The 67,918-nt window shown below is 31.0% G+C and overlaps 1 long non-coding RNA gene across 3 annotated transcripts; it reads left to right on the forward strand.

Moving 5' to 3' along the window:
- Positions 1 to 25,572: 25,572 nt before the first annotated feature.
- Positions 25,573 to 48,738, forward strand: LOC148309990 (uncharacterized). 3 transcript variants are annotated; one of them, XR_015837451.1, is made up of 3 exons: positions 25,573 to 25,705; positions 27,020 to 27,193; positions 48,646 to 48,738. It is a non-coding gene; the product is annotated as an uncharacterized LOC148309990 (long non-coding RNA). The 3 variants fall into 3 exon arrangements; XR_015837449.1 differs by having other exon boundaries at positions 25,588 to 25,705; positions 26,981 to 27,193; XR_015837450.1 differs by having other exon boundaries at positions 25,588 to 25,705; positions 26,985 to 27,193.
- Positions 48,739 to 67,918: the final 19,180 nt, after the last annotated feature.

Raw genomic sequence — 67,918 nt, forward strand, 5'->3', positions numbered from 1 at the left:
ATTTTTTTTAAATATTCATTTTGTTTCTAGTTATAATTCTTTAAAAATTTGCTGTGGTCTTTGCTCCAGCCTCTGACATTCGGGTGTGTATTAGATCAATATATTAATATTATGTACATGTGTATATATCGCTCACTCCTTTCAAGAACGTCATAAATCAAATATCGTCAATTTTCTGTTGTACATGCTTTCGGAATGCCCAGAAAATATATTATATCCCAGCAAAAGAGGCATATTTTTAGCTTTACATTTACCCGCTACAGGGCAGAGAGTGTTGTTTTTGCATTTTTAAGAAAATGTATTGTCTAATTTTATATATATATATATTTTTCTAATGCAGATAAAACATTGAGGTTTTACCTTAAAAGATCTGTTGCACAGTAAAAAGTTCAATAAGAGGCTTGATATTTATTTTAAATATATTGTGTTATATTTTCAAACTTTAAAAACGTTATCCTGAAAAATCAAGTCTTTTGATTTATGACGTTCTTGAAAGGAGTGAGCGATATGTGTACATATATATCGGTAGTGTAAAGGCAAAGGGGTATATCTGTCTCAGACCAAATTTTACAGGAGAGCAAAAACAAACTTTTGAAATTCAATACTTTGTTCGGATGGCATATATACATATCTTAATACAACTAAATAAGTATTGCAACTACAGCTATATCGTTTTGCTAGATTATGGAATACACTATTTTAGACATTTTGTGGAACAAACTTAGAAAATGAAAAATTTGACAGATATACCCGTTCGCCATTACACTACCGATATATATATATATATATATATATATATATATATATATATATATATATATATATATATATATATATATATATATATATATATATATATATATATATATATATATATATTTTTTTTTTTTTTTTTTTTTGGAAATTTCCCGTTTCTATATGCACCGATTCAACAAAAAATCCATAGCAACTAAATGTTATATTTTTTACACATGTTTTGCCCATTGCTAGCTGTCCGGAAGTGAGTGACAAATGGCTACCCAGGAAAAGCGCTATAACTTTGCAATATAATCACAAACATTAACTCATTGCCCAGACTTCATTCCATCTAATTTTAAAATTATAGTACATAGCGCTAAGACTATTAAACAGTTTGGATGCGTTTCCTAAAGAGTGGCTGTTTGCCACTCCGCCTTTTGCTGGACATTCGATATGTTGAAATATCATTGTTTATAGTTTATAAAGCAGAGTCGATACTATGCAGTACCCTATGCACCATTTGAACTGCCCGGGAGTGTGACCGTACACGGTCGTCCAATCAAAACTTTCCTTAGTGCAGTATGGGCGTACATGCTGATCGTAATTGGGTTTGCGGTTACTTGTGTATATATATATATCATTCAAATATATATTTATGTATGGTTTTATCCAAATCCGTAGACTTCTGAAATCTGTTATTTTTCACTGTTTTTAATACTTATTTTTTATATAGTAAACTAACTGTACAAAATGTCGTGGGATACTCGTAAAAAAAATTAACTCTTAATTCCCTGTTTGAATAATCCCTGTTATTTAAAGCTTTTAGCCTGAATAAAATACCCACAACTACATGTATCGCGCACTCCTTTCAAGAACGTCACAAATCAAAAAACTTGATTATTCAGGAGACCGTTTTTAAATTTATAAATAAAATACAATGTATTAAAAATAAATATCAAGCCATTAATTAAACTTTTTACTGTGCAATAGATCTTTTTAGGTAGAACCTGAAGATTTTTTCTCCATTTGAAAAATATTTAGTATATTTAAAAAAATAATTAAATAACACATTTTCTTAAAAATGCAAAAACCACACTTTCTGCCCTGTAGCGGGTACATATTAAGTTAAAAATATGCCTCTTTTGCTGGGATATAGTACGTTTTCTGGGCATTCCGAAAACATGCACAACTGAAATTTGTCGATTTTTGATTTATGACGTTCTTGAAAGGAGTGAGCGATATATGACATTTCAAATTATATAGTGTATTTTTCCAGTTTTGAAAACATTATGCATCATTAAGTCAAAATTGCATATTTTCGAGTTGACGTTTTTTCAGTACACCACGATATATAAAATATAAATATTTAATTTTGAAATTTTCGTTTCTTTGACAGTCGTTTTTTGACTGTAATCACGGGTTTTTCAATCCCTTTTTTTTGCTCACTCTAAAGTTTATGTATTTCAAGGTTTCTTACAATATAAATGAGAAAATTCTGTAAAGTAATTTAAATTATATTGTAATATATATTGTGCACAGATAGTTAGCGGAAATAATCTTACTTTAAACTAGATTTATTTATAAATATATGTAAAATTATTGGGTTATATTGTAAAATAATAAATAAATGTAAAAAAAAACTAAATATATGTTAAAAAAATTTATCAAATTGTTTTATTTACTGTTTATTTCCATGTTTTTTTTTTTAAATGAAGGAGAAAGGGAAAAATGCTGCTACATACATATTTCTGGGTGAATTTGTCTGCCTCCATAGTATAATATGGTCAGCACGCTTGGCTATTGTACTGGAGGTCCCGGGTTCGATTCCCAAAGGGGGGTCATACAAATATGAGTGATTTTTCACTCTAGTATTTATTCAATATATTACCATAGACTGGTACCTGAAGCGGAGGACTGATCACCTTTCCTTCATGATCAAAACAACACTGCGTTTATATGATGCAGTGCCCTATGCACCATCGGGTGCGGATAAAAAAGTGGGTTTGAAGAAAGAAGAATACTATCATGATTGTATACTTGAACTTTGATGTTACTTGAGCCCAGTACAAAAAAAAATTAAATCTGTATTTGGTCTACAATAATGAACGTGTCGACATGATTCATTGTCTCCCTGACAGGTGACACTTATTGTCACGATTATTGTAGACCAAATACAGATTTAAATCTCTTTTTTGTACTGGGCTCAAGTAACACATTGAAAGTTCAAGTAGCCCCGTTCTATGGTACCAGTTTTAACGGTTATAATTTTTGGTTCTTGCTTGTAGTTCTTTTGACTTAAAGAAGCAAGAAAGCTGTGTATGCTGTTGAAATACATCCCTCAGATGAATGCGTGAAAAAATCATTGTATAACAGAATTAAAAATTAAGAAATTAGAAAGGAAAGTAGGGCTGAACTCGGGATAGTTGAAAAGATTAACGAAACCTCTTTAAGGTGGTGTGGACATGTGGAGAGATGGATAGTGAGAGATTGACTAAGAAATTATATTTGGCAAACAAAACACAATGATATTTATTTTTAATTAATGTTTTACTTAGTAAATACCACTATTTCTTAAAATCTACTGTGACACATGTTTCGATGCATTCCGCATCATTTTCAAACACCGTATGATGCGGAATGCATCGAAACTTGTGTCACAATAGATTTTAAGAAATGGTGGTATTTACTAAGTAAAACATTAATTAAAAATGGATAGATTTTACCACAAATTGACTGCCGAATCAATTAATGAAACTATTATATTTATTGATTTGGAGTTTAATTTATTTTATGTATTAAATGTCAAACACAGATTTTTTGAGTCTACTAAGTTGCATTTTATTGTTAGAAAACACATAAAACTTTAAATTGTGACACTTGTTTCGCCTAGTAATGGCATTTTCAAATAAATGTGAAAATTCGTTTGAAAATGCCATAACTAGGCATTTTTTGAGTCTACTAAGACTCAAAAAGTCTGTGTTGTATTTAACAATTAATACATTAAAAAAACACTGATGTGCTACAGGCATTCGCAGGCAGTTGGGAATTTGTAGGTCGGAACATATAGGGAACTACGTGGTATCAATCAGGCCTGGGGAGTTGCTTAATGAATAATGTAGCCAAATGGATAGGCCATAATATAAGACACCCAGGCCTGCTTCTTACAATTGAGGAGGGCATGTGCAAAGGCATAAACTACAGAGGACGCATAAACTCTAGCTTAACCTACATGGACCAAATTATCTCCGCCATGCGCTGTAGCGGGTACGCCGAGTTGAAGAGACGGGTGGAGGACTACTTATGGAAGAAGCCATCCAATTATCACACAGATTGTAACCCATGAAGAAAATCTGCGTTAGTTCATAAGGAACTATCACGAGAGGTGGTATCATATATGATAAAACTAGTGAAGGACATTAATGAGTATACTAATTTGGGTCAGGGTTGATGAAAAAACCGCCTGACAACAATGTGTTAGCTTTATTGCTCATTTAAAAGAAATGAAAGTACCTTTATTAAGTTTTTGATATCATTCAAATATATATTTATGTATAGTTTTATCCAAATCTGTAGACTATAAAATTTCTGAAATCTGTTATTTTTCACTGTTTTTAATACTTCCGCGAAGTATTTAAAGATCCGCGTTAGTTCATAAGGAACTATCACAAGAGGTGGTATCATACATGATAAAACTAGTGAAGGACATTGGTAACATAAACCAAACTAGGACACAAAATGCCGAAGCCCTCTTCTAGTGGAACGGAAGGCCTGTTGAGGACAGTCAGCAGTCCGCCTTCTCCTGAGGAGTGCAACGTGGTTTCCTCCCAGCAATGAGCAAATGCTGACAAGTTCCTGATTGACCCACACTAGATTATCCCTCCTGTCCCCAACACAGATTAAAATAAAACATGTTTTTAGATGGAAGAAACAAAAATCCACTAATTGATCAATGAACCTTGTAAGCAAGGATAATAATAAATGCAACTCCCATCTTAAAAAAAAAACACATGAAAAAGACATCAAAATGAAATATAAAACAATAAAAAGTTATTAATATCATCCCAATCATATAATAGAAAAATTAATGCTTACTAATTGGAATTACTCATACTCCATCTTGGAATTCTATAATTGCTGAATCTTTGCTGTCGAGGACATTAAAAAATATGTGTATTCATTTGATCAGTTTTAGGTTGTTAGGAATATAATCTTTAAATGGACGTCGATTTAACATCTATACTGACATCTATTGGATTATTGGAAAACTTTTTACAACGTGTGTTGGTTCGACTGTAATTGTTATTTTGTTTTCAATGAAATTCCATAGACGTCGGTACCTTATTTAATTTTTTTTTTTGGAATGTAATTAATTTATAATTTAATTTTTATTTTTCATCTGATACTTATTACATAAATACAAATTATTCAAGCTAATAACAAAACTAATTGTCAAACTGACATTTCGGAATCAAAGATAATTTGTATAATGAACAAAACCATAGAGAAAGTGCAAAAAATATAGTTATTCAAAATAATGCTGTGCGGAATTTACATAATTTAGGTAGGTACTTGTGATTTTAGCTAATGAGATACAGGCGATAGTAAAAAAAAAACTTGAAAGAATTTTTCAAGCTGAATTCTACATATTCATAACTAAGGTTGCCATAATCAAGAAAAAATCGTCATTTATGCCCAGAATTACATATTTTTCATACATATTAAGAGATAAAAAAACCTTCATTATTATTTTATTATTTATTTATTTAAGACACCTATAACGGAAGATTCACCCACAATGAAACCTCTATCTATTGTTTTCAACGATAAATAGAGGTTTTCCATTGAAATAAACTATGAATGCGGGATTAAGAAGTTAATACACAAGGAGATACGATGGAGCAATGATAATGTCCTCCCAATCTGCATAACCATTGGTAGGTTAAAATTTTAAGAAGAATTTTTTTTTATTAAAAAAATACAAAGCTGAACAGAACCAATTTTTAATATTTTATTGCATTGTAAATAAGTTGTGATTGACATTTGTATCTTTTACTGTTTTATTTCCTTAAGTCAACAGTATACTTTCGGATTTGCAAATAATATTTTTCCGCATCAGTTATTGTTTTAAAAGTTTTCAATCTTTCAAGAGTGTGCATGTTTCTGAAAATGAAGGTACAGGCAGCGGCTCCTCTTCATCAATATTGACCTCTTCCGCTGTATCCGTCAACTTTGCGTCACACAAGCCTTCGATAGTTTCTATCCCACACGTTGGAATATTGTCATCGAATGTAACAAATTGATAAGAATTAAAAAACACACATACAAAATATATAATTTTTTAATTAAAAATTTAATTGCTAAATACCACAATTCCTCAAAATCTGTTGTGAAACATGTTTCGATGCATTCCGCATCATTTTCAATCACCGTATATGAAGCTAATTCTAAATTTTCGAGTTGGGTCCTTGGGACGTTGAAGGTTGAAGAGGTGGTAGGACCAGTTACTTATTTTTATTCAATTTTAATTATTATTTTTTACTTTTATTTCTTATCAGTGGGACCATAGATATAGGGGGGATGCTTTAGTCATTGTCATTTTGTTAATTATGGGTTTATTGTTATTTATATTTTTATGAATTTCTATTTTTTCAAAATGTCGTAGTTTATGGGTTCTTGTATAAATTATTTTAAGAAATAGTGGTATTTAATAAGTATTATTTTAGTTAAAAATGGATAGGTTTTACAGCAAAGTGACTGCCGAATCAATTAATGAAAATATATCAAATATGCAGCGTAATTCAAAGAAAAAATGCGGTAAAATTGTGATAGAGAAACGATCGATGAGATCTATTTTGTATGAAATGAATTCGGGATAGAAGAAATAAACGACACATCTGGGAAAACGATTGTTGGAGGAACGATAGATAGAGGTTTATTTATTGCAACTGCAGACAGGTAGTAGAATTCCACATAGAATTAATTGTTGGGATAACCCAGTTATATCCCAACATATCCACAATTAAACGCGGTTTATTGGATTGAATTCTACTTTATTTACATATATCGCCCACCCCTTTTAAGAACGTTGAAAAACAAAAATCGTTAATTTTCCGTTGTGCATGTTTTCGGAATACCCATAAAATGTACTAAGTATATCCCAGCAAAAGCGGCATATTTTTAACTTAATATTTACCCGCTACAGGACAGAAAGTGTTGTTTTTGCATATTGAAGAAACGGTATTGTTTAATTATTTTTTTAAATGAACTAAATATTTTTCAAATTGAGAAAAAACCTTCAGGTTTTACCTAAAAAGATCTGTTGCACAGTAAAAAAGTTCAAAAAGTGGTTCGATATTTATTTTTAATTCATTGAATTATATTTTTAAACATTAAAAACGTTCTCCTGAAAAATCAAGTTTTTTTGATTTATGACGTTCTTGAAAGGAGTGAGCGAAATATGGTAATATGTGACGCGTTTCGTCTTATTAAGACATTACCAAACGCTCCACTGTATGATAATGTATTAATAAGAGGAAACGCGTCACATATTATCATATACCTATATGTAAATAAAGTGGAATTCAATCCAAAAAACCGTGTTTAATTTTGGATAATATTACGCAACATAGAAATTTCTCTGTATTACAATCGTAACTTTTAAGGCGTAACTTCCTCACTCAGATTCTCGGTGTCTTAAAATAAATATCAAGCATTAAGTGCCTTAATTGATAAAATTTGCCTTTGACTTGCTGAATTCATTACATAGAATTTAAAACTACTTGACTCGCCCGTTTAAAAGTTCAAATCAATCAGACGTGGTTCAATAATGTTTGCGATATTTAATTCCTACGAAAAATAGCCCTGTCATTGGATTTATATGCAAAATAGCCAACCCAACACTAGCTAACTGACTAGCCATCACTCCGCTTCCCCGCAGGGGTAGGCAGAGAGAATAGAACGCCACACCAATCTGTCCGCACCAAATGTGGCTCAAAATTTTAATTAAGGCATACTAGAATTACAAACTAGGCTTTATAGATTTTTTTATCATTATTCTGCGTATCCGCCAAGTGCATGGTGTCTGCCTCCGTTGTGTGCCTCATAGTTAGTGTGTTTAGCTATTGAGCTGGAGGTCCTGGGTTCGATTCCCAGGGGGGGTCTACTTACTTTCATGTTTATTCAATTTCATCTTGGACTGGTACTAAAAGTGCAAAGCCTTGCCTTCGTGCAGTTAACAATCAATGTAACACTGCGTCGCTACGATGCAGTGCCCTATGCACCACTGGGTGCGGATAAGGGTTTTAAGATAAAGAAGAATGTGTTATATTTGGATCTTTGGCTAATAGGTTTTCCGACCACTGCAAACTTAAAAATTTAGTCGAATCAGTGAAAATGTCATAGAAATTAACTAGTTTTCAAACGAAATTATTTATTTATTTATTTTTCAAAACATATTACATACATAAGTCATATAAATATAAGATTCCCGATGAGTAATTTCTATTTCTCATTTTGGGACATGGGATTAAGGTTAACAAGACTGGAACACAAATAATAAAGTTACAAAAAAGTATTTTTTTAAATAACCAAAACTAATACATGGCAAAATATAAAAACCAATAAACAGGTATAATAAATAGGTATAAGAAACATAACAGCTAGACGCACCAATGAGTCCATTCGCCAGAAACTACGCTTGGATGGCTTGACTCTGGCCAATATCTGTACCCGACGGATTCTCCAGTTCTTTGGACACGTTGCGCGTGGCAACGAGGATAGCCTGAAACGACTAGTTGTGATCGGTAGCCTGCAGGGAAAGAGAGGAAGATGAAGATCCTCCACACGATGGACCGATCAAATTAAGGCAGCAGCAGGCACCTCAGTGGTTGGAGCGCTACGTGCAGCGCAGTCAAGGGATAACTGGAGAAGAGTCATTGCTTCTGCAAGGGTCACAACCCTCAGCAGTGAGGAATAAGACGGAGAAGAAGAAGAAACACAATATTTAAAAGAAATAAATGAGATAAACATAAGGTAAGAAGCATATTTAAAATAAACAAATGAGAAAATATAAAAAAAAATGAGAAAATATAACAAATGAGAAAATATAAAAAACATAAGGTAAAAACAAAATAAGAAAATGTGACTAAACATTACATATATATCTTTCCATAAAGTATTTTTTCAGATCATATACATATTTTGGATGCCCGAATGTCTAGATAAGGTTATTTTTACGTCTAGCTATCAGCAATAGCTTGTAACCTTAAACCCGATATTATAAAGTCAAAATGCTAATATTTCGTGTGTGCGTACAGCAGTTAAAGGGCGTTACCAAGGTTCGAGTCCTACCTAACCCCGTAAATATAATTAATGATTGAGATTACGTCCGATAGTACTCGTATAATACCATAGGTAGGCGATATTCGCACTGGGTTTGTACGACGACGTGTGTTATATCCGGTTCCTTAACCTCTGACGATCATCTGAAATTTGAGGTCATCTGGCCACACTTGCCACATTTTATTAATATATGTTGATATCTCGACATAGACGAAGAAGTATATGGAAGTCTGAGTATTGACAGGGTTTGCGATGTTTCATAGGCTGGCTATGTGATGGGTATTTTGTTTATTTTAAAACATAATAAATGATATATTATCTGACCAGTCTGTCATCATCAATATACTGGTCTGACCAGTCTGATGATGTCGGTCACGACGAAACCCGGTCGCTGGTCCAATAAAAATGAATTGAAAAAGCTAAAAATATTGGTTTTAATCTAATAATATATTAAAAATGCAATTCCATCACGAAGTGTCAGTGGATATTATAAAATATAATAAATATATATGTATGTATATATATATATATATATATATATATATATATATATATATATATATATATATATATATATATATATATATATATATATATATATATATATATATATATATATATATATATATATATACAAAACAAGGCAGGGAAGGCATCTCAAATGGTTGGATCATGGGTAAATAATAGTTATAATTATTAATTAATTTACATATCGTAGCTTCGTTTTCGTGAGAAGTTATCTCAAGGGCGCTTTACAATTTACAGTAATTTTTAAATTTAAATAATTATTTTTCACACCATACGTTTAATACGGAAATTAAAATAAAACAGGTTAATATATAGCTCAATCCTTTCAACAACGTCAAATATAAAAAAAACTTGATTTTTCAAGAGATCGTTTTTAAAGCTTAAAAATATAATGAAATGTATTTAAAATAAATATCAAGCCACTTATTGAACTTTTTACTGGGCAACAGATCTTTTTAGGTAAAACCTGAATGTTTGTTCTCCATTTGAAAAATATTAAGGATATTTAAAAAAAATAATTGAACATTACCTTTTATTCAAAATGCAAATACAATACTTTCTGCCTTGTAGCGGGTAAATATTAAGTTAAAATTATCCCGCTTTTGCTGGGATATAGTACATTTTCTGGGCATTCCGAAAACATGCACAACTGAAAATTGTCAATTTTTGATAAATGACGTTGTTGAAAGGAGTGAGCGATATGTGCTTTATACATATATGGTGTTTACAAATTTATGAGGTTTTGTGGTCGGTAATATGGCGGAGGAAGACCGAGTAAAACTTGGGATTATTAAGTATTTTAAATACTTGGTCACGCATTGATACTTGGGAAAGATTGTTTGTAAATACAGGTTGGTGTGGCTTTCTTTTCTCTCTGCCTACCCCTGCTGCGTATCACTGATAGCAGTCGAGTCGTAAACTAAGTATTTTCATAAACCAAGCTAGGACACAAAATGCCCAACCTTCTTCCAGTGGATCGGAAAGGTCTGCTGATGACAGTCAAAAGTCCTACTTCTCCTGAGGAGTGCAACGTGGTTTCCTCCCAGCAATGAGCAAATGCTGACAAGTTCCTGATTGGCCCACACTAGATTATCCCTACTGTTCCCAACACAGATTCAAATAAAACATCTTTATTTCGTTACAAGAAACAAAACCTTGTACATAATAAGCAAGGTAGATAATAAATGCAATTCCAATCTAAAAAAAATCTGTAGATTCGTTTTATTATTTGGTTGACCCGCGTATATACCGTTACAATAATCGATTGTAGATACGACACACCTATGTACAGTAAAACCTCTATATAACGTACCTCTTTTTAACAAACTTCGGATAAACATAACAGGAAAAAATCCGGTGAAATATAAAAAAAAAATCAAAACGTCCTGCCTGATAATTATGCACATATTAGTTAAGACCTTAGAAAGAGATATATAGAATTCATATAAAAACATTAAATCTGTAATTCCTTCTTTTCTGACATTATAGTCATTTCATAATAAGGCCGGCGCAAAAGGTAAAAATACCCTTCCCGTCCATAAGCACCAATCAACCGAGCGAGTAGTAATACCATTCCCGTCCTCTTAGTATGTTAATATTATACATGCTTAATTCGATATCAAACAGCAAAGTAAAGTAGTTAAAAAAAAGTTTTTTTGATATATTTCAAAACTTATTTTGTTGACATCTCTTCAAAGATGAAGAAGAATATGGAGGTCTGGGCATTTACGGGGCTGACGACCATCATAGGCTGGCGATTCACTGTGTGATCACTTTACACGTGTAACATTCACCAATTCTACCCATTATTGACGTTCTATATATATATGAACTAAATTCGAAACGTAATTCTTGAATCACTAGAACATCATTACTGACATCTATCGGTGAGATGATTTGTCAAAAAAATAATATGAAAAATAACTCCTATAATTGGAGATATTATAGCCAGAATGACCGACGACAGATGGACGAAACGCGTTCTGGTGTGGAGACCGAGGAACCAGAGGCCTCAAGGACGTCCACCGATGAGATGGGTGGACGACATCAGGAAGTTTGCTGGAAGACAGTGGATGGGGACGGCGCAGGATCGGGAGGAGTGGAGGCGGAAGGGGGAGGCCTTTGTCCAGCAGTGGACCTCAACGGGCTGATATGATGATAATTGGAGATAATACAGATTTTGTGATTTGTGAAAAGTATTTGGACACACTCAAAATGTTGTAAATATTTTAAACCTATTTTTATAAAATGCACTTTCGGTTTTAACGTAGTCCCTCTCCCTTCATAAGTCCACTATATCGAGGTTTTACTATATTAATTGTCGGGCAGCATCGATGTAAGATGTATTTCACTATTTAAGATTAAAGTGGTCGTGGGATGTAAAAACATTTGACCATCACTGGTTCGAAGCCTCCGAAGGCCGACATCTGGGCGAGCTATACCTTCTCCAATGATTCACTTCCTGTTTCCGACGTCAGACATTACGGCAGTCGATATTGAAAGGAAAAGAAACAGCGTTATCTTGGTTATGGGAAAAAATTCAAGAACGAATCGTCGCAGATTCCGCGAACAAAATTATTCGTTATTTTAATTAACAATAATGATATGAATTAAATTGAATAAATGAACCATGTCCGCGTTTGTTACCGATAAATTCATGGGCAAACGAATGGAATATTTTAGCGTTTTGTTTTGTGAGATGTGGTACAGTGAACAGATCACCAGACGGGAGGAATATGTAATTCAACATACTCAACCTATAAAGGATTGTATTAGACTAGTTTTATGTTTATAACAGCCGATATAATCAATATTTTCATGAATATATTTTTTTTGTGAAAAATTCGCCTTCGTAAATACGTTGTTTTCGCAAGTTGGTAATGAATAGCATCACAGAAACGATGGACTTAATATTGATAACATTGCTAAATTATTGACAACTCTATTTGTTGATGTCTATGGTCCACCCTTCCACCTCCACCCCCCTCATATTTGTACAACACAAATGGTAGTGTAGTAGAAAACAAACAATCCACACTACCACTATTACAGCTCTATAAACCATAGACAGTAAACGAATCGAACTGGGAATCGAACCCGGGACTTTCAGAACGGTAGCCGAGCGTGCTGACCATTACACTACGGAGGCGAATATATATATATATATATATATATATATATATATATATATATATATATATATATATATATATATATATCACATGCCCACACACTGTTCCCAAACAAACTCATTACAGTATTTTCAGTGTTCGCCCTTCAATACATGATTTATGTGAAGTAAACATATGAATATCGTGTCATTTACAATGCAAACATATAAACATATGCGGTGTCCCTTCGTATAGTTCACGACTGTAACATATCGGGGTCACTAAACCTTATCATGGTCCTTATAAATGCCTATGTCGCTCGCGTGTCTTGTCTGTTTGGGTATGTTGTGCCGATGGAATGCAAGAATAATAATTAATACTTATTATAATAATGGATCAATTCGACGGCCCTTACGTAAAGTACTGCATCTGCGAATCTGTTACTTTACAGGAGAGAGCTTAGAAGACGTTTTCAACGTATTCTTTTTTATTAATTAATGGTTTTATCTGAAATTCTAAACTAGTATTATACATTCAGAAACACGATCAAAACTAACTAACTAAAAAAATCTCGAAAGCCCTTTTTGTAATTCTAGTATTCTGAAAAAAAAATAACTAACCATCACGCCGCTTCCCCGCAGGGATAGGCAGAGAGAATAGAGCGCCACACCACTCTGTCCTTGCAAACATTCTTCGCCTCTTCCACGTTCATGCATCTCCTCATACATACCCGCCGATTGTTACGACTCCTAACCTGACCACTTTCAAGTATTTGGCATACCTGATCGTGCCATGTTTTTCATGTTAATACAATTTAATGTTATAATTATTTATATATTTTTTAATTATTACATTATATACATTGCATACAATAGATACAATAAAAATTAACAGTAAAAAGGTTTTTACAATAAAATAATTACACCTGGACTTTAATTAATTCACTTTCTACCTTGTCCCTTCCAACGAGAAGCAACCATCGACGGACACTGTTCTTAAAGACATGATCACTACTGGAATTCTTAATGGTTTCGGGCAGCAAATTAAATATTTTTGGGGTAAGGAATGAAAAAGTTTTTTGGGCCGACAAAGTTTATATTTAATGCTGCCCGGGTTGAAATGTTTTGTTAAGTTCTTACCTTATCCGTTTTATTCCAGAAGTGAATCAATGGTTCTTTGAATAACAGTTGCCGTATTCAATTAACTGAAGAAATAAAAAATAATAAAAATAACCATTGACTTTTGAAGGCTGTCATTGTTTCTTCAGGCGATATGTCCGAAAGATTGAAGGACTTTCTTTAACAAACAGATACAGTACATTAGTTTCGTAAAAAATACAATTATTTACTCAATGTAATGAAATCTATGGAGAAGTGATGAAAAAAAATATGATTCATTTCCGTTTATTATAATTAAGGTAAAATTAATTTAGAAAAAAAGACATTACTGATTACTTCAGTTCAATAATCTAATTACTAGACAAAAATAATGTATTTCCTTATTGATGTTTTTATTGAATACATTTTATTTTAGTAGATTCTTAGAAAAAACATTTTTGATATGCCAACATAGATGAAGAAGAATATAGAGGTCATGGTATTTACAGGGCTTACGACCGTCGCAGGCTTGGTTAAATGATCATTTTCATTTTCCCATGAAAAAATTCTACGATTCAAATTCAAATTCAAATTCAAAATCGACATAATAAGGTCCCATTTAACTCATTGACTAACCATCACGCAGCTTCTCTGAAGGGGTGAGCTGTGAGAATAGAACGCCACACCACTCTGTCTTTGCGAACATTCGAGGTGTGGCCAGATACAGCAAGTGTGTGTATATATATATATATATATATATATATATATATATATATATATATATATATATATATATATATATATATATATATATATATTAAATATATATTTATATACATACACACACATACACACACACGTACATAAAAAGTTTGTAATTATTTTTTGTACTGTCCATTCCAAAATGCGTTTTTTTTATATTCCTGTCAAAGGTAAAAAAGTTATTAAAAAAAAAACATTTTACCTCAATGTAATACTTAACACTATCTATGATTATGATTATTGACTATTTGATATCTTACTAGCTTAATATTGCCCTGAAAAAAATCTCAAAGGATTTTAAACTTGGAAGTATATTATATTGACTTGGTAAAAATGACTGACTGCATTTATGTTTATTTTCTTGGCAAGCAAAAGTGACTTAAATGGCCCTCCTTAATTAAAATTAACGGTTTAGAAGGGCCATTTAAGTCACTTTTGCTTGGCAAGAAAATAAACATCAATGCAGTTATTTTTAAGAAGTCAATATACTATACTTCCAAGTTTAAAATCCTTTGAGATTTATTATTTATATTCAAAGCATTTACTTTGTGGTCAAACATTTTAATTGATATTAGTAATGTTAGTAAATAACCACTCACCGACTACTTCTGTCTACCGGTTTCGAGACGTACCCGTCTCTTGGTCAGGACATACACTACAATTTAACAATCATGCGAACAACACTACACCACACCCACTTAGTACTATTCACATACACTATCACTACACATGCAAAACATGCAGAGCGAGTTGTTAGTTGTTGTTCGCATGATTGTTAAATTGTAGTGTATGTCCTGACGAAGAGACGGGTACGTCTCGAAACCGGTAGACAGAAGTAGTCGGTGAGTGGTTATTTACTAACATTACTAATATCAATCCTTTGAGATTTTTTTCAGGGCAATATTAAGCTAGTAATTTTACGTTTTGTTAGTTGGTCACTTTCTTCTGTACGGCTACGATAAATTAAACATAGTTTTCGCAGTTCTTTTTCAGGAACCTTCGAGTATGTAATTATTATACCATTTATAAGCAATTTATTCATCCACGTGTACTTAGGTACATGCTAATAAATAATTCAAATCAATAAATAAATCAAACCCACTATCAATCAAAGTTTGTTTTATGGATTTTATCGGGTTGAATTCAATTGATTGATTTTTGTAAAAAGTTACGAATTTCAGAATAAATCATATTACGAAGATGGACGAAAGAGATTACACTATAATTTAAAAGTTTTGGATGATGTAATAAGGTGGGTTTCAAAATCAGATAGGTCTTTTTAGGTATTTTTAATATTATTCAATATATTATTATTTTTTTAAAAATCACAATACAGATGAAGAAGAATATAGAAGGCTTAGCATTTACGGGGGTTACGTCCGACATGGGTTAGTTCAACTCAATCACTTTACACACGCGTAAAATTCACCAATTCTACCCATGATTGACAACCACACTACTCAAATTCTTGGAACTTCTATATAAATTGTTAAAATTCGAAATATATTGCTTGAATGTAGTAGAATTTCACTAGAGACATCTATACTGAGGTGAAAAAAGCTTTTTATTGAGCAGAAAATCTTTTATTTGCATGTGAGGTCCGAATCCTGGATTTTATATGAGAAACGTACATACATGAGAAACGGTAGAAAATCAAATCAAGTTTTTTGATAAATGACGTTGTTGAAAGGAGTGGGCTACATATAAACTAAAAATGCTGTAAATCCTCCTACGTGATATGTAAGGTAAATTTTCTAAGGCAAATAACAGATATAAAAAAGCCTAACCTAACCAAAGGGCACAATGAGTCTATAAATATTAATTTGAATGGAAATCGTAGAACCGGGAAGTTGCTCTGACCGATACGAAGTTAATTACATACTCCGGCGAGGTCATTCTACTCGGAGAACATAACTCAGTCGCAGTCCCGAGAGATGCGAAATCCTTCATTTTTTACGATGATCTAACTCTGAACAAATTTAAACAACATAACAACACGTCCAGCGTATAATGTCGGAACCGCAAAAATCGTGTTACATAACGGCAACATGAAAAGCCAGCTAGAACTAAAATTCACATCATTTTTGACATCTCATCAAAGATGTTAGAAGTAGGTAAAATTGGTGAATGTTACACACGTGTAACGTTCACCAATTCTACCCATTATTGACAACCACACTAGTCAAATTCTTGGAAGTTCTATAAATCGCTCACTCCTTTCAAGAACGTCATAAATAAAAATTTTACAATTTTCAGTTGGAGATTAATTTTTGGCGTTAATTTTTTCGTCTACAAGACTCATTTGTTAGTTATGTCGAGTTGTAAAGTATTATTTACACTCATAATTACAATATTTGTGTTATTTTCTATTTCTGGCACCGTAGCGTTATATCCACTGAACCACGTTCAAAATCACATTTAAAAAAGGTTAATAATATTTTTCTTATTTTCAAATATACGTTTTTTTCACCTTTTACTCGCCTTAAGACAACATATCGCTCACTCCTTTCAAGAACGTCATAAATCAAAAAACTTGATTTTTTTGGAGAACATTTTTAAAGTTTAATAATATAAAACAATGTATTAAAAATAATATCAAGCCACTTATTGAACTTTTTATTGTGCAACGAATCTTTTTAGGTAAAACATGAATGTTTTTTTTCCATTTGAAAAATATTTAGTAAATAAAAAAAATAATTAAATAATATCTTTTCTTAAAATGCAAAAACACACTTTCTGCCCTGCAGCGGGTAAATATTAAGTTTTAAATATGCCGCTTTTGCTGGGATATAGTACATTTTCTGGGCATTCCGAAAACATGCACAACTGAAAATTGACGATTTTTTATTTATGACGTTCTTGAAAGGAGTGAGCGATATAATAGTAATGATTTGATAATTAATGTAGCGCCAATTTCATAAAATGCTAAGGATACATTTTTTTTTCTATATTTTCTAAAGTTATTAATCTTCTGTTATTAATATTATCTTATACTACCGTTCTTATGTAATTAATACAATATTATCTTAAACTACCCTTTGCGGTTTTTTCACTTTATTATTTATACAATATTACCCTTGACTGGTAAATAAAGCGGAGGGCTGATCACTCTTCCTTCATGTGTTGGCGATCAAGATAACACTGCGCTTATATGATGTAGTGACCTATGCACCATCGGATGTGGATGAGGGTGTGAATGAATGAATTTATGCTTCAATTTTACTGCACATTATTTCGTGTTCGGTTGAAATTAGCGTGTTTTTTATTAGCAGAAACTTTCATGAAATATATTGTTTTCTTCTTCCTGGCTCTCTCTCAACTTATCGTCTTTGTAGACTGTTGGGCTCAGCTGTCCTAGTCCTCAGGTTGTAGGTCCTTCTATCATATACAATATCATATCATATCAATAGCCCCGTAAATGCCCAGACTTCCATATTCTTCTTCATCTTTGATGAGATGTCAAAAAATAATATGAAAATAACTCCTGTAATTGGAGATAATCCAGATTTTGTGAACAAGATTTGGACACACTCAAAATGTTGTAAATAAATTATCTGGTCAAATTATAAGCTTAATAATAAAAATGAAAATGGTATTTTCTGGCGTTTGTCATGTGTGTGAATATAATCCAGGATTCGGATCTCACAAACTAATATAAGAGTTTCTGCTTAGTAAAAAAGCTTCTTTACATCTCACTAATAGATGTCTCTAGTGAAGTTCTAGTGATTCAAGAACAAGGTTTCTAAATTGGTTCATATATATGGAACTTCCAAGAATTTGAGTAGTGTGGTTGTCAATAATGGGTAGAATTGGTGAATGTTACACGTGTGTAAAGTGATCACTTAAACCATCCTATGTCGGTCGTCAGCCCCGTAAATGCCCAGACTTCCATATTCTTCTTCATCTTTGATGAGATGTCAAAAAATAATACAATATTAAGCTAGTAAGATATCAAATAGTCAATGATCACTATTTTGTAAAAATTGCACTTGGTCACTTTCTCCTGTATAACGATATGTATAAGAATAACTCAATATTGTAACCAAATGTATTACATAAATGTGAAGAGGCGTTTTATGTAACATTAAGCAAATTTGTTTCAAATGTCCACCTTATCGTATTGGCACAAAGACAATTCGCTTTCTCTTCACCGAGAGCGAACCGGTGACCTTATTATCCAATGTCACGAGCCTCACCGCACGACTGCGGCCGAGATGGACGCAGTCTCGAAGCATTGAACTCGATAGAAGACGTACGTGATGTTTCCGAAACGCTACTGCCCATATTATTTAGCGTTCGGCTGTCCTAAACCAGAACTAGGTTTCGAATGTAATGGAGATTTTGCGAGCGTCTCTGTTGAGATATATTGTATAATCTTGATATAAAGCTCTTATTTTTTTATTTATTATATAAATTGTATACATTTTTATCATTTTTTTTTAAATTCACTAAGCCACCTCGTGTGTCTTGTTGGTGGAGTTCTTTTGGCATACATTTTTTTATTGTTTTTAACCATTTTAACTTAATATACACAAAAAAGAGAGAAAAATTAGGAATATAAACTACTTTACAATTTTCATAGAATTAACTCATGATCATTTACCCATTCCTTTATTTCAAACCTTCGTTGTGTGTAAATCGTGTATCATGGTTGTGTACTAGAAGATTTCGATGTCGAATTAAATTCTGTGATAACTAGAATATAAGAAATCGTCTACCTGTTCACAAAATTCCCAATTTCTTTTATTTTTTACCTAGATCTACATTCATCTCTTTAGAAATTAAGACAACTAAAAAAATCGTGCTTATTTCTACAAAATAAAGCGCTGAGAACACAAATCGCCCACTCCTTTCAAGAACGTCATAAATAAAAAAAACATGATTTTTCAGGAGAACGTTTTTAAAGTTTAAAAATATAAAACAATGTATTAAAAATAAATATCAAGCCATTTATTGAACTTTTTACTGCGCTACAGATGTTTTTAGGAAAAACCTGAAGATTTTCAATCCATTTGAAAAATATTTAGTACATTTAAAAAAAATAATTAAACAATACCTTTTCTTCAAAATGCAAAAACAACACGTTCTGCCCTGTAGCTGGTTTTTGCTATGCAACAGATTTTTTTGGATAATACTTGAAGGTTGTTTCTCCATTTAAAAAATATTTAGTTTATTTAAAAAAATAATTAAAAAATAACTTTTCTTCAAAATGCAAAAACAACATTTTCTGCCCTATAGCGGGTAAATATTAAGTTAAAAATATGACTCTTTTGCTGGGATATAGTTCATTTTCTGAGCATTCCGAAAACATGCACAACTGAAAATTGATGAATTTTGATTTATGACGTTGTTGAAAGGAGCGAGCGACATGCTAATGAAGATGTCAATTAAAGCGTGTATCTACCTATTAACTTCTAAATTTTCAAATAGATTTTTTTTAAGTACCTAAATCAAGGTTTTAACAATATTTTTTTTTGTGGAAATCAAGAACTTAAAAATGTCATCAATTTGTTCATTTACTTGAATTTCCGTGTTAAAAAAAATCAATTAAGACAAATAAAACAGATTCGGGAAATAGTTTCTAAATGGGACATTTTTTCAGCATTTCGTTTTTTAATTTAATTAAAACCTTTTTATGTTTGTCAATCAAAGACTTAATTGTAAGCAAATAAAAACTCAATTTGTGTTATTTGTTGACTGAGCATTGACTTTGAGGATATAATGATGATTAAATACGTGAAAAAACTGGTGAAAAAATTGTTGTGAAAAACTGAGTTTATTAATGCAGACACAACTAGTTTCGAGATGTTTCGAGGTGTTCTCATCATCAACAAGTGAAAATGCATGCTTTTTTTAATTAAATTTTTATTAAAGAGTGGCATTGCATATAGAATTTATAACTTTTTCATTAATTGATTCGGCAGTCACTTTGTGGTAAAACCTATCAATTTTTAATAAAAAAAAATGCTTAGTAAATACCACTATTTCTTAAAATCTACTGTGACACTTGTTTCGATGTATTCCGCATTAGGTGTTTGAAAATGATGCGGAATGTATCGAAACACGTGTCACAGTAGATTTGAAGAAATAGTGATATTTACTAAGCAAAAAAAATATGAAAATTTATGACTTTTGCCAATGGCAACATAATTAAATAATATTATTTAATTATAAATTACGTTAAACTTATTATTTAACTATAAATAAAAATAGTTTAATTTTTAAAAAGTAGGTAAAAGATTGTATGTACATATTTGGGTTCCTGCTCGCTAGGATTAGTTGGCCATTTAGGGAGAGGAATGAGCGGGGCCGGAGTTTAAAAAAATGTTAGCTTTTGGTAATTTATCGGGCAAATAAAGAATATATGGTTTAGGCCTTCTTCTTCAAAAATACACACTTAAAAAATTACAATTTGTATTTTCACCCGTTGGTTGATGAGCTGTAGTTCTCGAAACTAGTCGTGTTTACATTATTAAAATCGAAAGAAATTAAACGATTTCATTAATTGATTCGGCAGTCACTTTGTGGTATTATCTATCTATTTTTTTTGTATTACTTGCAAACCTTTATCCGCACCCCAATGGTGCATAGGGCACTGTGTCTTATATACGCAGTGTTATCATGATCGTTTTACACATGAAGGAAAGGTGATCAGCCCTCCGCTTCAGGTACCAGTCCATGGTAATATTGAATAAATATTACAGTGAAAAAATTACTTATATTTATTTTACCCCCCTTGGGAATCGAACCCGGGACCTCCAGAACGGTAGCCGAGCGTGCTGACCATTACACTACGGAGGCGGACATATATATATACATTACACTACGGATATATATATATATATATATATATATATATATATATATATATATATATATATATATATATATATATATAAATATATATATATATATATATATATATATATATATATATATAATATCAACAGTTATTATACATACTTAAATTATATCAAATTGATTATTACCGGAATATTTCCTTATGAATATATTCCTTATGTCTCAGTAATAATTTTATTAATTTCACCTTGAATCGCCTATAACTTGGCACGAATCAACATTTAGTATAAACTGACTAACATCTTTAATATACGCTCTGAGTACAATCTAACATAACTCCAAAGTACATGTACAAAGTACCAAATATATATATATATCTAGGACCACTAAAATAGCCCATAGTAAGCGTTGTAAACGAGTCCTGTAATTTTTTTAAGTAGAAAAATCTACTTTAAACGAGTTTTTTGCCCTGTATTTGAGTCCTGTAAAAATCTTTGTAGGAACAATCGATTTTGACCAGGTCGTAAGCTTTGTTAACAAGACTTATAAAAATATTACTAGGAACAATATATTTTAATAAGTTTGTAAGCCCTGTATAAAAGACCTGTGAATTTTTTGGTAGATACAATCTATTAAAACTAGGTCGTAATCTCTGTATATGTCCTGTAAAATCTTTGCAGAAACTATTCATTATATATCATGCTTTTTGACAGCTGCACTTAGTAATTACCAATGTTACAATAATTAAGGAAAACACTTGTTTTTTACCACTTGAGTTTTATTATAGACTACATGTTTCAGAAGTTAAACTTCCATCATTCAGGTCTGTATAGTAACATTTTTATACAGTTATTTTACAGACCTGAATGATGGAAGTTTAGCTTCTGAAACTAGTAGTCTTTAATAAAACTCAAGTGGTATAAAACAAGTGTTTTCTTTAATCATTGTAACATGTCTTACCACAAAGTTAATGCCGAAACAATAAATAAAATATTTGGCAATGTTATTTTATTTATTTATTTATTTAAACTTCATGTACAGAAAATAAATTATTACTAAAAAGCAATATCTTCCAACCTATCTATTTTAAAATATCTATTTTAACCAGATCGTAAGCCCTGTATATGAGTCTTGTAAAAAAATCTTAAAACAATCGATTTTAACTTAATAAAAAAAAACTTGGCTTAGAGGAAAAGTAATTTAACTATGGCATATGTACAGTTTTCCGAAATTTTAATAATGCTATTTTCAATCGTCAGTAAAACGGTGAATATTTCATAGTGTATAAAGTGATCGCTTATATCAGATCGTAAACCATGTAAATGACTCCTGTAAACCATATTGTAATAAAAATATAATAAAATACATTTCTATTATTGAAAATAGAGGATCCACGAGGTGTGGGCAGAAGGCAGATCTCCTGGCTCCGGAATATACCAGGTTGGACGGGGATCAGGACTGTCTAGAGCTGCCCGAGACAAGGACAATTACTCTCAAGTGATAGTCGACTAGACACTGACATCACACGCACAGAAGAAGAAGAAAATGTCTAAATAGAAACGATCGAATTTTTACATAGTTAAAAAAAAGATAAGATAAACATAGATTAAAAAAACTAGATATAAATTAGTAATTTAATTGAGCATATATACAGATTTTCGAAATTTTAGTTATGTGGTTTTTAGTCACCCAAAGGAAAATATGGAAGTCATGGTATTTACAGGTTGGGATCTTGCATATAACTAAAAAAAAAGGTCTCTGCTAAATAAAATCTTTCCTTTTCCAACCGTAGATGGCTTTACTGAACTTACACGTACAGCATCATGAGACTAATGATACTTATATATATAGGAGTTCACAAAAACATTGAGTAGTGTGGTTATCAATCATGGATAGAACGGTGCATATTGCATTTTTGTAAAGTGATCACCTAACTGCCTATGACCGGACATAAGCTCTGTTTCATAAGCCCCCATGGATCATGTTTATCTCGGTCTTTCATTATTTCCTTATTTCGCCATTCGAGCATCTATCATACATCGTTTTGCCGCAAATTTATTTGAGTGATCACATTTCGACTGCATTCAATCTTTATTCATCCTCCTTTTACAAACTTCATGCTTACGTTGCATAAGGATAATGTGGAGTTGTGGTTCCGTGGTTACTGTCGTGGCTCGAAGTCAGAGTTTCCGGGTTCGAACAAACTCTACCAAAACTACAATCCCATTTTTGATAACGGGTCACTATGGCCTACTAAAATAGTAGGAGATATTTGTGCAAATACACATGTATGATAAGAACACATTGCCTTTACCTTATATCACCATTCTTCTTCTTCTTCACTCCATCCCAACTTATCGTCTTTAAAGACGGACGGAGTCAGCTCTCCTCGTCCTCAGGCTATAGGTCCTTCTATCATATACAACATCACCTAGGCCATGCCTTCGAATCATGTTATCTTTCTGCAGCATCCATGAATTATTTGGTCTTCCTCTACATGCCTTTCGAGGAAGATCAATAGCGATTGCCTGGTTCACAATATGATCAGGTTCTCTGCGTCCTATGTGCCCATACCACCTCCAATTGCCTTTCCTCTACCTTACTATTGATGCCTGTTACAGCCAGGCTTCCACGAATGCGTGAACTCATATCGCGCACTCCTTTCAACAACGTCATATATCAAAAAACTTGATTTTTCAGGAGATCGTTTTTAAAGTTTAAAAATATAATAAAATGTATTAAAAATAAATAACAAGCCACCTATTGAACTTTTTACTGTGCAACAGATCTTTTTAGGTAAAACCTCAATGTTTTTCTCCATTTGAAAAATATTTACTTTATTTAAAAAAATAATAAAACAATACATTTCTTCAAAATACAAAAAAAACAACACTTTTTGCCCTGTAGCGGGTAAATATTAAGTTAAAAATTACTGGAATATAGCACATTTTCTGGGCATTCCGAAAACATGCACAACTGAAAATTGATGTTTTTTGATATATGACGTTGTTGAAACGAGGGAGCGATATATCACCATTCATATATCTATCCAAAATTGTATTGCCGTACATTTGTCTGTAGTGTGATCGTATTTCGACTGAATTCATCTTTAATTTTTTCAAAATACTAAGGAAACATTTAAAATATTTCTTTTTCGATACAAGTCTAAAATTCTAAATAGTTTCTAAGGCCTTCTCAACTTGACTCTTCCTTTTAGTCAATCAACTATTTAACCAACTGAGTAAATAAAACTGTATAAATACGTATTTATTTTAATTCAAATTGTTTTAATTTGCAATTTTTTGATGTATTGTTCATATGTAACTAAGATAATATATTATATATTATTATATATTATATATTATTATATATACTTTTGTTCATATGTCCGCCTCCGTAGTGTAATGGTCAGCACGCTCGGCTACCGTTCTGGAGGTCCCGGGTTCGATTCCCAAGGGGGGTAAAATAAATATAAGTGATTTTTTCACTGTAATATTTATTCAATATTACCATGGACTGGTACCTGAAGCGGAGGGCTGATCACCTTTCCTTCATGTATAAACGATCAAGATAACACTGCGTTTATATGACATAGTGCCCTATGCACCATTGGGGTGCTGATAAGGGTTTAATTATTATTATTATTAGTGGTATTTACCGAGAAAAACTTAAATTAGGAATGAACGAATTATGATAAGATAGTGTTACAAAATGGTCTATTTTGAATAAATTATCGTTTATTTTAAACGTAGCCCAATTAAACGAATGTGTTTTAAAAACGTTCTCCTGAAAAATCAAGTTTTTTTTTATTTATGACGTTCTTGAAAGGAGTGAGCAGTATGGCCGTATTTGAGTATATACATAGATGAAGAAGAATAAAAAAATCTGTATACATGTGTATGGAAAATATAATTTTATATATATATATATATATATATATATATATATATATATATATATATATATATATATATATATATATATATATATATATATAAATATATATATATATATATATATATATATATATATATATATATATATATATATATATATATATAAATATATATATCCATTTACAAATTTGGAGTTATTGGATGTTGCATCTGAAGCCGGCAGTAGTTCTTCGACGACGAGGAATCCATGTAACAATAATCTAGGCAAAACTTGTCGTTGGATTTCAGTCGACTCCACATCGCGCTAGTGGACGGTATTACGCGCGCGAAATACGAAAACTCTTTGACGCTGTCTCAAAACTGTTTATACTCAAAACAAAGAAAAACCGCGTGAAAACCCACTACCGGTTAAAGGCGAAGTTTATACATCTAGGTAAATTTAACCGCGAAGTTTTGGACTGACGCCTTCCTGTAATATCGCACGAAGTCCCGGTTTTAAACACTCTCAATTTGAATAGTTATTTCTGCTGTAGATAAATATTTTAAAGGAATTATAACCCGGCGTTTGAAAAACCACTTTTTTGAGTTTTCTTTGGTTGTTAAAAGATGAAAATGATTTTGAAATGTGGTTATTTATTTAATTGTTTTTAATCTATTATATTATATATATTTTTAATACGAATTAATATGAAGATATAAAATAAACAGTTTTAAATATCATTTTTATAAGTGGTTGTTGATTTAAAAGTTGGTGCATGATTTAAAAACAAATTGTTATCGATTTTACAATAACTACTTTTTAAGATATTTTGGTTGTTAAAAGATAAAAATTATTTAATAATGGTTATTAATTTTTTTGTTTTAAATAGGTTTTATATATATTTTTTAATACAATTAAAAAATCGCGTTTATACAAATACTTTTTTTAGTTTTCTTTGATTGTAAAAAGATAAAAGTGCTTTTAGAATCAAAAGTTTAAAATATGTTTTATACATATATATTTTTTATTCGAACTAACATCGCATTCAAAATGGATTTTTTCTTGTTTTATTTGGTTTTTTTAAAGGTTATAGTCATAAACATAACCTAACCTTACTTCAGTCCTCCTTTTAATAAAAAATATAGGATATTTAAAATCTTAAATATATATTAAGCACCTTTTATACGTTTTAATAAAAAAAAAACAAAGAAATAAATATCCTGTTTTAACAATAAACATTGTGTAAGTTCTTCTCCAAGCACAAGAGCTAAGTATCTTTTTTGGAGAGAAACAGAGTAACTTGTAATAAGAGATGTTAAGAGTAGAACTGTCTATTAAAATGCATCGAAACACATGTTAAAATATCTGTCCGCCTCCGTAGTGTAATGGTCAGCACGCTCTACCGTTCTGGAGGTCCCGGGTTCGATTCCCAAAGAGGGTAAAATAAATATAAGTGATTTATTCACTGTAATATTTATTCAATACTACAATGGACTGGTACCTGAAGCAGAGGCCTGATCACCTTTCCTTCATGTGTAAACGATCAAGATAACACTGCGTTTATATGACACAGTGCCCTATGCATCATTGGGGTGCGGATAAGGGTTTTATTTTTTATTATTATTAGTGGTATTTACCGAGAAAAACTTAAATTAGGAATGAACGAATTATGATAAGGATAGTGTTACAAAATCGTCTATTTTGAATAAATAATCGTTTATTTTAAAGGCAGCTCAATTAAACGAATGTGTAATTACTTTAATTTAGATTAAATAAAGTAGTTCGCAGTTTTATTATATACCTTCAGATAAAAATGGAGGACAGTGCTGTCGGAAGTGTAGACATTACGAAAGGCAGTATCTTCAATGGCAGAAGTAAGAAGAAAGTGTCCTTAGATTTCAGTGGGAGGTTCAAGAAGTCCGCTTCAACTTTGGACGACATGTAAGTAAATCATGTAATATACAACAACCATAAAAATAAATAATAATTGCAAATCCTTCTCCAAGCACAAGGTATAAGCTTCATTGGAGAGAACTGCGTTATTAATTTCAAGACTGTAAAAGTAAAAATGTCTTATAAATGAATTAAAATTATAAAAACAAAGTAATTATATTAAATAATAAAAATAATGAGAACACGTCTCTTTCAACATCACTTTTGACAACCACACTACTCAAATTTATATATATATATATATATATATATATATATATATATATATATATATATATATATATATATATATATATATATATATATATATATATATATATATATATAATATATATATATTTTTTCACTGTATTATTTATTCAATATTACCCTGGGCTGGTACCTGAAGCGGAGGGCTGATCACCTTTCCTTCATGTATAAACGATCAAGATAACACTGTGTTTATATGAAGCAGTGCCCTATGCACCATTGGGGTGCGGTTAAGGGTTTTATTATATATATATATATATATATATATATATATATATATATATATATATATATATATATATATATATATATATATATATATATATATATATATATATATATATATACATATATTCAATGTAGGCAGAAAGGCAGTGCCTACTCTGGATTACGCGCGTTCCACATAGAAACACGACCAGTGTCTACTATGACTTATTGCCTCCCTTATTTTACTACTCAACTCTACTGCCTACCCCGTTTTAAAACTCTGTGCACGCCACTGGGTAGAATAGTTTAATAGTAGTAGACTCAAAATGCTAGCATTGCTTAGAAAAAAACGTAGAAACGTCAGTTCAAGTCTTTAGAAATATGATACGATTCGTACATCGTATCGTGTGCGAATTCACAGGCAGTATCTATGATTGATTTTAAGGAAGCATTATTTAGCAGGTACTTTTAAGTATTTAAGTATTTATCTCATATAACACAAGAAAGTACGTCCCAGCAAAGCAGAAGATCACAATTAACACACTTTATGGAAACGTACGGTATCGAACAGTTCAATTGAAACAAAACTTTTTTTTTGTTGTATTATCGTAAAAAGTTTTGTTTAATAGTTACATCACCATTTAATATTTAATATGATCTCATTTGGGCTCAATCAAAGATAATACTCTTCTTAGCATCTATAATATTAGGTTTTGGCACGTGGATCCCATTTTTCAATCGATTTTGGAGAGCCAATTCTTACAGATTGCCGATAGATTTTCAATTAGGTTTATGTCTGGCAAAATTCTTGACGAGTCCAACACAATTCATCGTTTTTGTGTGAAAAATTTCATAATTTTTTTGGATTTGTAGCAGAGGATCAAATCCTGCTGAAATATTCCATTACCATTTGACCTTCGTTTTTGTATCTCTGGTAGTATCTTTTCCAGTAGAATGTGGTGATACTTCTCGCTATTCATCATCTCAGTCACTGTAAGAAGCAGCCCTGGTCCATAATACGAGGGACACCCCCAAAACATTTTTTAGAGGGTGTTGAAATACGAAAAAAAGGTTTTTTCAATTAATCTCTTTGATACTGTACATATAAATGAAATAACAAATTAAATAATGGGTTTCTCTGATGGATGACAAGTTAAATGAAAGTGATCAAATATGAATAATTGTTATTTTATTATTTTAAATGCAGTACCACCGAGACTTGACTGTAAAATGACTTAAATCGAGTATAAACAAGTATTTTCGTTTAACCAGGTATATTTGCTTCAAGTTTGCCTCAGGTAGGTAGGTTTACACAAATTGGGGAAAACCCAAGGTACCTACGCGATATTTCCTGTTGGCATTCATCTTTACGGTCTGAAACGATGCTGCAATGTAAAAAGTATTAAATTCTGAATTAATATTGATTTATTGATTTTGCGTTTAATTTGTAGAACTCCATTTTAATTTATGTTTTAATTTTAAATTAAACACAGATTTTTGAGTCTACTAAAATGTATTTTATTAACAAAAACACATAAAAAATTAGTATCGTGACAATTGTTTCGTCTAGTTATGGCATTTTCAAACGAATTAAAATTCTTAAAAATAATATGACTGACAATTGTAATTGCAAAATTAAGTCAATATATTATGCTTCCAAGTTTAAAATCCTTTGGGATTCTTTTCAGGGCAATACTAAGCTAGTAAGATATCGAATAGTCAATGATCATTTCATTGTAAAAAATGCACTTGGTCACCTTCTCCTGCATGACTACGATATACTTTTTTTGTTAGACAGTATAACTGAAATAAAATTATTGAATTTTAAATAATAATAGTCCACTTCGGTCAGCATGCTAGGCTGCCATACTGGAGGTCCCGGGCTCGATTCGCAGGGTGGGTTCAAATAAATATAGGTGATTTTTCACTCTAATATTTATTCAATATTACCCTGGACTGATACCTGATGCGGAGGGCTGATCACCTCTCCTTCATGTGTTAACGATCAAGATAATACTGTTTTATATGATGCAGTGCCCTATGCACCTTTGGGTTTTGGATAAGGGTTTGAGAATGAATATTAAATGAATATGTAACCATCTTAAAACGTCACATTTCAAAGATGGTCCGACGACGAAAATTGGTTGCAAGTAGCAACAGACTGAAAAAAATGGAAGGATAAGAAGAATAATATAAAATATTTTATTATTTCCAATAGGTAATTTAATAGATTTTGGATCCATGTAACTTTAACACATTCAATTATAGTTTTTTTTTTAATATTATATAATGATATGATCGTTAGGTCATTAAATTGTCATTATAACGTACGTCACATTTTGTAATGGGTTCTTGTTACACGAATGCATGTTTTTGTAAAACTTCTCAGGATGCGATTCGATAATCAATAACAGGACAATAATAGAGACTGGCATTTCAAGGACGCGTCACGTTTATTAGGCGCGTTTCCTTACACAAGAGAGAAGAAAGATATGACGTAGAGAGAATGAGAAAAAGAGATAAAGATTCTGACGCCATGGGTGTGGAGCAAAAGAGAGACGTATGTATTGTACAACGAACGACTCAAAGCGATAGATTGTAGATGTACACGTCAGAAGCTATATATAAACAGTGATTGTGCTTTACAAACTCGACAAATCGACTGTAAAATTCGGAACTACAATAGATGCAATTTCTTCTCGTCATCTCGAAAATATCGAATCACACATTTATGACGCGAATATAGTTAAACATAAGAGCAGAGAAAAGCTGATGAAAAGTTGGCATGATTGAGTATTTCAAACGCGTAGGTATAGTAACGTCAGTCGTCGGAACAATCGGCGGGTGCGTACGAGGAGATGCTAAATGTGGATGAGCTAAGAGTGTTTGCAAATACAGAATGGTGTGGCGTTCTATTCTCTCTGCCTACCCCTGCGGGGAAGCAGCGTGATGGTTTCTAGTTGAATACCACTTTAATTTATCAGAAGGGAAGCAAGATGAAAGCGGATTACTTTTAACACAAATTTATTTAGTTCTATCAAATTACAATCAAGAAAATACTTAAGAATAATCGCGTGATTCTAATAGAACAGTTGAAGTACGTGTCGATCTGAGGACGGGCGGCGACGAAGTGTGGCGGGCTCGCTCGTTCCGTTCGTTGCTGGTCTCGTGTAGGTAGCTCGCTATGTCACTCGATTTGAGTTGCCATAGCCGATGTGTGGGTTGCCATAGTCGATGTACATTATATGTGTGGGTTAGTTAGTTTTTTTTTAAACTTGCCTATGACGGTTATCAGCCCCGTAAATGCCCAGACTTCCATATTCTTCTTCATCTTTGATGAGATGTCAAAAAATAATATGAAGGATTATTCATTGATAAAAAAAAACCTTTGGAAAGTAAGGTGTCCAAGAGAACACTACTTATTACAAATAATGTCCTTGCATGTCCTTTGATGAAATTTTGATGAATTCAGTTTTGTATGTCATTATTTTAGCACGCTTCCAGGTTCTCGTCAATAAGACGATATCTCAGTTTGCTTTTGAAAAGATTCATGCTCCAAAAAGATTTTGGCATGAATACGTAGAGTCGAAGAGCCTTCCTGAGGATATTTTTATTAACATTTTTATCGATTGTTGCGCAGTATGATCGATAATCCTGAAATTCTCCAGAATATTGGTCTGTTCCCAATAGTTACCTAAGACAGCGTCGGCATAGATTGTTTCACATTCCTATACACAGGACCAACCTGCCGATGGTTATGCCTGAAGGAAGAGCTACGCTATGTTGAACAATATCTCATTGATCTGGTCCATGTGTCTGAAGGAGTTTTCCGAAGCGGGATTCTTTTACACCTTTGGCAATAGTATTCTTGCTTATTTTCTATTTTTGTTAATGTATACGATTTCATATAATTTTTTGACATCTCATCAAAAATGAAGAAGAATATGGAAGTCTGGGCATTTACGGGGCTGACGACCGTCATAGGCTGGTTTAAGTGATCACTTTACACACGTGTAACATTCACCAATTCTACCCATTATTGACAACCACACTACTCAAATTCTTGGAAGTTCTATATATATGAACCAATTTAGAAACCTTCTTCTTGAATCACTAGAACTTCACTAGAGACATCTATTGGTGAGATGTAAAGAAGCTCTTTCACCAAGCAGAAACTCTTATATTAGTATGTGAGATCCGAATCCTGGATTATAATCACACACATGAGAAACGCCAGAAAATACCATTTTCATTTTTATTATTAAGCTTATAATTTGACCAGATAATTTATTTACAACATTTTGAGTGTGTCCAAATACTTGTTCACAAAATCTGGATTATCTCCAATTACAGGAGGTATTTTCATATTATTTTTTGACATCTCATCAAAGATGAAGAAGAATATGGAAGTCTGGGCATTTACGGGGCTGACGACCGTCATAGGCTGGTTTAAGTGATCAATACGATATACGATTTCAATTTAAGTTTGTAATGTGTATGTTAATTAAAAATAAAGAAATAAATGGAATTGCATTGAATTTGTGCTGGAGTCGCACTTAGAAGGTCAAAGGGCCGCACGCGGCTCCGAAGCCACACTTTGCCAACCCATGGTTTGGGTCAATATCAGCTTTGAAGTTGTGAAATGTGGTATAAACACAACACTATCAAATGTATTATTGATATTATAATATGACGTGATGCGACACGATCCCAAGAATGCTGTTTTAATTCGAAATACAATATGTATTCTTGAAGTACAACATGCAACTTGGCTTTGGTTATACGGCTGTCCAAACTTAAAACACAGTAGGAAACATTTTTTTGTAGAACGTTTTATTTGCATTTTTGGACTAAGTAGAATCTACTTATTCCAAAATGTCTCTTACTGTGTTTTGAGTTTGGACAGCCGTATAGCTTTGGAGTCTATTTGACTGATATCTCCTACAAGTACTGCGCTCCTGGTAGCCGATCGAGCAGACTTGAATACACACACACACACACACATATATATATATATATATATATATATATATATATATATATATATATATATATATATATATATATATATATATATATTATATATATATATATATATATATATATATATATATATATATATATATATATACATATATCCGCAGAGTAAAGATTACACTACCTCCCTGAAAGATATACGTAGAACAGTATGCAGCAATAATAATCCCTTATGCTTCCGCATTATCGACATAATGAAAGTCAGTTTTTTTAAAACATTAATGAGCGATTACAACCAAAACCTGTTTTTGAAGATTTTATTTTAAATACGTTGCTTTTAAACTTTTTTTAATGATAATAAAATTATAAAAATGGAATACAACCAAAATTGAAAGAACCTGATCATATTGTGAACCAGGCAATCACCGTGGATCTTCCTCGAAGGACATCTAGAGGAAGACCAAAGAATTCATGGATGCTGCAGAAAGATAACATTATTTGAAGGCTTGGCCTAGGTGGCGTTGTTTATGATAGAAAGACCTATAACCTGAGGATGATGAGAGCTAACTCCAACAGTCTACAAAGACGATAGGTTAGGATGAATCTCTCTTAAAACCAGGCCACAAAGCATACGCCAAGAAGAAGAGGACGATAATAATAAAAGACATGTTATGTGTTGAGAAATGCTTGTATACATGTAATAAAATACCTAGGTACCTACCTATACATTTTATTAAGTACTTACAAATAGTACCTACATAAAACAGTTCTACCACCAGATGTCGCATGCGTCGCACTGAATAAAACAAAAGACATCAGATGGAAAAAATATAATATTGTTAACTGTCAGAATCAGATAGATAGAAAATTATTGTAAAGATTAATTAAGAATTAACTTTTACTGTCGTTTCTTTAATTACAAAGCAACACATTGTTTATTTTATTATTATACACCCACTCTACATATTATTTACACCCAATTTACGGAGGAAAATATTACCACGTTATATACATATGAGCACATTTGAATATTAAACGTGAAGTGATCAATAAATTTAAATGCATAAAGACAGATTGCCTCTGGATGTGATTGCATCTAGGTCATTTGCATCAGACGTTTATTAGAGTACGAGTTTTGCAATAAAAGCTGCCTACTATAAAAATTATTATTTTTAATGGTGAAAAAAAACTTTTATTGTCAATAAAAGTTGCCTTCTGTAAAAGTTCTAATTTATAATGGTCAAAAACAACACATAACTTCACGAAAAAGATTTTTTTTACATCTCAAATTAATAAATAAATAAAATAAATCAGCATTTGAGTGTGTCCAAATACTTGTTCGTAAAATCTGGATTATCTCCAATTACATAATAATATGAAAATAACTCCTGTAATTGGAGATAATCCAGATTTTGTGAGCAAGTATTTGGACACACTCAAAATGTTGTAAATAAATTATCCGGTCAAATTATAAGCTTAAATAATAAAACGAAAATTGTATTTTCTGGCGTTTCTCATGTCGCTCACTCCTTTCAAGAACGTCATAAATCAAAAAACTTGCTTTTTCAGTAGAACGTTTTTAAAGTTTAGCAATATAATACAATGTATTAAAAATTAATGTCAAGCCACTTATTGAACTTTTTACTGTGCAACAGATCTTTTTGGGTAAATTCTGAATGTTTTTTCTCCATTTTAAAAATATTTAGTATATTTCAAAAAATACTTAAACAATACCTTTTCTTCAAAATGCAAAAACAACACTTTCTGCCCTGTAGCGGGTAAATATTAAGTTAAAAATATGCCGCTTTTGCTGGGATATAGTACATTTTCTGGGCATTCCGAAAACATGCACAACTGGAAATTGACGATTTTTGATTTATGACGTTCTTGAAAGGAGTGAGCGATGTGTGTGATTAAAATCCAGGATTCGGACCTCACATACTAATATAAGAGTTTCTGCTTAGTAAAAAGCTTCTTTACATCTCACCAATAGATGTCTGTAGTGAAGTTCTAGTGATTCAAGAACAAGGTTTCTAAATTCGTTCATATACATATATATAGAACTTCCAAGAATTTGAGTAGTGTGGTTGTCAATAATTGGTAGAATTGGTGAATGTTACACGTGTGTAGAGTGATGACTTAAACTAACCTATGACGGTCGTCAGCCCCGTAAATGCCCAGACTTCCATATTTTTCTTCATTTTTGATGAGATGTCAAAAAAAAATCAAATCCATCATTAATCAATTTTTTTTTATGGATTTTATCGGTTGAATTAAATTGATTGAGTGTAGTAAAAAGGTACAAACTTAAGAATAAATCATATTATGAAAATTAACGAAACAGGTTACACTATAATTTAAAAGTTTTGGGTGATGTCATAAGGTGGGTTTTAAAATCAGCTACGGTATTTTCAGGTACTTTTAATATTATTTAATCTACTTTACTTTTTTCAACTCGACACAGATGAAGAAGGACCTGGATATCTGGGCATTTACAGGGCTTACGACCGTCACGGGCTGGTTTAACACACGTGTAAGATTCACTAATTCTACCCATGATTGACAACCACACTACTCAAATTCTCGGAAGTTCTATAAACATGTATTGTTCATATTTGAGACATAGTGCTTGCATTTACTAGAGACATCTATGGTGAGATGAAAAAGCTTTTTACTAAGCAGAAACTCTTTTATTTGTATGTGATTTCCGAATCCTAGATTATATATTCACATACTCGAGAAACGCTAGAAAATATCATTTTATTCTTTTTTTATTTTTAGCTTATAATTTGACCAGTTAATTTTATTTACAACATTTTCGAGTGTGTCTAAATAAATGTCCATTAATGTCCAGACTTCCATATTCTTCTTGAGATAATAATATAAAGATAACTCCCAATCGAAGATTATCCAGATTTGTGAACAAGTATTTGGACATACTCAAAATGTTGGACATTTTTTACTCATCCAATAAATTAACGTAGGTACTTTAGTACTTTGCTTTCTTTGGTAACATACAGTATCGAACAGATTAATAGAAACAAACCATTTTTGGTTGTATTTTCGTAAAAAGTTTTGTAAAATCTTTTGTTTGTTAGTTATATCACAAATTAATATTTAATATGATCTCATTTGGGCTCAATCAAAGATTTTACTCTTCTAAGCTTCTATAATATTAGGTTTTGGCACGCGGATGCCATTTTTTCGTCTCGAAACCATAACTGAATTATGAACCCCTTGTAGTTTAATCAATTTGGAGAGCCGATTCTTACAGGTTGCCGATAGATTTTCAAACAGGTTTATGTCTGGCAAAATTCTTGACCAGTCCAACACAGTTCATCGTTTTTGTGTGAAAAATTTCATAATTTTTCTTTGATTTGTAGCACTGCTGAAATATTCCATTACCATTTGACCTTCGTTTTTGTATCTCTGGTAGTATCTTTTCCAGTAGAATTGGGTGATACTTCTCGCTATTCATCATCTCAGTCACTGGAAGAAGCAGCCCTGGTCCATAATACGAGGAACACCCCCATAACATTTTTTTAGAGGGTGTTGAAAATACGAAAAAAAAGTTTCGTTTCAATTAATCTGTTTGATACTGATATTTTATTTATTGTTTCGGCATTAACTTTGTGGTAAGACATGTTACAATAATTAAAGAAAACACTTCGTTTTTACCGCTTTAGTTTTATTATAGACTACATGTTTCAGAAGTTAAACTTCCATCATTCAGGTCTGTATAACAACTAAAATATAAAATATAAAATTTTTCTATAAATAAGGAGAGGGGAAAGTAAGGGGAAGGGGTTAGTCAAGGAACGGAGTTTAAAAACAAAGGAAAAATTGAAAGCAATGGCGAAGAATTTTGAAACAATATATTATTTAATAAATTATTATTAGAATTCAGGTTTTTTTGTATTTATTAACTTCTGAAACATGTAGTCTATAATAAAACTCAAGTGGTAAAAAACGAAGTGTTTTCTTTAATTATTGTTTGATACTGTATATTATATCTTCTACATAGGATTCATTGCCACTTGTCTTAGCTATTATATGTATTTCTTATGTTTTACTTGTAAAAAGTATACAATAAGAGTGTGTTAAAGTCATTATTGAAAATGAATGTCATTACCACAAAACGAGTGTCATTGACATAATTTCTGTCCTAAAGAAAGAAAAAGTGACATGCAACCCATCAAGGCATGGGAAAATATTTTCATTGATTTATAATTTAAAGATTACATAAAAAAAAAGAACGGCACAATTCTATGTAGATAGATAAGTAAATTAATTCAGACTTTAAAATCTCTTGAAATTATTCACCGACTGCTCTGAAATTTGGCACGACGTTGCATTGAAACATACACTTGTATTTTGAATTTTTTATTTATTTTAAATATTTACATTTTTATTTATAACATAATACATTTGAATCATTTATACATATAATAATAATAATAAACCCTTATCCGTACCAATGGTGCATAGGGCACTGTGTCTTATAAACGCAGTGTTATCATGATCGTTTTACACATGAAGGAAAGGTGATCAGCCCTCCGCTTCAGGTACCAGTCTATGGTAATATTGAATAAATATTACAGTGAAAAAATTACTTATATTTATTTTACTCCCCTTGGGAATCGAACCCGGGACCTCCAGAACGGTAGCCGACCGTGCTGACCATTGAAACATACACTTATTTTTGTATTTTGTATTTTTTTATTTATTTAATATATTTACATTTTTATTTATAACATAATACATTTGAATCATTTATACATATGGAGAACCTTAATATTTCGATTCGCTTTTGATTTGATTTTCTTTGATTCAACTTGAATGAGCCACAGTTATACGTGGTCCAGTTAGTCTAATAATAAAACGAAACAAACACTGTGATTAAAAAAATCTTTGACTGGTAAAACATGCTATAAAAAAATTCTTATCGTAATGACTGCGCCATTTGTTGAACGTAAAAGTAATGCAAAATAGTAAATTACACAGAAAATAACAATAACTGTTCAATTCACTACGTTTATTTAAATATACTTAATTTCATTAATTGATTCGGCAGTCACTTTGTGGTAAAATCTATCCATTTTTATATTATTTTTTGATATCTCATCAAAGATGAAGAAGAATATGGAAGTCTGGGCATTTACGGGGCTTACGACCGTCATAGGCTGGTTTAAGTGATCACTTTACATACGTGTAACATTCACCAATTCTACCCATTATTGACAACCACACTACTCAAATTCTTGGAAGTTCTATATATATGAACCAATTTAGAAACCTTGTTCATGAATCACTAGAACTTCACTAGAGACATCTATTGGTGAGATGTAAAGAAGCTTTTTATTAAGCAGAAACTCTTATATTAGTATGTGAGATCCGAATCCTGGATTATAATCACACACATGAGAAACGCCAGAAAATACCATTTTCATTTTTATTATTAAGCTTATAATTTGACCAGATAATTTATTTACAACATTTTGAGTGTGTCCAAATACTTGTTCACAAAATAAATATCACAAAGTAAATATCATCTCCAAAATAGATTTGCAGGGACATATCACCTTCGTAGATCAAAACCATTCTACTTTAGATAACTATAAATCTTCGATCCATTTTTAATTAATGTCTTACTTATTAAATACCACTATTTCTTAAAATCTACTGTGACACGTCTTTCGATGCATTCCGCGGTGCATACGGCGTTTGAAAATGATGCGGAATGCATCGAAACACGTGTCACAGTAGATTTTAAGAAACAGTGGTATTTACTAAGTAAAACATTAGTTAAAAATAAATATACTTATTTATATTTTCTTCTTCCAAGCTTCATCTCAACTTATCGTCCTTGTAGACTGTTGGCGTCAGCTCTCCTCGTCCTCAGGTTGTAGGTCCTTCTATCATGGTTAACGTCATCATGTTTTCTTTCTGCAGCATTTATGAATTCTTTGGTCTTCCTCTAGATGTATTTCGAGGAAGATCCATGGCGATTGCCTGGTTCACAATATGATCAGGTTCTTTGCGTCCTATGTGCCCATATCATCCCAATTGCCTTTCCTCTACCTTACTTTTGATTCCTGTTACAGCCAGGCTTCCACGAGTGCGTGAACTCTTATTTTTGTATTTTGTATATAAAAAGCAATTTAAAATTTAATTTTGTGATATACACACACACACACATACATATATGTATATATATATATATATATATATATATATATATATATATATATATATATATATATATATATATATATATATATATATATATATATATATATACTACTACTACTACTACCATCACGCCGTTTCCCCGCAGGGGTAAGCAGAGAGGATGGAACGCCACACTCTTCTGTCCTGACATACACTCCTCGCCTCCTTCACATCCATACATCTAGTCATACATGCCCTCCGATTACGCAGACTTTTGACTTTTTAGGTTCTGATTGATCTGATCGTGCCAAGTCTTTTTCGGTCGTCCACGTTCTGTTTTCCCTCTCACATTCGCCACGTATATTTTCTTAGTCATTCTCTCGCTATCCATTCGCTCCACATGTCCATACCACCGCAAAGAGCTCTTACTAATCTTTTCAATTATTCCTCGTTCAGCCTTACATTCCTTTCTTATATCGTCGTTTTTAATTCTGTCATACAATGATTTTCCACACATTCGTCTGAGGGAGCGCATTTCAATAGCGTTCACTCTGCTTTCATCCTTCCTTTGCCAGTCCCATGTTTCGCTTCCATACATTAGTGTCGGTACTAGCACGCCGTTGTAGAACCGCTAGCTTGGCTCCCATGGACATATTGTTATTATATATATATATATATATATATATATATATATATATATATATATATATATATATATATATATATATATATATATATATATATATATATATATATATATATATATATATATATATATATATAAATAAATATACACACATAAACATAGCGCCTACTGGATTCAAAGAGTTAAAATCGTTCGCATATCGTGGGAACAATAAGTCATTGTCTTGTAAAGATTTCAGTATCTAATACTATAATATGTACTAGTAGGATAATGAGTGCTGCAAAGACAGCGTTTGACCAGTTTTATGGGATGGGAGGAATGGAAATGTTATGAAATTGGGAAGGGAGAGGTAAGGTATGGGGTGGATATGGCAAACTTCGATTGTCTTGTCACTGTTTAAAATATATATAAATATCACCTCCAAAATATATTTGCAGGACATATCCTTCGTAGATCAAAACCATTCTTTTTAGAACAACTAAATCTTCGATTGTAGCAAGTTTCGCTTTTATAAGCCCCCAGGAGATTTGCCTGATGTTGCTGACAATGGATTATTATCACATTTTTTATAACTGCAGACAGTTTTTAGAATTCCATATTGAATTGTTGGGTAATATATCCAAAATAAAACAAGGTTTTTGTTTGATTGAATTTTACTATTTATGTATATCTTAATACGTGACGCGTTTCGTCTTCTTAGGACATTATCAAACACTGACTAAAAATATTTACAAAATGTCGTTATTTACTAAGAATAATTGCTATTATTAGGTCTAGGAGTACATATAATGGTATTAGTTTCTGGTAATTGTGATTCTAGTTGTTTATTTGTGGTTTTTAATTGTTGTAGTTTGAGATTATGTAGTTTATTCTTTTGGGTGTTAATTTTAATGGCAATTATTTGTTGGGTATGTTCTACGAATTGACGGATTATTATCAGACGGGAGGAATATTTAATTTAACATACTCAACCTATAAAGGATTGTATTAGACTCGTGAAGTGTTTATAACAGCCGATATCATAAATATTTTCTTTCATCGTTTTCTTGTTGAAAATTCGCTTTCGTAAATACGTGGTTTTCGTAAGTTGGTAATGAATGACATAATTATCTCTACTTACCACAGTGGGGAAGCGGCGTTATGGTTAGTTAGTTAGTTAGTTAGGGTATTATTTACAGGGCTTATGGCCTATCATACACTGGTTAAGTGATCACTTTATTCACGTGTAACATTCATCTTTCTACCCATGTGAATAGCTAAAATAATTATATTTATAATTAAGTATTAAAGAAATATTTTATACCCTTTCTACAAAAATATCCTTACCTGTTATGTAGAAGGATTTATAGAAAATTCAGTTATATTTAATATAAAAAAATATGAAGTACATTTTTTCTTATTTTGTCCCTAAAAAAGGTCTTAATTAGTTTATTTATTTACTAATTTTAAATGTACATCCACTGATTCATTAAAAAAATATATTATAAACTGTCAAAAAAATTCTCCTTACCTGATAAGTACAAGGATTTATAGGAAATTAATTTTATAAATAAGTATCTTAAAAAAAATTAAGTACATTTTTTGGTATTTTGTCCCTAAGAAAGGTCTTAATTACTTTATTTATTTACTAATTTTTAAATGTACATCCACTGATTCATTAAAAAAATATATTATAAACTGTCTAAAAAAATTCTCCTTACCTGATAAGTACAAGGATTTATAGGAAATTAATTTTATATATAATAATAATAAAACCCTTATCCGCACCCCAATGGTGCATAGGGCACTGTGTCATATAAACGCAGTGTTATCTTGATCGTTTACACATGAAGGAAGGGTGATCAGCCCTCCGCTTCAGGTACCAGTCCATGGTAATATTGAATAAATATTACAGTGAAAAAATCACTTATATTTATTTTACCCCCCTTGGGAATCGAACCCGGGACCTCCAGAACGGTAGCCGAGCGTGCTGACCATTACACTACGGAGGCGGACAAGTATATAATACTTATATATAAGTATCTTAAAAAAAATTAAGTACATTTTTTGGTATTTTGTCCCTAAAAAGGGTCTTAGTTAGTTTATTAATTTAATTATTTTAAATGTATATCCGCTTCCGGGTAAACGGATAATTGAAATCGTTTAATTCAGTAAAAATTGGCAAATTGGCTCGTATTGGCGAATGGAAAATGGGCAAAAAACGGTTTCTGAAATCATGGTTAATTCACCGTCTATAGATTGACTCTCAAGGATTCTCCACTCATTGTATTACAATCTTGTTTTCAAATAGGGTGACCAATCGATATTCAAACAATATACAAGGTTAGCCAGCCAATTAGGAAAGGGAAAAGTGTAAATGAAAAACAATACCGAACTGCGACTCCATTAAATATCTACATAAGGATGTATGGTGTACAGCAGATGTATTGCACAGAATTAATGTAGGGTGGACGAAGTTTTGATCCGTGATGGGAGTTCTTTGTGACCGAAAAATGCCAGCCAAGCATAAGGGAAAAGTCTACCAAACAATTATCTACAAACTCGATTTCTCAGGAAAACGTTTTTAAGTTTAAAAATGTAATACGATGTATTAAAAATAAATATCAAGCCACTTATTGAACTTTTTACTGTGCAACAGATCTTTTTAGGTAAAACCTGAAGGTTTTTTATCCATTTTAAAAATATTTAGTATTTTAAAAAAATATTTAAACAATACCTTGTTTTCAAAATGCAAAAACAACACTTTCTGCTCTGTAGCGAGTAAATATTAAGTTAAAAATATGCCTCTTTTTCTGGGATAAAGTACATTTTGTGGGCATTCCGAAAACATGTACAACTGAAAATTGATGATTTTTAAAAATATATCATTGTTGGATATGGAATGAGTGATATAATAAACACTAAAAAACATTCTGCTTTGACCCAAATAAGTGCTAATAACAATAAATAATTATTTTTCACTATGTGGTCACCCTGGCTACTTAGTATATCAGTCTGAGAAAGGTGCCAGCTGTACAAGATACGGCTTCGCGTCACGAGATGCCCGCGAGAGATAGCGTTTGGTCGAGACGTTAGGATGAGGTGCATGGCTCTCCAAGGCTATGTGCACGAATCGCTGATACGTTCTATGCTTATTGGTCACAAACAATAGACATCCTTTTAATGCTGAAATCTGTTAAATCATGTTTTTATTTTATTATTTATTATCATTCATGTACGCGTATTTTAATATTTTTAAATAATTCTCATTTTAAAAGTTTTGTTTTGAATATATTGTTGAATATATATTGGCACTGCATAATATAAACGCAATGCTATCTTGAGGGAAAGGTGACCAGCCCAGGTACCAGTCTAGGGTTACATAAATATTAGATTGAAAAAATCACTTATATATATTTGACCTCCCTGGGAATCGAACGCTGGATGTCCTGTACGGTAGATAAACACGCTGACTATTTCACTACCGGGGCGGACACACATTATATATATATATATATATATATATATATATATATATATATATATATATATATATATATATATATATATATATATATATATATATATATATATATATATATATATATATATATATATATATATATATATATATATATATATATATATATATATATATATATATATATATATATATATATATATAAATACGTTTTTATTTTTTTTAAAATATCTTAATTAATGTAGGTAATATTATTAATGTATTATTTCAAAAATATGTACAAGTATATGGACAAGTAAAATATGAGTTGAAATACGTATTCAAGCTGGAATATGTATCTCAATAGAGATGATGAATCTGTTTTTATGTGAAGAGATTATAGAAGTCTGTGATATCTATAAAGCAAGTAAATACAATCAAAGAATGTTTTTTTTTCTTTAAAAAAAATATATATAGTTTATTTTTGGAAAAAGTGGAGTTGACCGGTATTGAAAACAAACTCCTGACACGCGGATGTATAAAATGTAACGCTAAAAACAGCAAATTATAATATTACTATAACTGGTTTTCTCTAATACATATAAGTATGCATCCAGAGTGAGAAAGTTATATAGACGCTTTTAGTTATTTAATTTTTTTCTCTTTCATTTATAATAATAATAACAAAAGTAATGATAAAAAAATAAGAATAATAGGAACAGTAAAATAATGATAATAATAATAATAATAGGGTCTCAAATTTGCATTATGCGTAAGGGTTTGAAAATGTACGATGATATGCCTGAATGTATGAAGAATGAAAAGAGTCTGAAAGAATTTAAAAACAAATGCCTTTTTTACAGTAAGAAGATGAAAATATGATGTAAATTAAGTGTAAAAATAGTTTGCATTAAATGTAATTCAAGCTAACTAAAGAAATATAAAAAATATACCGAGATTAGTTGTCATAATAAGAATATTATATTAATTAATTTTAATTTATTCTATATATGCCTGACATCTATCGGTCTCGAGTTTAATTAGTTAGAGCATTTTTGCAGTTTTCTTATTTACCGACACGATTTACTGCTATTGTTGACCGTGACCTCAAATGGCGGCCGCTTTTCGCCGCAACACGCTTTGTCTTCAATCTTTGTCAAAATTCAGAGACAAACATTAACAACACGGGAATAATGGGTTTAATGTGAGATTACAAATACAATGCTTCAAATAATGTTTAAAACGACTCACAGCAACACCATACCGATTTTTAACAAAGAAATTCATTTACAACATTTTGAGTGTGTCCAAATACTTGTTCACAAAATCTGGATTATCTCCAATTACAGGAGTTATTTTCATATTATTTTTTAACATCTCATCAAAGATGAAGAAGAATATGGAAGTCTGGGCATTTACGGGGCTGGCTAATATAAGAGTTTCTGCTTAATAAAAAGCTTCTTTACATCCCACCAATAGATGTCTCTAGTGAAGTTCTAGTGATTCAAGAACAAGGTTTCTAAATTGGTTCATATATATAGAACTTCCAAGAATTTGAGTAGTGTGGTTGTCAATAATGGGTAGAATTGATGAATGTTACACGTGTGTAAAGTGATCACTTAAACCAGCCGATGACGGTCGTCAGCCCCGTAAATGCCCAGACTTCCATCTTCTTCTTCATCTTTGATGAGATGTTAAAAAATAAAGAAATTCATAATCATAATACACGAGGACATAACAAAATACATGTGGAGCCGATAAACACTACTAAATTTGGAGTAAGGTCCTTAAATTATATTGCCAATACCGAAATTAACCAGCTGCCTGACATATAAAATAAAACCCATTCGGGGATCCAAAATGAATGATCTGAGAATGTACTTTATGGTAAAATATAAATTTTATTTATTGTTTCGGCATTAACTTTGTGGTAAGACATGTTACAATGATTAAAGAAAACACTTCGTTTTTTACCACTTGAGTTTTATTATAGACTACATGTTTCAGAAGTTAAACTTCCATCATTCAGGTCTGTATAATAACTAAAATATAAAATTGTTCCATATAAAGGCCAAATTATGAATTATTTTGAAAATTTAGAAATCCAAAAAAACCTGAATTCTAATAATAATTTATTAAATAATATATTGTTTCAAAATTCTTCACCATTGCTTTCCATTTTTCCTTTGTTTTCAAACTCTGTCCCTTGACTAACCCCTTCCCTTTACTTTCCCCTCTCCTTATTTATAGAACAATTTTATATTTTAGTTATTATACAGACCTGAATGATGGAAGTTTAACTTCTGAAACATGTAGTCTATAATAAAACTCAAGTGGTAAAAAACGAAGTGTTTTCTTTAATCATGAAAAATATATATGTAGTGATTAGTCATATTTTCTTATTTTGTTTTTACCTTATGTTTTTAATATTTTCTCACTTGTTATGTTTTCTCATTTTTTATATTTTTCTCATTTGTTTATTTTAAATATACTTCTTGTGCCTATTTATTATACCTGTTTATTGTTTTTATATTTTGCCATGTATTAGTATTAGTTTTGGTTATTAAAAAAATCTTTTTTGTTACTTTATTATTTGTGTTCCAGTCTTGTTAACCTTAATCCCATGTCCCAAAATGAGAAATAGAATATTATATGTATATATGATTTATGTATGTAATATGATTTGAAAATAAAATAAATAAAATGTACACTTCATTTCATTAATTGATTCGGCACTAAATATCTATCCATTTTACATTAAAGTTTTACTCGGTAAATACCATTATTTCTTAACCACCGTACCTTTATATTATTTTCAGGCATATTTATTTATAAATAAGCAAATAAATCATAACGTTTGTTGTCACAAAATATTGTCAGGCATGAAACCTGACAAAAATTAGTCAGTGTATCCGGTACGCATTAAATATTTTTGGAACAGATATCTTTTCTAGTGTGCGTAGGTCATATGGATTAGCGCGGAATGGTGAAGAAAAACCGCGCGTATCACGTACGTTCGTATGTGTAGGGGGGTTAAAATCTATTGTGACACGTATTAAAATGCATTCTGACATTAATTGAGCGTATTTGATGGGATTTGAAAATGATTCGGAATGCGTCGAAATATGAGTCACAATAGATTTTAAGAAATCAAAGATGAAGAAGAATATGGAAGTCTGGGCATTTACGGGGCTGACGACCGTCATCGGCTGGTTTAAGTGGCCACTTTACACACGTGTAACATTCACCAATTCTACCCATTATTGACAACCACACTACTCAAATTCTTGGAAGTTCTATATGTATGAACCAATTTAGAAACCTTGTTCTTGAATCACTAGAACTTCACTAGAGACATCTATTGGTGAGATGTAAAGAAGCTTTTTTATTAAGCAGAAACTTTTATATTAGTATGTGAGGTCAAAATGTTGTAGTATTTACTAAGTAAAACTTAAATTAAAAATAGAAATATTTATGTTTTCATTCGTATACACACAAATGTTTAAATATTACATAATTTTCACAAGCTTAACCTTCCCCTCTCGTTAGTTACTTAGTGTATTCGACCAATAGCCACTTATGAAATTGATTCAAGAGCAGATACCTCTAGAACAAAATCTGGACTTCGAATCTCTGAGATAATAACTCTCCGATCTATAACCGGAAACACATTACGAGACCGCGTAAGGAAAACTGATATCCGGAGCATGGGTAAGACGGAAGATATCTTGAGATGGGGATACTGGAATGAGCATGACAGGAACAGAATGCCAGAAGACAGACTTCCACGTATGGGCGATACGATATTCAAGGAAACCCTGAAAGACGTAGACCCCCAGGCAGACCTCCAAAAGGTAGAGAGATAGCTGGCAGTTAACATCTCAAGAGCAACAGGCGGAAGCACAGACAGATCCTGAGGATCTATAATAATAATAATAATAAATCTTTATTCCAGCTTGACTAAGTGGTGGGTGCAATACTTAGTCAGCCATATATGTTTTACAACATTTTTTTTATACGATGAAATTTAAAATAATAACCAAATAAGAATAAAAATAATAAAAAAGAAACGGTGCAAGCAAAAAAAAAAAAATTTGGAGAGATGTAGATGAACATTAGCTCGGTGGCTGGACATGCGGCAGCACTGTGGTCCAGTGCCGCCGCATGCCAGTCCCCAACTGTGCTCCACAAGCCGCTTTATGATGAGGTTGGAGCTCTTCATCAGGCTCTCCCGGAAGCCTGCCACTCGGTGCCTTAACAGGCCATCTTAATGAGGTAGGCGTGCTGTGGCAAACATACCACTCGCGCTGCAGTGTCGGGGTAACTTCATTAAAGCTCATTATAAAAAGAAGAAGATGAAGAAGAAGATTGCCTTTCTCAGTCTCCAATTGAGTTTAAAAACATACGTCATAGGAATTTTTATCGAATTTCTATTTTGTACGAATTTTTAATGCCACATCTTGAGACGAGTCACGAATCACGAGACTTATCTCGAATGGATCCGACATTTTTTTTGCCACCAATTTGGCAAGTATTTCCTTTCATAGCTTTATCTCACAAAACCCATAATTACCAACAGTGACTTTAAAATATGCACGCCAGTATTTGGGTTATTTTTTTCTCAGCTGTGACGTCCGTGCTTAACAATGTAATATATTATTGATCGAATCGATTAATGCATTTTTTATTTATTAAATATAATACAATGGATACACCTACATGCTTTTCTTAAACGGATATATATATATATATATATATATATATATATATATATATATATATATATATATATATATATATATATATATATATATATATATATATATATATATATATATATATATATATATATATACATATATATATATATATATATATATATATATATATGTATATATATATTTATATACATATATATATATATATATATATATATATATATATATATATATACATATATATGTATATATAAATATATATATATATATATATATATATATATATATATATATATATATATATATATATATATATATATATATATATATATATATATATATATATATATATATATTTATAAATATATATATATATATATATATATATATATATATATATATATATATATATAAATAAATATATATATATATATATATATATATATATATATATATATATATATATATATATATATATATATATATATATATATATATATTTATATTTAAATATATATATATATATATATATATATATATATATATATATATATATATATATATATATATATATATATATATATATATATATATATATATATATATATATATATATATATATATATATATATATATATATATATATAAATAAATATACATATATTTATAAATATATAAACTAACATACTTATATATCAACTGTATTTTGCGTAACATGATAAATAATACTCGGATATTATGGGATATTTAACATATTTCAAAGGATTTTTAAGGCTTATTATTTTTCATATTATTTTTTAACATCTCATCAATGATGAAGAATAATGGAAGTCTGATCGTCATAGGCTGCTTTAAGTGATCACTGTACACACGTGTAACATTAACCAATTCTACCCATGATCGACAAACTGAATGCTCAATTTCTTGGAAGTTCTATATATTATATATGAACCAATTTTGAAATATTGTTCTTGTATCACTTGAGATGAAAAGCTTCATTTTATTTTACACATATTATTTCTATTTTTTTCAGAAAATATGTCACCAATCAAATGAAAGAAGAGAAGGAGGAGAAGAAATTGAAGAAAGGAGACAAAAACTACATTCCATACACATCACTGGTAAGTTTCATACAATATTATTTCCTTCACCGGAGTTTAGGATCTAGATCAATATCTGGTCTTGCAATGTCTTTTTTGGTTCACATATCGCTCACTCCTTTCAACAACGTCATATATAAAAAACTTGATTTTTTAAGAGATTGTTTTTAAAGTTTAAAAACATAATAAAATGTATTAAAAATAAATATCTAGCCACTTATTGAATCACTATTCCAATTCCTAATTCTTTCTGGCTCCATCCCAACTTATCATCTTTGTAGACTGTTGGGGTCAGCTCTCCTCATCCTCAGGTTGTAGGTCCTTCTATCATGGACAACGTCACCTAGGCCATTCCTTCGAATCATGTTATCTTTCTGTAGCATCAATGAATATTTTAGTCTTCCTCTAGATGTCTTTCGAGGAAGATCCATGGTGATTGCCTGGTTCACAATATGATCAGGTTCTCTGCGTCCTATGTGCCCATACCATCTCCAATTGCCTTTCCTCTACCTTACTATTGAGGCCTGTTACAGCCAGGCTTCCACGAATGCGTGAACTCATATCGCGCACTCCTTTCAACAACGTCATATATAAATAAAAACTTGATTTTTCAGGAGACTGTTTTTAATGTTTAAAAATATAATGAAATGTTTTAAAAATAAATAACAAGCCACTTTTTGAATTTTTTAATGTGCAACAGATCTTTTTAAGTGAAACCTGACTGTTTTTTCTCCATTTAAAAAACATTAATCCATTTAAAAAAAAAACAAAACAACACCTTTTCTTCAAAGTGCAAAAGCAACACTTTCTGTCCTGTAGCGGGTAAATATGACGTTAAAAATTTGCTGCTTTTGCTGGGATATAGTACATTTTCTAGGCATTCCGAAAACATGCAAAACTGAAAATTAACGATTTTTGATATATGACGTTGTTGAAAGGAGTGAGCGATATGCCAAATATGTACTTTCTTAGTCATCATACCATATTTAACAACTTTTTCTTAATCTTTTGAATCATCCCTAGTTCATCCCAGTTCTTATCTAATGCATTCATTTTTAATACTGTCGTACAACATCGGTGTTGCACAAATTCATCTCTGAAGGAAGGATATAAAATAATAAAATTAATATCGAAGGATTTATTTAATTTTTTTTATATATTTGAAATTTGATTTGTGTTATAATATGATGCCTTAAATGTAAAAAAATAAGATACTAGTATGGGACCACATTTTATTTCTATTAATGTAAACACGACTAGTTTCGACACTAAAGATGTTTTCATTAACTGTTAATAGTTCTCAATTTTTTTTCAGTCCTATTAATAAACTCAAAAGTGGTCTTAATATAATAATAATAATAAATCCCTTACCACACCCCAATGGTGCATAGGTCACTGCTTCATATAAACGCAGTGTTATCTCGATCGATTACACATGAAGGAAAGGTGATCAGCCCTCCACTTCAGGTACCAGTCCAGTGTAATATTGAATAAATATCAGAGTGAAAAAATCACTTATATTTATTAAACCCCCCTGGGAATCGAACCCGGGACCTTCAAAACGGTAGGCGAGCATGCTGACCATTACACTACGGAGGCGGACAATATATTCGGTCTTATTATAGTGTTAATATTTTAATATTTTTTTAAATTTCGTTTCGGGTTTCGCTCTTGCTGCAGCGTCGATGTAATTTGTATGAAGAAATAATTTTTCTTACATTATTTAATACAGTTTTTCTGTTTTTAAACCTATTAATTTAATAACGAAACTAATTAAATCTGTCATAGTTTAAATTATATAAAACTGTTATTTTTATGCCCTACTAAATTTATCAAATGAATCGCTTTAATTCGATTTGGACTGTGATATACTGAAATAAAATTAAGTAGTGATTTATTTTTTTTAATATATACGTACACATATCGCTCACTCCTTTCAACAACGTCATAAATCAAAAATCGTTAATTTTCAGTTGTGCATGTTTTCGGAATGCCCAGAAAATGTACTATATATATCCCAGAAAAAGCGGCATATTTTAAACTTAATATTTACCCGCTACAGGGCATAAAGTCTTGTTTTTGCACTGTGATGAAAAGTTATTGTTTACTTATTTTTTTAAATATACAATTTTTTTCAAATGGAGAAAAAACATTCAGGGTTTACCTAAAAAGATCCGTTGCACAATAAAAAGTTCAATAAGTGGATTGATATTTATTTTATTATATTCTTAAACTTTGAAAACGATCTCCTGAAAAATCAAGTTTTTGATATATGGCGTTGTTGAAAGGAGTGAGTGATATGTTGCGCATTTTTTTGGGAAATCCCAGTGGGTTAAATCATGTAATATATGATAAAAAAAATTACAACAAAACCCAAAAAGGAAGTTTTTCAAAGGTCAAATAAACAAACATGTATATTACCTTCCGTATGCGTTTCAACCAAGCGTAGTATTGAGTATACATAAAAATAAAAAAAAACACCTTTGGGCTGTTTATTTATGTTGACACCCCTGGAAACAGCGTTGCCAATGCCAATTTTTAGAATTACCCAAAAATCTAGGCCAATTTCCCCAAATTGGGGAAAAACAAAGTCTCGATTCTCGACAAATTCCCCACATAATTTCAAATGGAAATAAGTACGTTATCATAAAAATATCGACTACTTATTTATAATTTTTTATTTATTTTAAATATTAATGCCATAATTGGGCTTTTACAAAAAATACATAGTTATTAAAAATGCATTTGATACGGTATAAAATATGTAAGAAAGTACAGCCTAAAAAAACAGCTTACATATGTATTTAGTTAGATAGTACGCAAACAGAATAATTGATACACTTTACTTATTTACCCTGCCTGGGAATCGAACCTAGCACCTCCAGCATGGTAGCCGAATGTGCTAACCACTATACTATGGAGGCGGATATTATTTCATCCTTCATACAAGACGCCTTGTGATTATGTAATGAAGCATTACATAGAACAATGATTTTAACTTATACAACAAATCACATAAGGAAACTATTATATAAAATATCAGTAGAATAATCATTATTATATGAAAACGTGTTGTTTTGGAACAAAGGATAATAAAAGGTAATATATATATTTATATATATAAATATATATATATATATATATTTATATATATATATATATATATATATATATATATATATATATATATATATATATATATATATATATATATATATATATATACAAACATTCTACTCCCTCTTACTCATAACTGAACTGTACCCTTGTGGAAGCAATGAATCTTCTTCAATTATCCTTTGACAGCGCTGCACGTAGCGCTCCAACCAACTTAACTCCATCAGTCCATCGTGTGGGGATCTTCCTCTCCCTCTCTTCCCCTACAGGCTAGCAATCACAACCTCATTATCTATCCTCATTGCCACGCGCAAAGTAAGAACATTGAAGCCATGCGATTCACGTGCGGTGTGGCGTCCTATTTGCTCTGCCTGCCCCTGCGGAAAGCGACGGTTTGTTTGTATTGGTTTTCCGCCCGCCTCCAAAGTGTAATGGTCAGCACGCTATGCTACCGTACTGGAGGTGCCAAGTTCGATTCTAACGGGGGGTCGAATAAGTGATTTTTCACTCCAATATTTATTTAATATTACCCTGGACTGGTACCTGAAGGGGAGGGCCGATCACATTTCCTTCACGTGTAAACGATCAAGATAACACTGCGTATATATATATATATATATATATATATATATATATATATATATATATATATATATATATATATATATATATATATATATATATATATATATATATATATATATATATATATATATATATATATTATATACATATATCGCTCACTCCTTTCAAGAATGTCATAAATCAAGATACTTGATTTTTCAGGAGAACGTTTTTAAAGTTAAAAAATATAATACAATGTATTAAAAATAAATATCAAGCCACTTACTGAACTTTTTACTGTGCAACAGAACTTTTTAGGTAAAACCTGAAGGTTCTTTCTCCGTTTGAAAAATATTTAGTATATTTAAAAAAAATATTATACAATACCTTTTCTTCAAAATGCAAAAACAATACTTTCTGCCCTGTAGCGGGTAAATATTAAGTTAAAATATGCCTCATTTGCTGGGATATAGGACATTTTCTGGGCATTCCGTAAACATGCACAACTGAAAATTGACGATTTTTGATTTATGACGTTCTTGAAAGGAGTGAGCGATATATATTTATATATATACATATATATATATATATATATATATATATATATATATATATATATATATATATATATATATATATATATATATATATATATATATATATATATATATATATATATATATATATATATATATATATATATATATATATATATATATATATATATATATATATATATATATATAATCGAATGCCTACACAGCCTGCAAAAATTCGAAATTCACCTTTTCTTTTGAACAGACCTCGTATATGTATATATACTCGTGTATATATATATATATATATATATATATATGTATATATATATATATATATATATATATATATATATATATATATATATATATAAATATATATATATATATATACATATATATATATATATATATATATATATATATATATATATATATATATATATATATATATATATATATATATATATATATAATATATATATATATATATATATATATATATATATATATATATATATATATATATATATATATATATATATATATATATATATATATGATGCAGTGCCCTATGCACCATCGGGTGCGGATAAGGGTTTGAAGAAGAAGAAGACATTGTTGTACTCTGAATGTTCATATAAATATAACGTACGCTTAAATGGGATTCTGCGAATTACACGATGTCGGCGTCTTGCAATAGCAGACTGCCAACACCCACACATACCACAAGATCAGGTATTCCCCGTACGATGTAGCAATACCACTTTCCTTTGCGAATTCTCTATATCTCTTTATAAATAAGACAGAATTGACAGTCTCCGCTGTTGTTAGTTCTAGCACTGCATCGTAAATTCTTCATCTTACAATTTGACATCTCGTCGTGAATGATAAAAAATATTAATTGATTCGGAAGTAACTTTTTTTCAAGTCGCAAACACCGTATTTGAAAATGATGCAGAATGCATCGAAACACGTGTCACAATAGATTAAAAAAAATAGTTTTATTTACCGAGTAAATATTTTATTTTGATAAACCATAACCGCTTCTTATGTGGAGTATATGGAGTCCACAAACTGTCTCCAAGCTTTTTTGTCGGCTGCCAGGTCTTTTGTATCATCCAAAACCACGTTCCGAAGTTCTAACGAGAACTGCCGACGAATTGTCAGCAGTGGTTGGTGGTTGAGAACCTGATGCCTTGTAAAAGAGGCAAGCTTGATGGTGGCTCTCGGGAGGCATGCGGAGTACATGGCCAAGCCAACTGAATTGCCTTTTCTTGACGACAGTTGTAATCGAGATTAGCTGCGTTATTTGCTTTAACTATTCGTTCCTCGCAAAGTCAAAAACCACACACATAAAATTCTTCGCCACTTAGTAAAACTTAAATTAAAAAAGAATACGGGAGTCTGGGAATTTACAGGGCGTTTGTCTTCTGTGCGTGTCATGTCAGGTCCCATTGACATAGAATATTAATTGAGGGTTATTGTCCTTGTCTCGGGCAGCTCTAGACAGTCCTGATCCCCGTCCAGTCTGGTATATCCCGGAGCCAGGAGATCTGCCTTCTGCCCACACCTCGTGGACCCTCCACTAGGTGCAATAGCTCGTACTTGTCTCCTCTCAGCACATGCCCCTGATAGGACACCTTCCGGACCTTGATATCAGTCAGCACCTGCCTCAAAAATCAAAGAACACACAAAAACGTGACTTACCTTTCCAGTTGTCAGAAACAAACCACTAATCCAAATTGGTTAATAATGGTAACATATGATAAACATGTATGTATAAAAAATACCATATTCTTTTCCATTTATGTTGAAATGTCAAAAAATAACATGAAAAATCCTCATATGCCATCAAATTGATGCCAAATCGTTGAATAAAAAATGCAGGTACAACATAAAAATGTTGAAAAAAACTGAAAAGTCGCTTCTCAAACAACCCTTCAATTGTCGCCGTTAAGTATATGTAGGTTGGGTCATTGACTTACGTGAAGTGGTTTATCGTCTCAGGTTTGTTAAAAATACCCTGTCGAATTGGCGGAGTATCTTAATAATACCTTATGGTCTGAAACACGTGATTCGTGCATTCTGTGCTGCATCTCTTTGTATCCAGGGCTCTTCGTCAAGTTGGCTTTTCGTTAATATGGCTCTGAAATAGTTCAGATTAAATACAGCAGAATTTTCGTCTCATATCCTTTTGATTTCTTCGCCACTTTGTATCTCATTTGCGACCTTTAAAACTAGGGTTGGCAAAATTATCACACTATTATTTTGGTGGATTTGTATATTTTTTACATTACACATAAATAACTCATAATTGGAGAGAATCCATATTACTAAACAAGTATATGGACACACTCAAAACGTAGGAAATATGTAAATTTACTGGTCTAATTATTGTGGTTTTTGTCCGCCTCCGTAGTGTAATGGTCAGCACGCTTGGCTACCGTTCTGGAGGTCCCGGGTTCGATTCCCAGGGGGGTCAAATAAATATAAGTGATTTTTTCACTGTAATATTTATTCAATATTACCCTGGACTGGTACCTGAAGCGGAGGGCTGATCACCTTCCCTTCATGTGTAAACGATCAAGATAACACTAAGTTTCTATGAAGCAGTGCCCTTTGCACCATTGGGGTGCGGATAAGGGTTTAATTATTATTAATTATTGTAAGCTTAGATAAAAAAAACCTAATTGGTATTTTCCAGCGTTTCTCAAGTATGTGAATATAATCCAGGATTTTGACCTCACATATAAATATAAGAGTTTCTGCTTAATAAAAACCTTGTCTCGTCCCATCACAGATGTCTCTCGTGAAGTCTATCGAGTTCAAGAACTGTGTATTGAGGTTAATCAATATGTCTAGAAGTTACAATAATTTTGATAGTGTGGTTGTCAATCATGGATAGAATTGGTAAATGTAACACGTGTGTAAAGTGATTTTACACTTAAACCAGTCTATGACGGTCGTAAGCCTTGTAAATGCCCAGACTTCTTCCATGATATTCTTCTTCATTTATGTTGAGATGAGCAACAACACAGACAACAAAGGTCTGATAGTCCCAAGAATTAACAATAAACACTGCGATATATCGTTCCGAACATTTTCCAAATTCTTCTTCGTCTATGTTGAGATGTCAAAAAAATGTTAGTGCTCATCGTTGGCAACCCTACTCTAACGTCGGCACTACCTCGCTCCGTCTGATAACAGGTTTGGTCCTTGCCGGGATTTCTCGGGCAATTTGCGCCATAAACCGGTAAATCTGCGAGGCCCATCATCGCGTACACCATAACTAATGGCTGGTCCATAATCTTCTCCTAACACGCCAAATTCCCAAACTAAAAACGTGACGTGCGGCTACACTATTTAATTGCGTCAGTACCTACGCATATTAATTATTTTTTTGTCGATGGTACTAGACAAATTTTATTAAATGTACTATGCAGTCGATGATTTGTTATCGTTTATATATAGATATCCATGTCGTCATACGCTGCTTGTGATTTTTTCTGTAGTATATATGCGTATATATTTATATATTTATATATATATATATATATATATATATATATATATATATATATATATATATATATATATATATATATATATATATATATATATATATATATATATACATATATATAACCAATAACGAACGAGGAATAATTGAGTTAAACAAAGAGTTCTTTGCGGTGGTATGGACATGTGGAGCGAATGGATAGCGAGAGAATGACTAAGAAAATATATGTGGCGAATGTGAGAGGGAAAACAGAACGTGGACGACCGAAAAAGACTTGGCACGATCAGATCAATCAGAATCTAAAATCTGGCGGTGTCGAAAGTCTGCGTAATCGGAGGGCATGTATGACTAGATGTATGGATGTGAAGGAGGCGAGGAGCGTATCCCATGTCCCATCCTCTCTGCCTACCCCTGCGGGGAAACGGCGTGATGGTAGTAGTATATATATATATATATATATATATATATATATATATATATATATATATATATATATATATATATATATATATATATATATATATATATATATTTATATATATATATATTATATATATATATATATATATATATATATATATATATATATATATATATATATATATATATATATTATATATATATATATATAGTTTATTTCGAATCGTAGTGCTTGAATCAGTAGTGAAGACCGAGAAAAACTTGGCATAATCAAGTGTTTATTTTTTAATTTTGTTTTCACATCAATCATTATCGTAATATAAATGTATTATATATATAACAATATATTTTTAAAAGCTCGTATTAATAAAATCTCTATCATATAAAATACTAAACTACTTTATTTCTTAAACGTTATATATTTGAACGACAGCTTCGGGCAATGAATGTCCCATTTCACATTTGCAATGTGCCAATATAGTGTATATCTGCATATGTAATAATAGGTAAAACCCGTTTGATGATAAAATAGATGACACCAAAACTTTCTCTTTAAAATGCTGAAAACTCTTCAGGTTTTACTTGATAATATTTTAATCTATTGTGACACGTGTTTCGATGCGTTCTACACTATTTTCACAGAGTTTGAAAATGTTGCGGAATGCATCGAAACACGTGCCAAAAGTGATTTTAAGAAATAGTGGTAATTACCAAGTGAAACTTCTTCTTACCCTTAATCGCACTGTATAATATAAACGTAGTATTATCTTGATCGTTAACACACAAAGGAAAGGTGATCAGCGCTTCGCTTCAGATACCAGTCCAGGGTTATATGAAATAAATATTACATTGAAAAAATAATTTGTATTTATTTGACCGTCTCACTGGGAATCGAATCCGGGATCTTTAGCACGGTAGGTAAACACTCTAACCATTACACCACGGAGGCGGACGAATTATTATTTTAGTACACTTTTTTTAACAACATTTTGAGTGTGTCCAAATACTTGTGCACAAAATCTGGATTATCTCCAATTACAGGAGTTATTTTCACATTATTTTTTGACATCTCATCAAAGATGAAGAAAAATATGGAAGTCTGGGCATTTACGGGGCTGACGACCGTCATAGGCTGGTTTAAGTGATGACTTTACACACGTGTAACATTCACCAATTCTACCCATTATTGACAACTACACTACTCAAATTCTTGGAGGTTCTATATATATATATGAACCAATTTAAAAACCTTCTTCTTGAATCACTAGAACTTCACTAGAGACATCTCTTGGTGAGATGTAAAGGTTGGGTACAATTTTTTATTGGGTAGAATTGGTGAATGTTACACGTGTGTAAAGTGATCACTTAAACCAGCCTTTGACGGTCGTCAGCCCCGTAAATGCCCAGACTTCCATATTCTTCTTCGTTTTTGATGAGATGTCAAAAAATACTTTTTTTAACACAATATAGCATAAAACGTACATGCCAAATATAATAAATGGGGAGTTAGAGTATTTCATTTAGTATTTCTAGGTTATTGCATCGTGTAGGGGGAAATACTAGTTTAGTACTAGTGAACTCTTAACATAAGGAAAATTTCGTTAAGAAATTAATACCACTTACATCATTACTTCATAGATAAGAGGATAAATTGCAATATCAAGTTCTGAGTACTGTAATTCAATGTGACATTATGGTAACATCGATTATATTAAATTCACAATATTTTGAGTGAAGCCAAAAAAAGAATAAAAAAACGGATTTGAGATAAATTTAAATTCATAATTACACTCCCAGGCGTCTCTTAGGTAAAATAATTGATGGAGAATCTTACGTACATTCCATGAAGGTCGTCTGCTAATAAAAAACTTACTTTTTTCAACCATATTCGTTTTCAATTGAAGCATACCTTCAACTGCCGTAATTTGAGTATTGTGACTGTCAATCATGGGTAGAATGGTAATTGTTACACTTGTGGAAAGTGATCATTTACACCGGCCCATGATAGGTTGTTAGCCCTGTAAATACCCATATCGTATTATTCTTCATATATATAAAAATATATATATATATATATATATATATATATATATATATATATATATATATATATATATATATATATATATATATATATATATATATTTATATATATATAAATATGTATATATATATATATATATATATATGGTGCATATAGAACGCTACATCAATCTGTCCATATTCATGCATCTCCTCATACATATACACCGACTTCCTACCCTTTTCTCATTTCGACTTCTTTCGACTCCTGGTTTGGAATACTTGAAATCATTTCATATTTTCCTAACACTGCTTCTATTAACAACCTTATTCACTTATTTTGGAAGTGTATATATACATACAGAATAAGGTGAGATTTGTCGCTTAATGAAACATAATGAAAAAAATAATGAAACATCATTATCAAATACTATTACAAGTCATACTTCTGATAATAAAACATTATTATCAGAAGTATGACTTGTAATATAACGCTTATCAAGCAATCGACTGTAGGAATATTATCATAATTTACATTCGTCTCTTGTAACTCCTAAGCTGTGCAAATAAAATAGATGAAGATAAACTTGCGTTCAGTTTTATCTTGTTTTAATTTTATTATAAGCAATTTTTACTATTGTAGTGTAATGTGTATAAACTGTGTAAGGACACTTAGATATCACTTTAGATATAGAAATAAAACACATAATATGAGACTTCTAATGTGATAATTAGTTAGTATACAGACCTGAATGATGGAAGTTTAACTTCTGAAACATGTAGTCTTTAATAAAACTCAAGTGGTAAAAAACAAGTGTTTTCTTTAATCATTGATAATAAAAGCAAACACTTTATTATTTTTTACAACTTAATATAGATGAAGAAGAATATGGAGGTTTGGGCATTCGCAGGACTAAAAACCTATCTATTTAAGGTTGATTTCACAATTCATGGTGTAACATTCACCATTCTACTCATGATTAACAAACACACAAAATTCAGATTTTCTAGCAAGTATTTGGACACATTCAAAATTTTGTACATCACGTGTAACATTCACATTCAAAATTTTGCAAATCGCGTGGAACATTCACCAATCTACCCATGATTGAAAGCAACACTTCTTATTTTTTTTATAACTCATCTATTTGTAAATTATTTGATTCACACGTCACTTGTGCCACATGTCGCTCACTCCTTTCAAGAACGTCATAAATAAAAAAAAAACTTGATTTTTCAGGAGAACGTTTTTAAAGTTAAAAAATATAATACAATGTTTTAAAAATAAATATCAAGCCATTTATTGAACTTTTTACTGCGCTACAGATGTTTTTAGGAAAAATCTGAAGGTTTTCAATCCATTTGAAAAATATTTAGTACATTTAAAAAAAATAATTAAACAATACCTTTTCTTCAAAATGCAAAAACAACACTTTCTGCCCTGTAGCTGGTAAATATTAAGTTAAAAATATGCCTCTTTTGCTGGGAATACAAAATATAAAATAAAATAATAAATAATAATAATATAATATTAAATTGACATAAATATACATATATATATTTATACATACATTTATATATATATATATATATATAATATATATATATATATATATATATATATATATATATATATATATATATATATATATATATATATATATATATATATATATATATATATATATATATATTTATATATAAATATATATATATATATATATATATATATATATATATATATATATATATATATATATATACTTATATATATATATATATATATATATATATATATATATATATATATATATATATATATATATATATACATATATATATAAATATATATATATATATATATATATATATATATATATATATATATATATATATATATATTATATATATATATATATATATATATATATATATATATATATATATATATATATATATATATATATATATATATATATATATATATATATATATATATATATATATATATATATATATATATATATATATATATATATATATATATATATATATATATATATATATATATATAAGTATATATATATATATATATATATATATATATATATATATATATATATATATATATATATATATATATATATATATATATATAGATATATATATATATATGTACATTTTTGGGCATTACGAAAACATTCACAACTGAAAATTGACGATTTTTGATTTATGACGTTCTTGAAAGGAGTGAGCGATGTGTGATATCGCGGTATATATCCGATTCGAGTAAGTTTTTTATTTGGCAGAGACTATTTTATTTTCAAGTGGCATCAATAGTAAGCTAAAGGAAAGGCGATTAAGATGGTATGGGCACATAGGACGTAGAGAACCTGATCATATTGTGAACCAGCCAATCGTCATGGATCTTCCTCGAAAGACATCTAGAGAAAGACCAAAGAATTCATGGATGCTGCACAAAGGTAACATGATACGAAGGCATGGCCTAGGTGACGTTGTCCATGACAAAAGGACCTACAACCTGAAGATGAGGAGAGCTTACTCCAGCAGTCTACAAAGACGATAAGTTGGGATGGAGCAACGAAGCAGAAATCTTGTTTTGTTTATAATTTGATTATAATTATGATAATGATACAGCCCACATGACTGTGAGCTAGCTGGTATAATATTAGCGAATTTACGTCACTAATGTGTATACATTTTTACCATACTACGGGATTTGTTACAAACGTCACAAACAAGTTTATCTTGGGTAACCCGTATACTAAAATAGATTTTAACATTTCAAATTATCGTTACAAAACATCGTCACATATTTCAATCCATTAGTGACTCATCTACAGGATAATTAATAAAAAAAGTCAAACAAACAAACGAATTTAAGATAATGGAACGTATTTAGAAATGAATTTAAAATTGTGTACGACGTTTTGTACGACACGTGAATCATTAAACTACTATGAATGGGAATCTCCCAGATGACAGGCCTGCTTTTAGATTGACTTAAATTGACTTAAGTACATATATGTGTAAAACATATATAGTATATTTTGTCCGCCTCCGTAGTGTAATGGTCAGCACGCTCGGCTACCGTTCTGGAGGACCCGGGTTCGATTCCCAGGGGGGGGTAAGAATAAATATGAGTGATTTTTTCACTGTAATATTTATTCAATATTACCCTGGACTGGTACTTGAAGCTGAGGGCTGATCACCTTTCCTTCATGTGTAAACGATCAAAATAACACTGCGTTTATATGACGCAGTGCCCTATGCACCGTTGGGGTGCGGATAAGGGTTTTATTATATTATTATATATATCTGGCAAGAGTCTACGAGAGTAAGGAACACTAGGATAAGGGAAATATGCGAGATGGAAGATGTCGTTAGGTGGGGAAGGCAACGAAGGAGACAATGATATATGGATATAAGGAGAATGAAACCATTGAAACTTGCACTGCACGGCCGACTCGAAGGTAGACGACTTCCGAGTAGAACACCGATGGATTGATTGACATAGGGCACTGCATAATATAAACGCAGTGCTATCTTGAGGGAAAGGTGACCAGCCCAGGTACCAGTCTAGGGTTACATAAATATCAGATTGAAAAAATCACTTATATATATTTGACCTCACTGGGATTCGAACGCTGGATGTCCTGTACGGTAAATAAACACGATGACTATTTTACTACCGGGGCGGACACACACATATATACATACATATATATATATATATATATATATATATATATATATATATATATATATATATATATATATATATATATATATATATATATGTGTGTGTGTGTGTATATATATATATATATATATTATTTTTTTAAATATAATTTGAAACAATTTCTATACATGTATGCATATGGCAAACTTATGAGCCTCTCCAAAAAAGAGACTGAGCTCTTGTGCTTGGAGAGGGACTTACACTCAAGGTATATTGTTTTATTCGATTAATGGTATAATAGTCATTTTCTATCCTTTGTAAATATATTTTTTTTAAGATTCCTAAAATGATAAAGCTTAACGCTTTTCCTATCACTTGGTATCCTATCACTTGGTGACTGCCAAATAAATAATAATAATGAAAAATCATTTGAAAAAAATGTAATTGTTTTTTTTCCATATATAATCTAGTTTGTTCATTTTCCTACCAGGAGCACAGTACTTGCAGGAGATATCAGTCAAATAGACAGACAAATATGTGCCTTCATATACAAATCATTAAAATGTAAATATCTGCGATCTGAGACAACCTTCTATGGAAATGAAGAGATAATAATATTCATTTCTTGCTATTTTTGTACGATATCTGAATCACTAAACTACTAGATGGGAATCCCCAAGAAAGCGGGCATTGCCATTGCGTGCATATGTGAATACGCGTACATATGAGTAACAAACATACTCGAACGTGATATTTATTTATTTATTTATTTATTTATTGAACGGCTGAAGCCTTTAAGATAATACATATCAGTGGCGTGCCTAGGGTTTACCAGTAAGGCAAGCCCATTATTTTTCACATTCGTGAATACATGATGTACCTATAATTTCTTCACTTCATATCATTCCCAGTATAGTAAGCACCCAGAAAGTATTATAAATATAAACAATGTATTGTAATCATTGTAAAAATATGCTAACATGTAACTTTTGTAAGTTATAGCCATCACCTTGAAATAAAGAAAATGTTCACTATAGTAAAATATTTTCTTCAAATATTAACCATAACCAATAAGTACCATCACCATATAATGGCATGCATAGTGTTTAATAATCATGTAAGCGCGCGATAATTTAAAAATAGACATGCATTAATTGTGTATTTTTTATCATTTGGTCTAGATTCAATCATTTTTATTTGGAGTTGTTAGGCAAGCCGGGCTTTTGGGCTTCTAGGGAAGTACCGCCACTGATACATATATACAGTATCTAATATAAAAATACACTAATGAATTCACTAATAGAGAAACAAAAAGTCTTATAACATAAAATCATAATAAAATAAAAAATAGTAAGCACTGGTAAATACACGTCTCCTTCACACACTGAGGATAACAATATATTAAATAAATCTATACTTTCAAAAGCATTGGCTAACATGTGGAGCCGCGGGATCGGAGAGAACGTGGCATAGTTTGCATTATGTACAAATACTGCGAATACAGATTTTTGCCTAGTACCTCTTGGACGCACGCTAAGCTTTATTTGATTTAGGAGATCAGGGCTGTTAAGAATTTTATATAACAGGACCAAATCAGTAATTACCCTTCTATCACTAAGATTTATTAATTTTAGCCGCTTCATTATGCAATTATAATCTAACCCAACAATGGGTATATTTAGTTTAAAATTAATGTATCTAAGGAACTTATATATTGATATATTCATATATTGTCATCTGCATAAGCTGATATTTGCATAAAACACGTTAAACCATACTTTTTTACAAAAATGTTTGCAATTTTAGTAAATTAAAATATTGTTTTTTGACATCTAATCAAAGATGAAGAAGAATATGGAAGTCTGGGCATTGACGGGGCTGATGACCGTCGTAGGCTGGTTTGAGTGATCGCTTTACACACGTGTAACATTCACCAATTCTACCATTTTTAACAACCACACTACTCAAATTCTTGGAAGTTCTAAGTGAACACATTATGAAACGTTGTTCTTGAATCACTAGAACTTCACTAGAGACATCTATTTGTGAGATGAAAAGAAGCATTTTACTAAGCAGAAACTCTTATATTAGTATGTGAGGTCGGAATCCTGGATTATAATCACATACATGAGAAACGCCAGAAAATATGATTTTCATTTTTATTATTTAAGCTTATAATTTGACCAGTTAATTTATTTACCTGTCCGCCTCCGTAGTGTAATGGTCATCACGCTCGGCTTCCGTTCTGGAGGTCCCGGGTTCGATTCTCAAGGGGGGTAAAATAAATAGAAGTGATTTTTTCACTGTCATATTTATTCAATATTATCCTGGACTGGTACCTGAAGCGGAGGGCTGATCACCTTTCCTTCATGTGTAAACGATCAAGATAACAATGCGTTTATATGACGCATTGCCATATGCACCATTGGGGTGCGGATAAGGGTTTTATTATTATTATTAATTTATTTACAACATTTTGAGTGTTCTTAAATACTTGCTCACAAATCTCTATCTCCAATTAACTAACACAAATCCAGATTTGTGTTAGTTAATTGGAGATAATCCAGATTTGTGAACAAGTATTTGGACACACTCAAAATTATGTCAATATTTGTTTTGTATATTAAAAGCATTGTTAAGTTTGCGATATGGTAATATAACATTCCCCTTATCATTCGTCCTTCACTTTGTGTAATACCACTTTAAAGTATATAAAGTATATATATATATATATAATATATATATATATATATATATATATATATATATATATATATATATATATATATATATATATATATATATATATATATATATATATATATATATATATATATATAATTATAAATATATAATATTATTATAATGCATTGTATTGTGCTTAAAACAAGCATTTTCAAGTATCCCTACATATTAAAAAAAATCTTTTCTTTTAAAAAAAAGTACAGTAATGGAGCTGTCATGTTTTGATATTCATGCCCTCGTTATAAAATGAAACCACTTGTTTAAAGAGAACCTTTTTCCTTATTTAAATCGTAACCCAGACCATGAAAACGTACTACATAATATCTTCAGGCAAGCTCTGATCATACATATTTCTGAGAACTTGAACACAAAAGAGCTTATTCTTCCCCATCAGTCGACGATAGTACGAAAGCTTATAAAAAATTACAAAAAATAATAGAATAAAGAAAAGTACATAAATTAAATCGAATATAAACATCTCTCCACCTGGTCCTAAAATTTGCATAATATAAAAAATATTATATGTTTTTATTATTTAAAATTAAACTTTTGTATAATACCACAAAGTGCACCTCCGTGGTATAGTGGTCAGCGTTTCTTAACGAAATTTTCCTTATGTTAAGAGTTCACTAGTATTAAATTAGTATTTCCCTCTACACGATGCAATTACCTAGAAATACTAAATGTAATACACTAACTTCCCATTTATAATACTTGGTATGTGCGTTTCATGCTATATTGTGTTAAAAAAAGTATTTTTGACATCTCATCAAAGATGAAGAAGAATATGGAAGTCTGGGCATTCACGGGGCTGACGACCGTCATAAGCTGGTTTAAGTGATCATTTTACACACGTGTATATTCACCAATTCTACCCAATAAAAATTCTACCCAATTGCTAAATTAAAAGCTTCTTTACATCTCAACAATAGATGTCTCTAGTGAAGTTCTAGTGATTCAAGAAGAAGGTTTCTAAATTGGTTCATATATATATAGAACTTCCTAGAATTTGAGTAGTGTGGTTGTCAATAATGGGTAGAATTGGTGAATGTTACACGTGTGTAAAGTCATCACGTCATTTATAATACTTGGTATACATGTTTCATGCTAAACTGTGTAAAAAAAGTATACTAAAATAACAATTCGTCCGCTTCCGTGGTGTAATGTCAGCGTGTTTACCTACCGTTCTGGAGGTCCCGGGTTCGATTCCCAGGGGGGTTAAATAAATATAAGTGATTTTTTCACTGTAATATGTATTCAATACTACCCTGGACTGAATACCTGAAGCGGAGGGATGATCACATTTCCTTCATGTGTAAACGATCAAGATAGTACTGCGTTTATATGACGCAGTGCCCTATGCACCATTGGGGTGCGGATAAGGGTTATCTTGATCGTTAACACGTGAAGTAAAGGTGATCGGCCCTCCGCTTCAGGTATGGGTACAGGGTAATATTATTACAGTGAAAAAAATCACTTATATTTTTTTGACCCCCTGGGAATCGAACCCGGGACCTCCGAAACGGTTGCCGAGTGTGCTGACTAAAACACTACGGAGGCGGAAAAAACCTCATTTTTTTATATATTTTCGAAAATATATATTTAGGACTTTTTTAAAAACAAAAAAGATCCCGAAACTCACTTCCTGTCAAGCTTTTTAATAAAATAATAATAGTTCATTACAATACATTTTGTAATTTTAACGAATTTTACATAAATATTATTGGAATTACGTTAGCGCATAAATTGTTTCGTCTTACTGATTTTAAAAAATTAAAAAATATATTCACACTTATATCATTAAAAAATGTTACCGGAACGCCGTTCCTACTTGGAAAAAAAACTTGTATTATATTATATACCACATATGATAAAATTTTTGTTGATAGTCGACCGGTGGCAACGCTGTATGTTTCAAGAAATAAATAATAAAAAGGTTCATAATTTTCCGGCTAGAAGAAATTCTATTTTAAGTGTTTTGAACTAATCGCGGTTAATTACAAACACACACGATTAAAAGCGTGGCTCGGGTTTATCGCACAGCTTCAACTCGCTCGGACGCATCGCTCACTCCTTTCAAGAACGTCATAAATCAAAAATCGTCAACTTTCAGTTGTGCATGTTTTCGGAATGCCTAGAAAATGTACTATATCCAAGCAAAAACTGCATATTTTTAACTTAATATTTACCCGCTAATGGGCAGAAAGTGTTGTTTTTGCATTTTGAAGAAAAGTACCCATTGTTTAATTATTTTTTTAAATAAACTAAATATTTTACAAATGGAGAAAAAACCTTCAGGTTTTACCTAAAAAGATCTGTTGCACAGTAAAAAGTTCAGTAAGTGGCTTGATATTTATTTTTAATACATTGTATTTTATGCGAAATGCGATCTCTCAGAAGAATGTGCGACAAAACTATGTATGATAGATTTGCGAATAGTGAAATAAGAAAGGAATGCAAAGCTGAGATAAGCATTATCGATTAAATTAAGAAAGGTGTGTTGAGATGGTTTGGACATGTGGAACGAATGAGTGAGGAAAGAACGGTAAAACAAATTTATGAGGCGGATGTTAGTG

Source organism: Brachycentrus maculatus, unplaced genomic scaffold (genome assembly GCF_059751285.1).
Source record: "Brachycentrus maculatus isolate JH-2025_06_01 unplaced genomic scaffold, ASM5975128v1 h1tg000114l, whole genome shotgun sequence".
In the NCBI taxonomy this organism is placed as follows: Eukaryota; Metazoa; Arthropoda; class Insecta; order Trichoptera; family Brachycentridae; genus Brachycentrus; species Brachycentrus maculatus.